The following is a 60,948-nucleotide window of genomic DNA, read 5'->3' as shown; positions in this document are numbered from 1 at the left end:
TGGTCAAGTCTAGTCCCATATTGTAAATAATATTTAGTATATAGTAAGTCTGGAGTCATGTACATCAAATTTGTTTATATGTTCTGGTGAAGGATTGGGGGTCAATTTTATGTTTTATATTTCTGTATTATTTGAATTTTTACAAACGAAGTGCATTACTTTTACAATCATAAAAACGCAATGGATATTTTAAAAAATCTTTCAATCCTTTCTTTACCCGTAATATCTGACAGCCCTTGACTTACTCATGTCTATATCCTACTCAGCCCAAAGACTGGCTCAAAGTCGACACTGAGTAAGTGTGCACGAGCGAAAGCACTCAAGAAATATGCATGCGAGAAACGACTCTTTTTATCAGGATGAGGGATGATAATTTTCAGGGTAAATCCAAAAAGTACAAATTAATGTCTGTCTGTATTTCGTCAATAAGGTTTCAAATCACGTTGACACTGAGGGGCATGGGATGGCTTTTTTCAGTGCACTTCACGCCCAGCCAGGTCAAGCGCCTCGAGCGCACCTTTCTGGACCACCTGCGCACGTCCAGCCGTGCTTCAAACTCGGGACTCTCCCGCGTCCAGGGCCAGTTAACGCAGTGACCGGTGCGCGCCCGCCGCGCCTCACGCATGCGCCCTACTCTCGCAGGGCCCTGTGCTCCAAGCTCAGCCCTCCCGCCGTCCCCGCCGTCCCCGCCTTCTCTAGCCCGGCAAATTTATCTTCCCTCTACTTCCAATCCGACTGTGCCTGGAGGCGGAAGTGGGTGGGCGGGGCCAGCCGCGCGGCCCGCCCCGGAAGTGGGCGTGCCACCCCGAGGGCCCACAGTCTTCCCCGCCGCCTCCCAGTCGGGTTGGGGCTGAGGCCGGTCCTGGCTTTGTAGCTCGCTCAAGATGGCGGCGCAGCCACCCAGCGGGATCCGCCTCAGCGCGGTGAGCAGTCGCGAGGGGTGGAGCGGGCCGTGTCCCAGGAGGGCGGGCAGGCGGGCAAGCGAGGGGGGGCCGGCAGTGGGCGGTTGCGACTCGTCGGCCCGGCGGGGCCGCGGCGGGGCCCGGGGAGGGGGCGGCCATCTCGCTCCGGTCGGCGGAGCGGCTCGGCGGCGGCCAGGGCCGGGCCGGGCCGCGTTCCGTTTCCTCCGCGTTGGATTTCTGTTTTGCCCCCGCGGCTTCGGGGCGGGCCGGGGCCGCGGCCCCTCCTCCTGGCTCTCTCCCTGCTGCCTCGCAGCTGTCGTCCGAGGGCGAGGCCTCGGCGGCCGGCCCGCCCGCTGCCCCCTCGGACGGCGGGGCCCCGGACCCTTCCCGGCCTGCGGGCCCGCGGGGCGCCCCGGAGCGGGGGGAGCGGCGGTCTGCGGCCAGAAATGCCGGGCGGTCTTCACCTCCTGGCAGCGGGATGGAGTGAAGCGAGTCGGGACGGGTCTTCCCGACTCGCTTAAATTCCTGCCGCTTCCCTCCAGTTACGTCCTCGGGCCCAAATCACTAGGTCATCTGGCGCTGCCGTTTCCCTTCTAGCTCGTTGGTCGCGTCTGTGTTGGGGCGTTTCGGGCTTTTGGCAGTCCTTGGGCATTTCTTGTATCTGCGAGTCTCAGCGGGTAGGGAGCGGTAACATAGTATGAATTAACATATCGCTTCCTACAGTGTGGGCGTGTTCTCCCTACCTGCTTATCCTAAAAAAGTTGGTGTTGTTATGCAAAAAAATACCTCCTCTCTTGAGGATGTTGACTCTTGGCAGAGGATGGCTACTCCGGTCTCGTTTAACATTCGAATGGTAATAGGGCAACCGTTGCTTAAAAAATGGTGCGTTGCCCTGTGACTTCTTTCATTCATTTAGCCAGATTCGTACCAACGCCTGGTATTGTCGGACTTGAACATTTTTCCTGTCTGATGAGAGTGAAATATTATCTCGGTTTACTGTGCTTTTCCTTGACTGTGAAGTTCAAAGTTTTTCACATTTCACTTAAAAAAAAAAAAAAACCTACTTATCTCCTTTGCCCGTTTTTCTGTTTTCTTTTTCTTTTGGGGAGGATCTTTATTGATTTCTAAGCGTTGTTGACATATTCTGAATAAAAGCCCTTTGGTTACGCAACTGGTCTATTGAATGAGATACTATTTAGTGGTTTGAATATAGAGAGCAACTTGATTCTTTCTTACCACTGGCTTTAAACATTATTTTGCTAACTGTTCTTCCCCACACCTAGGTGAATCTGGGTCGATTCTAACGCTTTCCAGGTAGCCTCTTCTAGTTTAAAATCTCTTACTCAGTTTAATGCCTCGACCCCTCTCCTCTCCCTCCCAGATTGGGCCAGATTCTGGCCCAAAAATCTGTAGTGGGGAAAAGGAGTGAACTGGTTTCTTCCTGTTCCTGCACTTGGATTCTCTTTTCCCCTCCCCAGCCCCTCCCATGTTGCTGTCTCTTGCCCTTGAATGTTGAGGGAGAAAAGATAAGGTTCGAAACAATCTTAAGACACTGGTATTGTGGTTAGCTGGCTCTCTGGGTGAAGCAGCTGTCCATGTGCTAAATCTTTCTTTTGTGGGTGGTATGAGCTGTTTGGAAACTTATTGACAAAAGTCGAGCTTCTGGACTGTTATCTCCACCGGTCTCTTTGCTTTAGGAGGGAATTGGCTAACTACAGCTCGTGGGCCAAATCCAACTTGCCACCTGTTTTTGTATGGACCACGAGCTAAGAATGATTCTTAAACGGTTGGAAAAAATCAAAGAATATTATTTCGTAACATGAAAATTATGTAAAATAGACATTTCAGTTTCCATAAATAAAGATTCATTGGAATATAGCCATGCTCATTTGTTTGTGTATAGCTCTTGAATGCTTGCATTAGGAGAGGGTCTAGGAATTAATGAGTTTATGCATTTGTCAAAAGCCGTAGAACCTAATGCACAAAGAGTAAACCATAATGGATGCAAATTTAAAAAAATCATTTAGGTGTTCAGGAGATCCCGGAATGGAATGCTGAGTAACAAAAACTTATGTAAATTTTTGCTTTTTGCCTCCATATTTCTAAGTAAAATGCTGATATCATTTTTTTGTTGTTTTCTGGAAATCTTGCTGTGGATTTAGCTGACATTCTCTTCACCTCCTTCCATTCTTCCAATGCTTATATCAGTTTGGTTGAATTACTGTATGATTTGTTATCCCTCTTAACCATTATTCACAAATGAGCCCACCAGAACTTCGATTGCATTTTCCTTGCAGTAGAGCTTTTTGTTTTACCTTAAGTTAATAAGTGATTTGTATTATGTTTGCTTGTTTGCTTAGTTTTTTTCTGTACTGATCACTGTTTCATCCAAACTTGCAGAGAACTGGAAAATTTTTTCCAGATGTGTTCAAGCACACCCAATATTTTGTCAGTTTTGTTAGCTCAGTTGTGATTTGGGGACTTCTCTTTATTATTTTTCTGGAAATTTCCTTCCCCTTTGTGTTGTGTCTGCACCCCACATATTCCTCTTTTGGAGTTTACTCTCTTGGCAAGCACAATAGCTTAGTGACTGAGAACGTGGGCTCTGGAGCCTGCCTGGCTTGGTTCAGCTCTTGACTCACCAGTGGACATGTGACCTAGGGCAAGTTGCTTAACCTGCTTGTGCCTGAGTTTCCAATCTGAAGGATGGAAATAATAATCTTACCTTCCTCAAAGGGTTGTTTGTTTTTGTTTTTAAATGTTTTATTGATGTCATCATAGTTTATAACATTGGGAGATTCCAGTTGTACATTATTATTTGTCAGTCACCATATAAATGCCTCCCTTCACCCCATGTGCCCACCCCCCAACTCCCTTCCCCCTGGTAACCACCAAACTGTTCTCTCTGTCCGTGTGTTAGTTTATATTCCACATATAAGAGAGGTCATACAGTGTTTGTCTTTCTCTGTCTGGCTTATTTCACTTAACATAGTACCCTCCAAGTCCATCCATGTCATTGCAAATGGGACGATTTTGTCCTTTTTTATGGCTGAGTAGTATTCCGTTGTACATATATACCACATCTTCTTTATCCAGTCATCTGTTGATGGACACGTGGGGTGCTTCCACGTCTTGGCTAGAGTGAATAATGTGCAGTGAACGTAGGAGTGCATAAGCCTCTTTGGGTTGTTGATTTCAAGTTCCTGACAGGGTTGTTTTAAAAATTAAATGAGCAAATACATATAATGGTCTTGTGCATGCCATAAGCACTCAGTAAGTATTTGCTATTTTTGTTACTGGTAGTGGTGGAGCCCATCCATCCTTCCAAAAACAGGTGTAGCTTCCTAAGAACAGAGTACCTGGGAAGAAAACATTTTTGTCATTTCTTGGAACTATGTTTATGCTACCATTGCTTGCTCTTTACTTATAATTTTGTTTGCTCGCACTTTACATATAATTTGGCTGGGTTTGTAATTCTAGATTAGAAATGATTTCTCTCAGAATTTTAAAGCCATGCTTTATTGTTTAATAGAGTCCTATGCATTGTATTGGGCACTTAGGCTGGAAACTCAACAACTTAATATCTGGAAATTTTTCTCGTTTATTTGACAAATATCTTCCCCCTTTTTCTGTTCCCTTTGGCTCTTGTTGCCCATCTCGTTTTTTCTTTCCTTTCGTGGAGATTTCCTCCACTTGATCTCCTCTCTTTTTCTTACCATATATTTAATTATTATAAATACTGTCTTATTCTCTGAATGTCTTTTTAAAATCTTCCTGGACAAAATATTTGTTCTTATCTCTGGGCATATTCATCATAGTATTTTTGAAGTTTTCTTTTACTTACTGCATTGCCTCTCTTTTCTTTATGTTCCTTTTACTGTTATTTTTTATTTCTAATTTCACGTATTCTCAAGTGTCTGGAGATAGCCTTCTGCTTGCATTTCCCAGTGAGACCTTAAAAGTTGATAGGAAGATGTTCATGCATGAGTAGAGCTGGTCCTTTGGTGGGCTTCGGTGTTGGATGATCAGATTGGAAGGAGCCAGCTACTTTGTTGTGGGCACCCTATGGCAGTATCGGTAGACCCTAAAGAATGGAAATGTTAGACCAGAAAATAAGGATGTTTAAAATAACTTTAAAAATTTTATTTATTTATTTTTTTGCTGAGGAAGATTCACCCCGAGCTAACATCTGTTGCCAGTCTTCCTCTTTTTTTTGCTTGAGGAAGATTCGCTCTGAGCTAACATCTGTGCCAGTCTTCCTCTATTTTGTATGTGGAATGCCGCCAAAGCATGGCTGACAAATGGTGTAGGTCTGTGCCTGGAGTCTGAATCCACAGACTCAGGCTGCTGAAGCGGAACAAGCTGAACTTAACCACTATGCCACGGGGCCAACTTACAAAAATTTTTAACAGTAATTTTATAAGGTGAGAACTGTAAAAATAAAATGCTGAATAAAATAAAAATAAAATCCAGAAAGGTCTGGCACAATTGTAAAAGAACCAAATAGAACTTTTGGAAATCATTCCATTTTCCAGAGAGGAATTGCACATCTAATCCCCTGCTGTGGTAGGTGTAATCCTGGCTGCTGGCTCTTCTGGAAGTCCGGCAGGGGAAAGGAGATAGGAGTATCACATTGTTCAGTTTGCTGACTTTGTATTTGTTTGTTTATTGTGGTAAAAGACACATAACATATCATTTACTATCTTAACCATTTTTAAGTGTACAGTTCAGTAAATACATTCATATTATTGTGCAATTAGTCTCCCAAACTCTTCTTCATCTTGCAAAACTAAAACTGTATACCCATTAAAAAAGAACTCTCCATTCCCCTTTCCTCCAGCCCCTAACAGCCCCGATTCTTTCTGTGAATTTGACCACTCTAGGTACCTCTGATAAATGAGATCATAACACTATTTTTCTTTTTGTGACTGGCTTATTCCACTTATCATAGTATCCTCAGGATTCATCCATGTTGCAGCATATGTCAGAATTTGCTTCCTTTTTAAGGCTGAATAATATTCCGTTTTATGAATATAGCACATTTTGTTTATCCATTCATTCATTGATGAACATTTGGATTGCTTCCACCTTGTGGCTATTGTGAATAATGCTGCTATGAACATGGATATACCAATATCTCTTTGAGGCCCTGCTTTCAGTTTTTTTCAGTATATACTCAGAAGTGGCATTGCTGGTTTATATGGTAATTCTATATTTAACTTTTTTGAGGAATTCCTGTACTGTTTTCCGTAGTGGCTGCACCATTTTCTGTTCCCTCAAAGAGTGCACAGAGTTCCAGTTTCTCTACATCCACCTCAACACTTGTTATTTTCTGGTTTTGTTGTTGTAATGTTGTGTTTGTAGATTTTTTTCTTCTTTTTTTTTTTTTTTCTTTGCTGGTAGCCATCCTAATGTGTGCAGGTGCTATCTCATTGTGATTTTGATTTGCACTTCCCTAAAGATTGGTGATATGAGCATCTTTTCCTGTGCTTAGTGGACATTTGTATACCATCTTTGGAGAAGCATCTATTCAAGTCCTTTACCCATTTTTTAATTGGTTTGTTAGGTTTTTGTTGTTGTTGGGTTGTAGTTCTTTATATATTGTGGATATTAACCCCCATCAGATGCTTGATTTGCAGATGTTTTCTCCCGTTCTGTAGGTTGCCTTTTCACTCTGTTGATTGTATCCTTTGATGTACACAAGTTTTAAATTTTGATACAGTCCAATTTATTTTTTTTTTTGTTTCCTTTTATTTATTTATTTATTTATTTTTTCCCCTAAAGCCCCAGTAGATAGTTGTATGTCATAGCTGCACATCCTTCTAGTTGCTGTATGTGGGACGCGGCCTCAGCATGGCTGGGAAGCCGTGCGTTGGTGCGCGCCTGGGATCCGAACCCGGGCCGCCAGCAGCGGAGCACACGCACTTAACCGCTAAGCCACGGGGCCGGCCCTGTTTCCTTTGATTTTGATGCCATATCCAAGAAATCATTGTCAAGTCCAACATCATGAAACTTTTCCCCTATGTTTTCTTCTAAGAGTTTTATAGTTTCAGCTCTTATGTTTAGGTCTTTGATCCATTTTGAATTAATTTTTGTATGTGGTGTAAGATGAGGGTACAACTTCATTCTCCTGCATATGGATATCCACTTTTCCCAGCACGATCTGTTGAAAAGACTGTCTTTTCTCCATTGAATGGTTGTTACATTCTTGTGGAAAATCATTTGACCATATATGAGAGGGTTTATTTCTGGGCTGTATGTTTTGCTTTTTTTGTATTATTATTATTTTTTTGAGGTTGTAATGATTTATAACATTGTGAAATTTCACATGTGCATTATTATCAGTATTCTGTATAGACTGCATCGTGTTCACCACCAATAGTCTAATTTTTATCCACCACCATACATATGTACCCCTTTCACCTACCCCCAACCCCCTTCCCCTCTGGTAACCACTAATCTGTTCTCTTTGTCCATGTGTTTGTTTATCTTCCACATGTGAGTGAAATCATACAGTGTTTGTCTTTCTCTGTGTGTCTTATCTCACTTAACCTAATACCCTCAAGTTCCATCCATGTTGTTGTGAATGGGACGATTTTGTTGTTGTTTATGGCTGAGTAGTATTCTGTTGTGTATATATATATACCACATCTTCTTTATCCATTCGTCAGTCGATGGGTACTTAAGTTGCTTCCATGTCTTGGCTATTGTGAATAATGCTACAGTGAACATAGGGGTGCCTAAGTCTCTTGGAATTGTTGATTTCAGGTTCTTTGGATAAATACCCAGTAGTGGGATAGCTGGGTTATACGTTATTTTGATTTTTTAGTTTTTTGAGAAACCTCCGTACTGTTTTCTGTAGTGGCTGCACGAGTTTGCATTCCCACCAACGGTGTATGAGGGTTCCTTTTTCTCCACATCCTCTCCAACATTTGTTGTTTGCTGTTCTGGTAATTATAGCCATTCTGATAGGTCTAAGGTGATATCTCATTGTAGTTTTAATTTGCTTTCCCCTAATGATTAGTGATGTTGAACATCTTTTCATGTGCCTGTTGGCTATCTGTATATCTTCTTTGGAAAAATGTCTGTTCATATCCTCTGCCGACTTGTTTTTTTTTTTTTTTTTAATTTTATTTATTTATTTTTTCCCCCAAAGCCCCAGTAGATAGTTGTATGTTATAGCTGCACATCCTTCTAGTTGCTGTACGTGGAACCTGGCCTCAGCATGGCCAGAGAAGTGGTGCATCGGTGCGCGCACGGGATCCGAACCCGGGCCGCCAGTAGTGGAGCGCGCACACTTAACCGCTAAGCCACGGGGCTGGCCCCTCTGCAGACTTTTTGATTGTGTTGTTTTTTCGTTGTTGAGTTGTATGAGTTCTTTGTATGTTTTGGAGATGAACCCCTTGTCGGATATATGATTTGCAAATATTTTCTCCCAGTTGGTGGGTTGTCTTCATTTTGTTGATAGTTTCTTTTGCCTTGCAGAAGCTCTTCAGTCTGATATAGTCCCATTTGTTTATTTTTTCTTGTGTTTCCCGTGCCTGAGTAGACATGGTATTCAAAAAGATGCTGCATTTTGTTGATAGTTTCTTTTGCCTTGCAGAAGCTCTTCAGTCTGATACAGTCCCATTTGTTTATTTTTTCTTGTGTTTCCCGTGCCTGAGTAGATATGGTATTCAAAAAGATGCTGCTAAGACCGATGTCAAACAATGTACTGCTTATCTTTTCTTCCAGGAGTTTTATGGTTTCAGGTCTTATCTTCTGTTTTGCTGAGGAAAAGTCGCCCTGAGCTAACATCTGTTGCCAGTCTTCCTTTTTTTTTTTTTTGCTGAGGAAGAGTCGCCCTGAGCTAACATCTGTTGCCAGTCTTCCTCTTTTTTTTGCTGAGAAAGAGTCACCCTGAGCTAACATCTCTTGCCAGTCTTCCTCTTTTTTTTGCTAAGAAAGAGTCGTCTTGAGTTACCCTCTGTTGCCAGTTTTCCTTTGTTTTGTATGTGGGACACTGCCACAGCATGGCCACTGATGAGTGGTGTAGGTCAGTGCCTGGGAACCAGACCTGGGCCACTGAAGTGGAGCCTGCTGAACTTAACCACTAGGCCATGGGGCTGGCCCTGTTTTGCTTTTTAACCTACCTGTTTTCACTTGTCCCTGAGCCTGACATTATCAGTTTCTCCAGAGGACAGACCTCCAGTCTTATACAGGGTTGCCTAGGGTAGTTGCAGAGTTGCTCAGGGTGAAAGAAGAATCTGGGGGAATCTTAACTGCTTCTCTTAAAGATTTTCAACCTATCTTGTTTTCTTACAACCCATAGTACCTTTGATTCCAAAGGCACGAAAGTCCGATTCCCAAGCCTTTCTGGGGTTCTGTCAAGGTTCTTGGCCTGACTTTTGTTGGGTTTCCCATCTCCTATAGGCTTCAGATTTAGCTCTTTCCAGGTTATTAAATCAGTTATCACTAGTTTGTGCTTTCTAGTTTCCAAACTACTGACTTTTGTCTGCTGTTATCCATCACTTCTCTGATTCTTTTTGTTCTCAGTTTATGCCCCTTTTTTTCTTATTTCTAGAGTGGTTTCAGGAGGGAGTAGAGGCAGACGTTTTCCATGTGCTCAGGCTTCCATGTTTAAAAAATTTTGTCTCTAAGTGATTTTTTTTTTTTAAAGATTTTATTTATTTATTTATTTTCCCCCCAAAGCCCCAGTAGATAGTTGTATGTCATAGCTGCACATCCTTCTAGTTGATGTATGTGGGACGTGGCCTCAGCATGGCTGGAGAAGCGGTGCGTCAGTGTGCGCCCAGGATCCGAACCCAGGCTGCCAGCAGCGGAGCGCGCGCACTTAACCGCTAAGCCATGGGGCCGGCCCTCTAAATGATTTTTAAAATTTGTGACTGTTTGTCGATTCTGAAAATTCTATTGATTCTTTAAAAAAATCTATGTGGTCTTTATAGCATCTCATTTTTATATGCGTGGTTTTTTGGAAATTACTTTTTAAATGTCTAGATATTTAAAGGGATATGTATTTTATAGGATGATACTTCTTTTACCTAATGTCCTGGCAGGGGGGTGGGGGAGTGTCTAATACTGCTGTGTCTTGTCTGCTAACATTGTCTCCTGGTGGACTGTTTCCCTAAATGTTATATTAGATTGTGTACTCAAATATTCCCCAGATAATGACCTAGGGGAATCCTGTGCTCTCTGGTTGAGGCTGTGTCTCCATAGTGTTCTGCAGGTTATGTGAATTGAAATGTTAAACCCCCAATTGAAGGCATGCCTCTTTTTACAGAACCTCACCGTACACTTTTTTTTTTTTTTTTGACCTAGAGTCCAAAAAACAGACAGGCTTCCCATTAGGCAGATTCCCTCTGCCCTGTGTACTCTTTTAATTGAGGGGGTGGGGGTGGGGGGCAGTTACTTCCAGGTACATGCTTCTCTACTGCCAAATCTCCTACTCCTGAGTCACCATTAAAACCGAAAACTTCGTATTCCAGTTAAGCACTCCACTCTAATCTGCAGTGCATCTGTATTTTCAAATCTTATGTTTTGTTGTTGTTGTTGAGGAAGATTGACCCTGAGCTAACGTCTGCTGCCAGTCTTCCTCTTTTTGCTGAGGAAGATTAGCTCTGAGCTAACATGTGTGCTCATCTTCCTCTATTTTCTATATGGGAGGCTGCCACAGCATGGCTTGATGAGCGGCGTGTAGGTCCGCGCCCAGGATCCAAACCAGCGAACCCCGGGCTGCCAAAGCAGAGCACATGAACCTAACCACTACGCCACCGGCCCGGCCCCTTATTTTCATTTTTAATTCCTTCTTGAGGCCCTCAAGCATTTTCCTTATTTTTATTTTTATATGAACTCAGTTGTGCCTTTAAAGGAATACTTTTTTTTTTTAAACACACTTTTAATGCTTATTATGTTCCAGGTGTTCTTCTAAGCATTTACAGATTTTTTTTTTTTAAAGATTTTATTTATTTATCTCCCCCCCACAAAGCCCCAGTAGATAGTTGTATGTCGTAGCTGCACATCCTTCTAGTTGCTGTATGTGGGACACGGCCTCAGCATGGCCGGAGAAGCGGTGCATTGGTGCGCACCCAAGATCCGAACCCGGGCCGCCAGCAGCGGAGTGCCCGCACTTAACCGCTAAGCCACGGGGCCGGCCCCAGCATTTACAGATACTAAGTCATTTAATTCTCTTAACAACCTGGTAAGCTGATACTGTTATCATTCTCATTTTACAGATGACAAAACTCAAGGCACAGAGATTAAGCTTCTTGCCCAGGATCACACGCCTAGTTAAATATACTCCATACTGCATAGTCTGGTCTGCTTCTAGTGTGTGTGTATTACATTGCTTTGGCTGTTCAAGAGTGTTTTTCTTTCCAGCTAATGGCATATTCTAGAGATTACTATTAAGAGTAGTTGAAAATAATTGCTTATATTTAAATACCCGAAAAACCACTGTTTAGCATTCGTTATTTCTTACTGATGCCTTCTTTGCTTTGCTTTCATGGGACTCTTACTCAAGAACAATGCGTACCATGTTAGTATGTAGTCAGTGTATAGGATGAAGTCATTAAATGAAAATTGACATTCCCACCATCACACTAGGCCATACATCTAAAATCAAAGTATTGCAACGTCGACCAAAATACCCCATTTTTAACTCCATACTTCACACTTGAAAGAAATGCGTAAAATAGAGCAGAGACAGAAACGCTAAGGGTTTATAGTGATCAATTAATCATTTTCTCCTTTGGTAGCCAGAGGGTTTTTACCCGCAGGCCATGCCCCATCATAAGATTTAGAATGGGTGAGGAGCACACCATTCTTTTTATAAATGGTGGAATGACAGTTGTGCAAGGGGAGAGGAGAGGCTGGGATGGGAAGATCTTCCTGATGGCTGACTGCTGGCACATCCTCAGGTAGATTAATTTTAGAAAAGGCTTCTTGTGGAAGATGAAGATGTGGAAATTGATTTCCATTAAAAACTCTTTGTGATGTATGCTTTAGAAAGTCTGAATTACTTATACACCATATTACATGAATGGATGCCATAGAAAGTCTGAATTACGTATACTCCAGTTGGAAGACCATTCTACGGAATACCATTTCTCACGTGTGCTTCAGCCTAATGGTGAAGGAATGCTTCGGGATGGTCTAAAATCAAGCATGGACAGAGCAAAAGTAGACCTCTTTCTGACACCTTGTGGCAGCAGCTGAGCACTACAAATATGGTTGGCTTGGTTTATAATCGAATCACATTTCTAGGGCTCTTCACATGAAACACTTAAAGTGCCCCCTCTCTTTTTTTCCTAAAATATGAGAGAATCTGTTCAAAATGAGTACAAAAAAATCCTCATTACTTGGAAATTCTCTGCATGTTGAAATTTTCAAACCTTGGCCTTTTAAAACCATCTTTAACATTTTTATACATTTGATATCTACATTACTCAGGAATTTAGAGAGTTCCCTGTACCATAAGGTTGATTGGCATATTCTTCCATACTGTATTACTGTGAGTAAAATCAGACATAAAATCCTTAGAAATCAAGATTTGTTGCATTTGAACTATTATTTGACATTATTTGAAGAATTTATAGATGTATACTACTCTGCTGCCACAAGTTCAACTATAATGATCTTGCAATAAATAATATAAAAAAGTCTTAAATATTGACTTTCTATGAGACCACCAGAAAAGCCTGTTGATTAATAAGCAAAGCTGAGTTTATTAAACCTAATACGCTAAGGAGAAAACTCCACCTTGACAAAGTCTTAGTGTGTCTCACAGTAGGGAGATTAGGAAAGGATATTTATAGGATTTTAGGGCCTTGGCTGGGTAATTTTGAGGTAGATCTTGCAAGGCTCGTAACTTGGGATTGGACAATTTATGATATCATGGTTTTGCATTGGTGGACATAAGGAGGCAAGGGTTTTGAAGCAAGTCTTGATGAGTAAAGTATTTAGTTGATTCACAGACTTATCTTCCAGGTATATCCTGAAGCAAGCAGCTAAGATATTGTTGCTTGGTCTCAGTGTTGTTTAACACAAGGATAGAAGATTATATTGGGTTTTGTTCTTAAAAGACTGGAATTAATTTACATGAATCCTTGATGTGTTACAGCTTTGCCCGAAGTTTTTACATACAAATTCTACCAGTCACACTTGGCCATTCAGTGCAGTTGCTGAATTAATAGGTATGTAAAATCGACATTTCATATATAATCTGTTGCTTGCAAATGAAGTTTTAAAAAACTTTACATTGAACAATAGTATGCAAATGTGCTGTTTCATACACATTTATCTTGAATAATAACATTATTGGTAAAGGTTACCTAGCATAACAGCTATTCAAATGGATGTCAAATTAATCACTGTTCAACCTTCCCTATACTACTATCAAAGTTTTTTAATTTGCTAAGTTCATAAAGCATTTATGTTGAAAATATTTTTATTCTGATTATAAAAGAAATAGGTCTATTGGCAAAAAATGAAAATTATGTTTTTTAATAGTTGGAAAGTATAACATAGAGTGGATTCATTTTTCTGGTGTTAGTAAGTAGGAAGATTAATGTTATGTTAGTTTTATGATTATATAAATTCTTGTTTCCTCCAATAGATTGAATGATCAATGTATAGGATTTTAGTAGTGTTTTTTTTTAATTTTTTTTTTGTGAGGAAGATCAGCCCTGAGCTAACATCCATGCTAATCCTCCTCTTTTTGCTGAGGAAGACCGGCTCTGAGCTAACATCTATTGCCAATCCTCCTCCTCTTTCCCTTCTCCCCAGTAGATAGTTGTATGTCATAGTTGCACATCCTTCTAGTTGCAGTATGTGGGACGTGGCCTCAGCATGGCCGGAGAAGCGGTGCACACACATATGACTATCTACTGGGGCTTTGGGGTATGTGATGCGCATCCTTCTAGTTGCTGTACGTGGGACGCGGCCTCAGCATGGCCGGAGAAGCGGTGCAGTGCATCGGTGCGCACCTGGGATCCGAACCCGGGCCGCCAGCAGCGGAGCGCGTGCACTTAACCGCTAAGCCACGGGGCCGGCCCTTAATGAAAATGAGAAAAGAGGCAAAGTTGTGATCAGATTTACATTATGGGTCATGATTTTTTTTCTTGGGAAAATTCATACACATGAATTTTTTTTATATTTAAGCTTATGTTTGAGAAACAGATAATAAAGGAAAATTATATTCTTAGGAATTCTTAGTTATACTTTAGATTCTTTTTTTCTTCTTTTTTTTTTTTTTTTTGTGAGGAAGATAGGCCCAGAGCTAACATCTGCCAGTCCTCCTCTTTTTGCTGAGGAAGACTGGCCCTGGGCTAACATCCATGCCCATCTTCCTCTACTTTATATGGGACGCCCCCACAGCACGGCTTGACAAGCGGTGCGTTGGTGCGCGCCTGGGATCCGAACCGGCAAACCCCGGGCTGCTGCAGCGGAGCGCGCGCACTTAACCGCTTGCGCCACTGGGCCGGCCCCTATGCTTTAGATTCTTTATCAAGGAAGGGTTCTATCTTAGATGTTCAAGAAAAAGAAAAGAAGGAACTTTTGAGCACCCTTCTTTTCTTTGGTATAGTTAGATTTTCCAGTCTTCCAGCTAACATGCTTTTCAGGTGTGTATTTTTTTAAACCTTGGAGTGGATATGCTATAGCATTTCAGCTGTTCACGGTTATTCTTTTTTCATGGCACTCCAGAGGAGCTACCCAACCTGAGATTGTTTGTTCATATGTAATGATTATCTAGGTTTGAGATAGAGCAGCTCAAAGTCGTGGTGCTCTTAGTGGTGTATCAGATTTTAAGTTTTTTATGAAACACTGTCTTTCCTGAAGTGCTTGATTGAAAAAGATTATTTGATTTTAGTTGTAGGCTGCCTTATGGAAGGATAGTTTGAGAACCATTTTTATATTATAAAGACTTCAAAATATACCTCAAAAAGTATTTTCAGTCAGTTAAGGATATTCAGATGGATCTTAATTCATAAATTGATTTTATTACTGCTACTGTTGAGAATTTTTTCATTTTTCTTTGATGTATTCTTTCATGCTTACACATTCTGAGAGAAACAAGGATGTTAAATGGGGAGGTGTACAGAGATCATACAAATGTACAAGTTACCAGAAACTTTGGTTAGATTGAAAAGGGTCACAATTTGAAGAACTATGTAGAAAGTAAACTTTCATCTTTGTGTGTAACTTAGCAGAAAATGATACTGCTTTCTCATTTATTCAGGAACCACATTGCGTTCCTTCCATGCCAGCTTGTAGTGGTAGTTGACGCTCAGCTCTCAATGATTTCCCTTATGCTAGCCAGGTTAGTGCTTTGCGCAGGAGAAGACCTTCCTGTCTTGATCATCTCTAGTGCAGTAATTCTTCTTGCTTTACACTTTTGCAGTGTGGTGGGTACCAGTCTTGGCTCTCTGTATAATGAATGGAGGGCTTTGGAAAGAGTTAATTCTGTAATAGTCAGTGAAGGATATATATATATAGCAGGGTACAGTTTAGTTTCATGTTTTCAGATCTTAGGAGTTCTTAAACATTGCAACTTTTTAAATTTCCTTAAAATATGTTATTCTGTTGCTTGTTAAGGGATTGTTATGAGCTAATTGCTTTTCTTTAAAATGCGAAATCAAAATTCTCAACTTTTGTTTCTCAGATAATGCTTATGATCCTGATGTGAATGCTAAACAGATATGGATTGACAAAACAGTGATAAATGACCATATATGCTTGACATTCACTGATAATGGGAATGGTATGACTTCAGATAAATTACATAAAATGCTAAGGTATGTAAAAGTGTCACACTTGAAATCATTGCTTTTACCTAGTTCATTGGTTTCTTCTGTCATACTTATTGCCCATAGTTTTTGTTTTTTCAACATGAAATGCTGTACCCACAATGTGCTCTGCTCTCTGAAGTCTTCCATCATTTTCTACTACTGTTAGATTATTAGGCAATCCCTACCATTCTCACCACCCTCTCCCCATGTCTGACTTACCTAAAATTCCACCATTCCTAAAGGAATTGTAGCACATTGATATCGTTATTTATGCTTTAGTGTAAATTAGTTTTAATCAGTATGTCCAGTAAAACTTTGTGCGTGGGGGGTCATTTTAAAGGTTAAGGAAGCAGCATAAAATAGTCATAAGGCCTTGGGCTCTAGGGTCACAGAATAGGATGTCAGTATGAAGCCAAGTGTGCCTGAAATGGAAACTAGGATACATAATACAGGTACAAGGGAGAGGGAGAATTTGCCAGCAGAGGCCTTTCTACTGTTCCTCAAATACTCCTTATGCTGCCAAAAAGTTCAGGTTGACCCCATCAGTAATCATACTACAGTAGGCTTGCTGAGAACAAGAGAATCATTCACACTTAAGGGAAGAGATTTCAGGGGATAAAATCTCAAGGTCCCAGGAGTCTGAATTGTAACTCAGCCATTTAGCAAGGATGTGCCAGGCAATGAGCTCCTGTTTTAGTATGTGTAATCCTTAAACACCACTATGATGTAGATTTGGTTTCCTTCATTTCAGAGATGGGGACATGCATCAAGACAGATTAAAAGTAATTTGCCCAAATTATATAGCTAGGAAAGATGAGGCCTGCATATAAATCCATGCTTTTTACTTGGTATTACAGTTTTTGAATTAAAAAAAAAAATGAATATTATATGTATTTATTTTTTAAATCTTTCTTTTCTTTTTAGCTTTGGCTTCAGTGACAAAGTCACCGTGAATGGTCATGTCCCAGTTGGATTGTATGGGAATGGCTTCAAATCAGGTTCTATGCGTTTGGGTAAAGATGCAATTGTTTTTACCAAAAATGGAGAAAGCATGAGCGTAGGCTTCTTGTCTCAGACCTACTTGGAAGTCATAAAAGCAGAACATGTTGTTGTCCCGATAGTGGCCTTCAACAAACACCATATCCTTTTGATTTTGAAATAGAAACTGTGTAGAAACTCTAAAGAAATATTCTGAACTGTTCTATCCTTTTGCCCTCCTCCAGATTCTTGTATTTTAATCACACCTTCCGTTCTAGCTCTTGTTCTAATCCACTGCCTCTACCCTGCATCTGAGGCTAAATGTTTGTCTCTCTCTATTTTCTGTTGGAATTGTGCCATGTGCCATGGAAATCTTTAACATAAGCTGGTTGCATTTTATGTTAAGCTTCCCAGAGCTGGCCTCTTGGTTTCAGTTTTATTGTGGTCTAATAAGACTTGTAGTCTGGCTTGAAAATTTCACTAATTACCATGAAAGGCAAGATATCTGTAGGAAAATACCTTCTGTGTAAACACATTCAAATATTGGAAACCATTAAATTAGGAATAATAATAAACTTGCTCATACTTTATTCTTTTTGGTGTTCTTTTGAAATCAAACTGCCATTTTAAAACAGAAATAATTTAGAAAATAGTTTTTCTGTTATTTAAGTTTGAGTTGATTTCCATATTACAATTGTGAAAAGTATGTTGTTGGTTTAAGTCTTTAACTTAGGATATACGACAGATGATTAATTTAGCAGAATCAAAAGCAAGCCTTTCTGCAATTCTGGAACATTCTCTGTTTTCTACGGAACAGAAATTACTGGCAGAACTTGATGCTATTATGGGTAAGAAGGGGACGAGGATCATCATTTGGAATCTTAGAAGGTAAATGTAGACCTCAGCTAGTTGTTAACATTTGGGAGGTAAAGTACATGTGCAGGAATGGTTTTATTACATTTACCCATTGTTACACAGAGTAGAAATACATGGGAAGGTACTCATTTTTTGGCATAGGTAATGATTTGTCTTTTCCAAGGGTATTTTATTGAGGCCATTTTGGCTTCCATCTGAGATAACTTCATATTACTAAAAATAAATTTGCCAGCCCTGCCATTCAGTCTCCATAGCACTGTATCTCGCTCTTTGTTATTCTACCCCTCTCTTCAAAAAAAAAAAGAGAAGGTAAAAGCCCAGCTTAGTCCTAGTCATGTATGTTAGAAAGAGAAATCTTTGTCCATTTCTTAAAGCTAAGCATGATTTAGCATCTAATGAGAAAAGTAATATTTGCTAAGATTTGTAGTCCTTCATCCTTGTGAGGATAAAATCCTTTCCAAATAAAAGTTTTAAAATTTAGGGTGAATGTGTAGTATTGAGAAATCCTAGGACCTACTGAACCATAGAAATAAAGTACAAATAATGGTAATCCTAAAATACTTGAAATCTTGTGCTTTTCTGGCCTCGTATACTCCCTTTTTATCTTATTTTCTTTTGACCTTGTCAAAATGTCACTGACATTGATACAGTCAGGATATTACAGGACAGTTTTATCACCATGAAGATCCCTCCTATTGCCTTTTTATGTCCACACCCACTCCTCCCCCCTTAATCTGTGGCGATTTGTAATGTGTTCTCCATTTATATTACTTTGTCATTTGGAGAATGTTATAAATGGGATCACACAGTGTGAAACCTGTTGGGATTGGCTTGTTTATTCAGCATCATTTTCTGGAAATGCATCCAGGTCCTTGCGTGTGTCAGTAGTGGGCGTCCTTTCCTTGCTGAGTAGTATTGCAGTGGATGGTGGAGCGCAGTGCAACCATTCACCTGTTAAAGGACGTCTGGGTTGTTTACAGTTTTTGGCTATTACAAGTCTATAAATATTTGTGTACAGGTTTTTGTGGGAATATAGTCTTCATTTTTCTAGGATAAGTGCCCAGAAGTGTAATTGCTGGATCGTATGGTAGTTGCCTGTTTAGTTTTTTAAGAAGCTGCCAGAATGTTTTGCAGAGTGGCCCTACCATTTGACATTCCTTCCAGCAATGTGTGAGTGAATAAAGTTTTTCTGCATTTTACTGGATTCCTTTTCTTTCTTTTTTTTTTTTCTTGCTTTTGTTCCCACCACCACCACCACTACTGTGATGCCCACCATATGTAGGTGTTTTGTTTTGTTTTGTTAGCTAATAATATTTGCTTCCTTATCTTGCTGTGAAGTAAACTTTAGCTCCTTCAAAAAATTATTTTTACAGCTACAAAAGTACAACAGAGTTTGATTTTGATAAGGATAAATATGACATCAGAATTCCAGAAGATTTAGATGAGACAATGGGGAAGAAAGGTTACAAGAAGCAAGAAAGGATGGACCAAATTGCCCCTGAGAGCGACTATTCCCTGAGGGTATGTGCTCAGCTCTCTCTGTGGAAATGAGAAAATCATCAAATAATGGAAATTATGTTATCCACTTGTGTTATAAATGCTGCCAGCGATCTCCAAGTGAAAGTATCTCAGACATGAACTTACTAAACTTTTCCTGGGCACACTGGTTGTTTTATTTGCTTAGAAACAAGTTGTTGTAATTGCAAAGTCACCAGGCCTGACAGTGCTTGTAGTTCTTTCACTATGTGGTTAGATTATTTGAATTGGGAATACTAGAATCAGTATATTCTTTGATGGCCATATTGATTAATTCAATCAAAAATACCAAATTCAGAGTGTCTCTCTCTCTTTTTTTAATTTAAAATATTCTAGAATACACACACCTTAATTGACATCCTTAAAACAATACATTATGTATAGATTACAGATAATATACATTAATATAATTTTGTGCTAAATATCTGTGAGACTTGGCCTTAGAAATGTGTATGTCTTTAAGATTGAAGAAATTAATATCTCGATATAACAATGTTGATATAATAGTAATATTAAGTTTCTTAGTCACTATGATAAGACATATAACAGTAACTTTTCCCTTTATTTTTTGTACTAAAATTATTCCATAACCCCAAGTTGAGGATACATTTGACGTTTACAGGTTTACTGTGTAACTTTTTCTGAGATCTTAGCAATTACAGTGGCAGGTATTGCTCTTCCTGATATATACCCCAGTGTGTTGTTGAAATATATTCTGGTTGTTGAGAAGGTCTTGCTTAAGTGTGAAACAGGTCCAGAGGCAGCCAGAGCAGATGATGTGGTTTTAGTATACCATGAAGTAAAAAAAAAAGTTTTAAAATATCATTAATGAATTTTATGAAAAAGGGAACACTGCTAATTTTGAAATCAACAGTCAGGAAAAAAAGTAAGAGAAATGTTCAAATTTTAATTTTGTGTTGAACTTTTCATCTATCCACCTTGAGTTATTCCATTCATTTCCTTCAGAGTTTCTTACAACTTGGAGGCAGGCACAGAAGAGCATATTTTAGCATGTTTAGCATGCAAAATTTGGTCAGGATTCTAAAGTATCTGAACTTTCATGCATTAAGAATTGAAAACACATTTAGATAAATGCTGATTGTTTCAGGTCAGTTTTGAAAAAAGTACTATGCGTGTCTTCTCTAAGTGTTGGTATTTGCGATTTTTTCCTTGTCAAACTTAGAACAGTCTCTTTTGTTTATATTAGAATTTGCTTGTTTTTGGCTAAATAAAATTTATTGGTGCTTTTTAAATTATAATAGCAATATAGGTACTTGACAGAAGAGTCAAGAAATATAGTCCTTTTGGTACATACATACATTTAAAAAAATTAAAGTGAGATCATACCATACCTGCTGTTCTGTAGCTTGTGTCACTTAACATATTAGCATGTGTATAGGTCAATAGATTGTTTTCTGCAAATCATTTTTACTGGCTATAGTATATTGAGTTTATTTTTAATAAAAAGTAGTCAAATATTAACTAATACAGCTTTATAGTCTATATTTATTGTTTTGAAGAGTTAATGGGTCCTTGATCAAAGCAAGGTGGTGGTACCTTTCTTTTTATTTATTTATTTTTTTAAGGTGGTGTTTTTTTTTTTTTTTTTATGCTGAGGAAGATTTGCCCTGAGCTAACATCTGTTGCCAATCTTCCTCTTTTTGCTTGAGGAAGATTGGCCCTGAGCTAACATCTGTGCCAGTCTTCCTCTACTTTATCTGTGGGTTGCCGCCACAGCATGGCTGACGAGTGGTGTAGGTCTGCACCCGGGATCTGAACCAGTGAACCTGACCTGGGCCACTGAAGGGGAGTGTGCCGTACTTAACCACTACGCCACGGGGCTGGCCCCAGTAGCTTTCTTTTTAAATACGTGCATAAGTAATGGTGAACAAATCGGTAGATAATTATTTGGAAAGGAAAAATATTGTTGTGTGTCTTTGCAGGCTTACTGCAGTATATTATATCTAAAGCCGAGAATGCAGATCATCTTACGTGGACAGAAAGTGAAGACACAGCTGGTTTCGAAGAGTCTTGCCTACATCGAACGTGATGTTTACCGACCCAAATTTTTAGTATCCTTTATTTTCCTTTTTATGATGCCATATAAAGCTAAATCAAGGGTATTGCCCTTCCCCCTTTCTCCTTTTATTCTGATATGGATTCTAATCCTCTCCAACTTTGCCCTTTTTTGATGCACTTTTGGACTCAAATAAATAATGAAATAGAAATGATGATTTGAAGGGAGTGAGTTGGTGTGTTCAGAATTTTCCTTAACACTTAAGACTAAAACGGTGAGAATTACTTTTGGATTCAACTGCAGAAATAAAGATCATTATGGGATAATGATGTATCACAGAAATAGACTCATCAAAGCTTATGAAAAAGTTGGATGTCAGTTAAGGGTAAGCTTTATATCTGCAAATGTCTATATCTTTTGTAAAAGTTAGAATAACTTGCTTTTGGGTCAGATGTGAAATAATGTGCCTTTTGCCTAGTGACTTCTTTTTTTTTTTTTTTTTTCCTGTGAGGAGGACTAGTCCTGAGCTAACATCCGATGCCAATCCTCCCCCCGCTTTTTTTTTTTCTTGAAGAAGAGTGGCCCTGAGCTAACATCCGTGCCCATCTTCCTCTACTTTATATGGGACGCTGCCACAGCATGGCTTACCAAGCGGTGCGTCGGTGCGTGCCCGGGATCCGAAACTGCAAACCCCAGGCCACCGAAGCAGAGCGCATGAAGTTAACCACTTGCGCCACCAGGCCGGCCCCTGCCTAATGACTTTTAAATGTCAGTGTTTTTAATAACATTGGCATGGCACTTGAACTTAGAATACTTTTATATTTATTTCTCATTTGGTCCTAAATAATCTTAGGAGAGGGACAGAATTTATTTTCTCTCTGTTTTACAAATGAGGAAATTGGGGCTAATAATTAGTTGAGTAACTTGCTTTGGCCTAACAGTAAGTATGGATATCAGGCACAGGTGCAGATCTTTTGACTGCATTTGGATATGGATCCCTGATTATTTTATGCTGGAATGAAATTGGTTGTTTTTAATTAGTGCTGACTCAGTAGCCCGAAAAACAGTATCTCATAGGTAATTGACTTTTTTGGAGTTAGTTCCTAAGTATATTAGAACCTTTCTCCTGCACCACTTCTATTATTGTGGAATTCAATTTAGGATGGTGAACATGGCCCACCATGTCAATCTGTTTATCGTTTACGTGTTTTCACAGGTTTTTTTGGTGTGTGTATGTTAAGAATTCAGTGGTACAAATTCTGAAAATCACCTTTGTTAAAAGTTTTAAGTCTAGGCATATTTTGGTTTTTAATTCTATGATTTTCATTTTTTATTCATCTTGTTTCATTTTAAATTTTTTGTAGAATGATGTGAGCTCTACACAGTATAATAGGGTGGGTTTATCTTGAATATTATTCAACAGGGGTTGTAACTCTATTACATATTTTACGTGGAATGAGCGCAGAATATAGCATTTTTGCAAAAGTAAATGAAGTTTGTTGAGCTTTTTGTAACCACTAATTTTAGTCAAAAATAATAAATCTGGCAACCATGATATGAGGTATTAGTAACCTTTATTTAAAATGCTAATTTTAATTTATAATTGGAATTGTAATTGTCACCAGAAATATTCTATAATTTAAAGAATATACTTCAATACCAGTGAATTTCACTGGTAATTGGAAATGCATTTTTGGTAATAGGCCTTATTTCTCAAGTGCTTTGGAATTCAAAAGAAATAATGTATCTGTTACAGAAAGTAAATTGTTTTTTTCTTTTATTATTTACTAATCTGGCTTGAGTAAGATACATAGCCCATTTTTCCAACCTAGTTAAATTTGCATTGTGTATAATTTCTGGTTAAGCTTGACCTTATGAAAAATAGGCTTTTACAGCCAACTTTTAATGTTTTTTTTAACCAGATGATGGACTGGGCCTAGTATTTGCATTCTGTGGATTCAGCAGATATTTATTAAATAGGTGTCAGATACCTGATATGATTTGCCATGCTAGATGCTCAACATAAAAAGATGATAAGATAGAGAGCATGCCCTCAGGGGAATGTGGCACATCCTTGGAGCATTAGAAAATGCTTCTTTGAGAAAGTGGTGATTGAGATGAGTCTCAGTTTATTGTACTGTGTTGGAAAGTCTGGCAAGGGCTTTCCAGGCAGACAAAAAAATATTTGCAAAGGAAGAGAAAGAGGCTTCCAAGAATATGACATCATGAAGGGAGTAATTTGCTCTGCCGGGACCAGATGGTAAGTGGGAAACAGTATTGGAAGAGAAATGGAAAGATGAGATGAGGCTGGAAAGAAGGTGAACAAGAGGGCCGGCCCAGTGGTGCAGGCGGTTAAGTGCTCGCGCTCCACTTTGGCGGCCTGGGGTTCGCAGATTTGGATCCTGGATGGGAACTGATGCACCGCTTGATAAGCCATGCTGTGGCAGCGTCCTGTATAAAGTAGAGGGAGATGGGCGTGGATGTTAGCTCAGGGCCACTCTTCCTCAAGAAAAAAGGGGAGGATTGGCATCAGATGTTAGCTCAGGGCTAGTCCTCACAAAAAGAAAAAAGGGAACGAGAACTACAAATTGAAGGATACCGTGGTTTACACATGGTATGAGGTGAGGAACCACTGAGGGGTTTCAATAGAGTAGGATTATGATTAGATTTGCGTCGTTTTATCTATAGCTGTATTTATGAAAATTTTCATTTCACAGTTACATGTTCTTTCACTTTTTCTCCTTGTATGTAGACTCAGAAGTAAGCTACAGTTATAAACAAAATACACTTGTTAATCAGACGTGTATGATCAGAATATGACTCATAAACTTTGAGTTCAGTATTTTAGCTAGCAGCATTTAAAAAATAACTTTAATTCAGCTGACTTAGGTTTTTATTTCATCGCCATTAGCATCTGGATGTGTAACTTGGGATAAATGACTTTAATTTTTATCTAGCAAACTTATGGAATATTATGTGCCAGAGCCTTTGCGCTAGGCACTGTGGATATAGAAATGAGTTAGTTGTGGTTTCTACTATCTAAGAAGTTGTATCCCAGTAGGGGTGGTCTTTTTTCCCTTGTATAAAATTGGGGATGCTAATACTTGTCGACATGATTTCTTGACAACAGTGGAAGTGGGTTTGGAGGAAGGCTCTAATATATTTAGGAATTAATTCCTAGAAAAGTAAATTATCTACTAGACACTTTTTCAGTCTAAATTTTATGGGAATCATGAAATAAAATATAGGAAAATATTTCATACAAATTGTAAATCTTTGTGGAAGGGTAATTATTTTGAACATAATGTCTTATGCTTTTAAAATGCCAATTTCATTTTATTTTTCAGGCAAACAACATGGGTGTTGGAGTAGTGGGAATTATAGAGTGTAATTTCCTGAAGCCAACTCATAATAAACAAGATTTTGACTATACTAATGAGTATAGGTATGTTACCTGTTTAAATTATTGACTTTTTACAGTTTATTTTGGAAATACTTGCATAACTTGTTCTAGGCTGAATTTTTTTCTTTCTTGTGGATGCTTTTACAGTATAGAACTTTAAGAAAATGAGTAGATGAGAGGCTTTCACAGAAAACACATTTAACCATCTTCTTCCATCCTAGGAATTATATTCTACTCCATCACAGGTAGAAATACATTCTCCCCTGTCTTTACTGATGAAGTAGTTCTGAGATTCATAGAAAATAGAAGTTCCTGCTTTCTTGGTATCAACACTTTTTGTGTAATCATATAATCCTGAAACGCTGTGCTTAGATGGGAACTTAATACTCATACCTTTTAAGAGTGGTTAGAAGCCATAGAATAAATATGACCATCAATTTTACTTGTAAATTTAGGAAGCACAAACAGTTATTCCTAATGAGCATATATGATGGAGTAGAAAGCAAACGTCATATAAATATTTGTGATAAAGACAAAGATAAATGCCGTAGGCCTTCTCCTCAAGTAAGGAACAAGTAAAACAAAGTGGAAGGAAGGAAATAATACAGAACAAAGTCAGCACATTAGGAAACACATAACACATACAATAGAGAAAATAAATATATCTTTCAGAATTCAGTCCTGAAACAGAAGCTCCCCCTGTTATTTGAACAGGGATATAAGGAATTGGTAACTAGAATCCTAGAAGGTGATTACTAAAAGGGTAAAAGAAGACAGTCAGTATCCAGAACTAGCAGGTGTAAAAGTGCAGCTATTACCTCTGGGTTGAAAAAGAGTAGACAATAAAGGAACCAGGAGTAGGTCCCCCCACCTCTGAAGTCTGAGATTCAGATCTCTTTGTAGAGGTCATGACAAATACAGGAACAAGCTACCTGCCATAGCAAGTAACTTGCCAGAGGACCTGACCAGTGCTGCTCTGTGACATGGCCTAATGTTGCCAGAGGATGTGGGTGGGCTGGAGCTGGTTTATAGAGACCTGTCTTTGCCCCAGGATCTCGGCACTCTGGAACTGGTACTGGAGGGCAGAGCATGGCCTGAAGGCACAGCTGTAGCTCCTCAGGGAGGCCACTGGGCTCCAGCCGAATAATAATAATGGAATACCAGAACCTGAAGGACAAGTGTCTTGCTGCTATCACCTGGCAGGTTCATTGCCTTGTTAACCCAGTTTAATATTCCTCAGGCTGGCAAAGGATAAATGTTTACAGGATGAAACTCCAGTATCACAAAACTGAGCAAAGAGGACTGGATTTAGAGCTGAGAGACAATAAATTGATAACTGACAATCAAAAATCCAAAGTTTGTTCTTGGATAAGATTAATAAAGTCGATAAGCATCTTGCAAGACTAAGGAGAAAACAGAAATCGTCAATATCAAATGAAAAGGAGGACGTTACTAAAGATCTACAGATGCAAAAACAGTAAAGGGATAGCATGAACAGTATTTCGCCATTTTGGATCATATGGACACATTCCTTTGAAATTGAATCGATTTTTAGAAGACTTACCACATTAGATTTGACATTTAAGGAAGAAGTGGTACCTTCTTAAACTCTTTAAAGGTTTTATGAGGCCATATAACTCTGGTAGTGAACTCATGAGTACATTACAAGAAAGGAAATTTATGTCAATCTCCCATGATCAAGATGTAAAAGTCTTAATTAAAATAATAGCAATACCATCCAGTGACGTGTGAAAAGAATAATACGTTAAAACCAAGTGGATTGTATTATAAGATGGCAGGAGTGGTTTTAATATTCAAAAAACCAATGTTAATCATCACATTGATGTTAAAAAAGAAAACTCTTGGCCATTTTCATAGGTACAGAAAAAGTGCTTGATAATCACAGCAGGCATTTATGATTTTGAAAACAAGGGAACATTTACAAAACCATTAGTAGAAGAACATGTTAACAAAAAAAGTATTTATAAAAAACAGCAAGCATCATTCCTAATGGTGAGCTATTGATAGCTTTCCCCTAGGAGTGAGAATGAGATGAGAATATCAGCTACTCACCATTATTCTTGAGGAAATAAACAGTGCAATAAGGCAAGAAAAAGAAATGAAAGTTCTAAGGGTTGGAAAGGAAAAAGTAAAACTTTTTTGTAGATGACAGTATTAAGTATATAAAGTCCAGAATAATCTGCAAGGTTTGAATTGATAAGGAACAAGTAACATGTATTCTAAGGTTGCTGGATAAGAAGTATTCAGAAATCAATTGTATTTCTGTATATCAGCAACAACAATAAAAAGCAACATGAAATTTTTAAAAAATCATGTAAAATAGCATCAAAAAAATAAATACTTTGAAGTAAATAAAATATGCAAAGACCTCAGCACACTGAAAACTACAAAACATTGTGGAGTGAAGTTTAAGACCTAAATAAGTAGGTGTGCTGGATTTAAGAATTAGAAAGCTAACTATTAGAAAATTTCAGTTTTCCTCCAAAATAATTAAATACAATTCCTATTAAAAAAACAATCCCAGCAGTTGTGTGTGTTGATATTAATAGGCTTATTCTAAACTTTATGTGGAAACCCAAAAGACCAAAGATAGTTAAGACAATCATTAAATAACAATAAAGCACGAGGACTTACTGTAACTAATGAAAGTGTGATATTAATGAAAGAATAGACAGTCTAGTGAAATAGAGATGCCAAAAAAACCCCCCACTTTTTATACATATAGTCACCTGATTTATGACAAAGGTTACATTATAATGTACTGGGAAAAGGATCATCTTTCCAAAAATGCTTTGTCAATTGGCTATCTGTATGGATAAAATGAACTTTTAACTCCTACCTCTCAAATGAAGCAAAAAATCAATTCCCAGATGGATATTAGACTTAAATGAGAAAGGCAAAAACAGAAAATGGAAACAAATATTTTCATAACCTTTAGTTAGGCATGTTTTTAAAACAAGGTGCAAAAAGTATTGATCATAATGGGAAAAAATGGAAAAAGTATCTGAAAGGAGTAAGACAGCAAATGTTAGCAAGATGTAGGGCAGTTGGAGCTCTCATACATTGCTGGTGGGTGCAAAAATTGTTCATCATTTTTGAAAACTTAGACTGTATCAAGTAAAGCTGAACATCAGTGCTCACCCCTGTGACCCTGCAGTTCCACTCCTGGGTCTGTTCTCAGCAGAAATGGGTGCAGTCTCATGGACTGATGAGTAGATGGGAAAAAGATGAGGAATTGAAAAAGCGATATGAAGGGAGAGTGTGTTTGGGAGGGAAGATGCATTCTCATTTGGATGCTTACATGTTATGTGATAGTGGGGCTTCCTGGTGGAGAAAAATAGTGGGAGATAATGAGTAGAGATAGATAAGTCTAATATTAATCTGTCAGTAGAGAATTTGAAGTCCTGATTTTTAAAAGCTTTATATTAAATTTAAGATGTTAACACTGACTATGCTTTGTGTGTGGCACACTAGGTGCTTAACTCATTAACAGGTGATTACTCAATTGTGGCCTTAGTCTTATTTATCTCAATAGGTCCTGTTGATTTGCTTTTTCTTCACATCTTATTGTGAGAGAAGTGAAAGTCTTAATTGTGGGACAGAATCTGTTTTGAAGTATACTTGCTGGTAATGATCGTATACTTTCATAAACCAAAAGTTTAAGTTCTCATTTGAACTGAAGCTTGTAAGTTTATCAGTTGGGGTTGAAATTCAAAGAGCCTGTGGTTCTCTCAGTAACTGGTCTACAACATACTTTCTCAACAGAGGACCCAAAGTATTACTGTTTTGTGTCTTATTTCCTAGATGATCCTGGCTCTGCTCTAGGAGTTTAGGAAGGTCTTTATAGAAAATTGCCATTACTTTGAGTGTTCTTCTTTAACTGTACCTTTTGGAGTCCCCCTCACCCCACTACATCCCACCCCAGTGTCGACATGATTATTACTTAGGTTGTTTATACTTGCTTCTGTGTTTGACAGAGATTTAATCTTGATCTGTTTTTTTTCTTAAATTGACTTTATAATTTTCTTTTTTTAAGACTTACAATAGCAGCACTAGGAGAAAAGCTGAATGATTACTGGAATGAAATGAAAGTGAAGAAAAATGCAGAATATCCTCTAAATTTGCCAGTTGAAGATATACAGTAAGTACATTAAAAAATGATCAACCGTCTTTAATATCAAGATGTGATATTGGAGAGTATAGTGATTGTACAGTGTTCTCAACTTTTTGACTATAACCCATGGTAAGAAATAAATTCTGCAACTCAAATCAGCATGGTGTAAAAAGAACGAATGAATATATGCATTTATACATAGACAACAAAAGATTCTTGAAACAGTATTTATCCATATGTTGTGTGTTGATATCATTTATTTTGTTTAAAAAATGCAAATCTTGACCCATTAAATTGCTTTATGATCCACTAATGGGTTGCATCTCATAGTTTGAAAAACCCTGGTCTTGTGTAATGGTTATTAGGATCATGAGTCTAAAGCCAGACTTGAGTTTAGATTCTAGTCCTGCTGCTTAAGTAGCTTTGTGACATTGAACATGTTACTTGGCCTTGTAAAAGCTTCCTTTTCTCATTTGTAAAATGCAAACATTAATAGCACTTAAACTCCTAGAGTTGTAAGAATTAAATGATGCCTGCCAAGCACTCAGTAACACATAGCACATAGTAACAGTCCTATGAATGAATGAGTAATAACTTTGTGTACTGATGGAAAGATGTCAATGATATATAATGAGAAACAAAAAAGATGTAACTCAGTGTATTAATTTCTCATTGTGTTTTTTTAAGTGTCCGTATACACATGCATAATTCTGTAAGTATAGAAAATTTCTGCCAGGATTTAAAAAATTAACAGTGGTAACCTCCTTAAACAAGGGGTTTATATTTACTTTATAAATTTCTGGATTGTTTGAAGTTTTATATCTAACTATAAATGCATTTTTTTAAAACTAGATTTAGAAAGTTAGTGGCATTAAGGTGAAGTCTTTATGTTAAATGAGTCTACATAAATTTTTTATAGGATTATAATTTTTAAATGATAAAAATATGAATGCATTTTATAAACTAAAAAATGCAAGTTTTAGTTATTCAGAGGATATAGTAAAGGATAAAAGTATAATACAATTATAAAAAGTTACTTTCTGTACTTGAATAGTTTATTGTGCTAATCAGTATACTAGATTTGACATTGCAGATGCTAACTTAATATAAATTTCAAAGCAAGGCATTCAGAATATTTTCTTAAGTTGTTTGAGTTTTTATTATTATAGAACAAATTTAGTAGTATGCTGTTAAACAAGACATTTAGTTGCTTTGTTTAAATTGGCCTATCTCGGGCCGGCCATGTGGCTTGGTGGTTGAGTGCGCGCGCTGCGATGCTGGCGGCCCGGGTTCGGATCCCGGGTGCGCATCGAGGCACCACTTCTCTGTCCATCCTGGGGCCGAGTCCCACATACAGCAACTAGAAGGGTGTGCAACTGCGACATACAGCTATCTACTGGGGCTTTGGGGGCAAAAAAATAAATAAAATCTTTAAAAAAAAAAAAAAAAAAAGAAAAAATCGGCCTATCTCCTTTAACCTTTGAAGGTAACCCAATTGTTGTTTTTAAAAATCTCACTTGCTGGACAGCAATAATAGTTATGTCACAGACTTTTCAGAGATAGAATTAAATCATAGGGGCATTTTGTGGTGTAAATGATGTAGAAAGTCTAATGAAGTGTACTTAGCATCCATATTTCCATGCTAATATTTTGTTGTTGTTTTGTCACAGGAAACGTCCTGATCAGACATGGGTTCAATGTGATTCCTGTCTAAAGTGGAGAAAATTACCAGATGGGATAGATCAACTTCCAGAAAAATGGTATTGCTCCAATAACCCTGACCCACAGTTCAGGTACCATATAGTTGGTAGTACCCTTTTTGGAAAGGCAGAAAGTGCTGTTCAAGATTTATGAATAGGCGCTGGTGACGTATTATTCCCATGTGATTTTTCTGACTAGAAATTGTGATGTTCCCGAAGAACCTGAAGATGAGGATTTGGTGCATCCCACTTATGAAAAAACTTACAAAAAGAAGTGAGTGTTGTATTAATGTATGGTGCGAAAATAATGCCCAAATCATCAACAGTGGTGTGTCTGCAGCATTCATTGATGCTTCTCCAAGATAAAGCTAGTGCAGCCAGAAAAGATGATTACCCCAAAAGATTTTGATGTGGAGTGCATAATATCAAGTGCTTTTTTTTTTTTTTTGAGTTTATGCTGTGGACACCTGCTGTTTATTGTTGTCCTATCTACATGATAGTTTGCATACAAAATAGTTTGTCTTTTGGGGCCACACACAGATGAATCATAATACTAACCTTTATGAGTTATAGTCTAATAGAGTAGGTGAGACTCGAGTATGTTACATGGGTGTATAGAAGTTGATGAGTATCATAAAAGGCATGATCCAGTCTTGTTAGGAAGCCCATAAGGAGAGGTTACTTCTGGCTGGAGATGGGGGGCCAGAAATGGATCAGGAAAATTCATGAAGGACATTTTTGTAATAGACTTTGAAGGACGGATAGGATGATGTACAGGGAATAAGGATTTGTTCAGGTTAACTAGGGTAAATATGTTAATGGGCATAATGGAAAATAGAAGTGGGATGGAGAAGCTGGATAATGAATGTTAGTCAGCCATGGTGAACTTTAGGCTAATGTACTACACAGAGAAAGAAGGCTGAGTTCACTAAGAACTTCCAAGTGGTTTTGAATTTTAGTGCACTTTTTGAAGATAAATCCAGCAGCAAGATTGGAAGTGGAGAAACCCGTTAGAAGCCTGTGTGATCTTCCCATTCAGAGGTCTTGAGAACAATGCTAGAGAGGATGGAAAGCTTGAGGCAGACATATTAGAATGTTACTGAGATAAGAGGTGAAAAGTATTCCCCTGCCTAAGGGCTTTACCATTGAGTAGAATGAAATTGAAGCAAAGGTCAGTGTACAAATCTGAGTGTACACTGAAAGGCAAGTATGTCACTGGAAAACAGAATTGAAAGTGAAAGGCAAGTATGTCATTGAAAAACAACTGAAAAATAATAATCAAGTAAATTTAAATATGTTCATTTTTTTAATCTTTTTTTTTTTTAAAGAGAGAAGGAAAAATTCAGGATCAGACAGCTGGAAGTGATCCCTCAGGTAATTAAGCCTTCCATTTCATAGCTGTCTCATATTGGACAGTGGTTAGTGTAACAAATACAGAATTTTAAAGCTTAGGAGTTGCTAACAAATTGAAGTGATCTTGTTCATTCAGTTCACGTCCTCTCCCTTTCTTCTACCCCTCTTTGCCCTCCTTCCCAACCCTCACTTCCTAACCCAACAGCTTCATTCAGACTGTTCAGTTGTATTGTTTAGTTGAGCATCTTCTGAGGAAAGGCAGATGTTCTTTTAAGAATCTTATTGTTAGATAGGCAGTCTAAGGAAAAACTACCAGGAACTCCCCGGGAGCCATGTTCTAGTACTAACCTAGACCAAAGCTTTTTCTTTCTTTGTTGCCCACTCTTCCTGACCCTCCCATTTCTTTCTTAATGCCTAATGGTGTTAAGGTTTTTTCTGAGTCTATGAGCAGGTAGTTGTACTTCTTGTGGAAGATGTTTCGGTCTGCCACAGATGTGTATGTTTGTTTAAAATTACATTGAAATGTTTTCTTGTATGAAGGCTGAGCATTTAGGTGTGATAATGGAAGTGGGGGAAGAAGAATAGTGGGCTTACTTTGGTTTTTAAAGGCAGAATCTTTATGACTTTATCTTTAATTTCTTTCTCTTAGAAAAATAAGTTTTTATTATGTCTTGATAAGTCCTATGTATAGTACAGGGTCAGCAAATCTTTCTGTAAAAGGCCAGATAGTAAATATTTTAGTCTTTGGGGGCCATATACAGTCTCTTGCATGTTCTTTGTTTTGTTATTTTGTTTACACCTTTAAAAATGTAAAACCTTTCTTAGCTCACCTACAGGCTGGATTTGGCTCATTAGCCTGTTGTTTGTTGCTCCCTGGTGTAGCACAAGGAATTTACATGGTTAGGATAGTTCTCAGTTTCTTCTGGGATAAGGGGAAAAGGGCAAATATCATCTTGGGCATGGCACATTAAAAAAAATCCTTTAAGATCAATTTTTTTTCCTCCAACAGATTAATGCTGAATTGTTGTTTCGGACAACCCCTGTGTCAAGTCAAAGCTTTTCTCCCGTGAAGGAAAGTGTTCCAAGAGGACATGTTTCAGAAGCGGCAAATACTTATGCAACAAGACTTATAAATAATCATCGAGGTTCACCCCAGTCTGAACCTGAAAGTAACAGGTCAGTGGCTAAAATGTGTTTTTCCACTTGAGGAATGAATATTAAATTTATTTGACACTGATATGGCAATAATGCACCTCTAAGAAATTATAGTTTATGTGCATGTAAAAAAGTCTGAAGGACAAGTTACCTTGCTCTTATTGTCTAAACCTAGCCCCACCCCACTTATGCCACCTATTTAAATCAATTAAAAAACATTAATTGTATTCATTGTGGAACTTGATCAAATGATCACCTCTTTGAAATTCTGTATAGTAGGAAAATTCCTGCTTTTAAGATTATCAGTATCTAGAGCTAGCCCTGATGGCCTAGCAGTTCAAGTTCAGTGTGCTCCGCTTCAGAGGCCCAGGGTTCGGTTCCTGGGCGCTGAACCACATCACTTGTCTGTTGGCCATGCTGTGGCGGTGGCTCACATAGAAGAACCAGAAAAACTTATACCTATACACAACTGTGTATTGGGTCTTGAGGGAGGGGAAAGAAGAAAGAAGGAGGAAGATTAGCAACGGATGTTAGCTTAGGGCGAATCTTCATCTGCAGGAAAAAAATGAGTTGATATCTCCAACTGTAACCAATGGACACACGTTGTCATGTTTAAAAAAATGAAAAAAAGATTATCAGTATCTAAGTAAAGAAAAACACAAAGCAGTTAACAGTACAACTCTATACAGTAATGTCAAGTGTAACCCATATGTTCTTTAGCATAGACCATGGCACACTGTGTATTTTGGATGAGTGGATGGAGAAGGAAGAGAGAAAGAAAGCTGTGAGTGATATGTGAATTGAACAGTTAGCTCCCTTGACTGGAATGGTCAGGGAAGGCTTTGGGATGAGCTAGTTCTTGGTTGTTTCCTGACTTTCTGAAAACAGTACTCTGCACAGGTGACCCATTCAAAGGGAATGGAATGAGTGTAGGTGAAGAAGATAGGGCGTCAGGCCAGTGAACTAGTAGATCAGACCAACTACACCTGGTGTTTGTTGAAAGAGGAACATATTTCTCTGAGATGGTGGGGCCCGATTTTCTGAGAGGTTGTGTAGCCTTCATCAAATTCTCAAAGGGATTTTCTATAACTGCCTTTGTGTATATATACATCAGGGAGGGCATGTTCTAAAATAGTTTGCTGTTTATAGCCTACATTTTGGGAACTTGTTTTGGAGCTGGATTGCTACTTAACTAAGAACTAGTGTGAATTTCTTTTTTAACTAATCTTAATATTCTTGGCTTTTCTTCATAAAGATGGTTCCAGACAAAGTAAGAAAAAGTAAAATCTGTAAAGTTTACAGACAAAAGATAATGGAATTTATTTTTTAAAGTGAATGCCATCCAAATGGAAGAAGAGAATAGAGAGAAAATTTTCATTAATTTTTAAAGTCTACATTTATTCTCAAATTCTTAGAGCCAACGTCTGTGGAAAGGTGGTACCTAAACTAAGTCTTGAGGAAAACAAATAGGAATTAGCCTGATAAGAGAAATGATAGGGCAATTCCCAATTAAATGATTAGCTCCATAGATCCCTAGACAGTCAGAACTTGGAAGCACTAGGTACTTCTGAAGGTAGAAAATAGGGGTGAGAACAACAGGCTTGTTTGAAAGTTTAAGAAAGAGTAGTTCCCTAGACTTCTTCCCAACCTGCAGAGTCTGGCATCGCTGCTTCTCTTCCTCTCTCAAAAGGTAGGAAGTTTACTTTCTGGAGCAGCTTTTACTGCTCAAGATGTGAGTGAGCCAGTGTTTCGAAAACAAGGAGTAAGGGAAAGTGTAAACACTGAATGGTAAGAAATCCTGCTCCCTTCCTTCCCTTCCTGGGCTCCCAAGAGAAAAGCTGAGATGATGTTGACAGTTTGAGCACCCTTGGAATCACAAGCCCAGCCTTCACTGCTTCTAGTCAGTGTCACTCTGAAATACAAATGCTAGCCAGGATCACCAGATGTATAAACTGACACAAAGGGAGTAGAAGAAACCATGTGAAACTTTTTGGGAGGTGAGTAGATGTTGAACAGATAAATCTCTTAGAAAAAAAGATAAACAGTTGGAAGATAGAAAAAAGAAGAGAGAAAGTACAGGAGGGCCCATATCTGAATAAGGGAATTTCAGATGGGAAATCAGAGGAAGCCAAAGGGAGGAAATCATATAACAAAGATTTAATTTTAATTAAACATTAAGATTAAACAAACATATTTAATTTCCACTAAATACACAGCATAATGTCTGGAAAAAGATCCATTCTAAGAAACATCATCATGAAATTTTAGAACACCAGGGAAAAGAGATTTTTTTTTTTCAGAGAGGAAAAACACAGGTTACCTGCAAAAGATCAGGAGTCAGAATGGCAGAAACACTGAATGGTAGATGACAATGATGCTTTTCAAGTTTTGAGAAAGTAATTTCCAACCTGCAGGTTGATATAAAAACCAAGCCAGCAGTAAACTTGAGAGGTGAATAAAGATATTTTCATCATGCAAAATTTTACATGTTTTATGTTCTGTGTACCCTTTCTCAAGATTTTATTGGAAGATTGTGCCCCCTTGATAAGAGAGAGTAAGCCCCAAAAGAGGGAAATCTTTCTTGAGATCAAGGAAATGTGAGGTTGTAACACATAAGCCCCAAATACCAAATAGCAAACCAGATATCAGTACAAATATCCCTCTAAGTGGGGGCAAAAAGTAATCAATTGGTGATAAATTCACAGAAAACTTAACAGATGAAGAGAATGAGGCAATTTTTAATGCAAGGAAAACTGTTTTACATCAAAGGATAGGCATGCTGGTTTACTTTGTGGCTCACGTTTGATCACTGTTGATAAAAATTAAGATGAGCAGACGGGAACGGCAGTGGTGTTTATTGAGCTCTAGAATACGCGGAGCAGACCTGGAGTGGGTGGTGGCATTCTCTTTTGGATATGTATACATTGAAGTGCCCAGAGGACATCAAATGAAGAGATGTTTGGCAGTATGTAGATCTGGTACTTTAAAGAGATCTCAGTAGTCTGTTTCCTCATCTGTAAAGGGAGAAAATCTTCACTTTGTTAAATTGTTGGGCAGTACTGTGTAATATATCATTTTTTTTTAAATTGAGCCTGCGCATTTCTTAGAATTTCAAGATAGATTACTTCAAAGTCATCTATTTTGTCCATATCTATATTTTATAACCTTATATTTTATATATAAAATTTTTACAGCCTGAAACGGAGACTTTCTACTCGTTCCTCAATTTTGAATGCAAAGAATCGAAGATTAGGTAATCAGGCATTTGAAAATTCAGCTTATAAACATGATGATGATGAAGATGTCATCATCTTAGAAGAAAACAGTACTCCCAAGCCTGCAGTAGATCACGATATTGAAATGAAATCAGAACAGAGTCACGTCGAGCAAAGCGGTGTTCAGGTCGAGCCTGTGCGTGATAATGAATCTTGTGGCCAGACTAATGCAACGGGCATCTCATCATCCAGGTGTGATCAGGGAACTACTGCTGCCACCCAGACTGAAGTGCCAGGTTTAGTTGTTAAAAAGGAAGAGACTGTTGAAGATGAGATCGATGCAAGGAATGATACAGCCGTGCTGTCATCCTGTGTGGAAGCTGAAGGCAAGACTCGTGAAACCCAGGAAACCTTTGATAAATCTGCAGGTGATGCTGGATGCCAGTTAAATGAACTGAGAAGTGAGCTGCTTCTAGTCACCCAAGAAAAAGAAAATTATAAAAGACAGTGTCTTGTGTTTACTGACCAAATCAAAGTGTTACAACAGAGGATACTGGAGATGAATGACAAATACGTGAAGAAGGAAACTTGCCATCAATCTACCGAAACTGATGCTGTATTTTTACTTGAAAGTATTAATGGCAAATCTGAAAGTCCAGACCATATGGTCTCTCAGTATAGGCAAGCTTTGGAAGAAATAGAAAGGCTGAAGAAACAGTGTAGTGCTTTGCAGCATGTCAAGGCGGAATGCAGTCAGTGTTCCAGTGGTGAGAGTAAGAGTGAAGTGGACGAAATGGTTGTGCAGCTTGACGACGTATTCAGGCAGCTGGACAAATGCAGTATCGAGAGGGACCAGTATAAAAGTGAGGTGAGTTATCGTCATTCAACATAATGGTGGCCATAGGAGTCCAGGGGCATCTAAACTTTTAAAGAAATGCCAATTGCTAGATTGGAATAAATCACTTAATAATATTTCCATTTATTGACTGTTACTCCACTGGTTCTTAACTGTGGAGTGATCTTCTTGGGGGCATATGGAAATGTGTATGGGAAATTTTGGATCTTAAAATGTCTTGAGAAAATGGGCCTTGTTGGAATTTATTGGTGGTGACCAGGTATATAAATATCCTGTAGTGCACAGGACATTGCTGTACAATGAAGGATTGTCCTGTTCAAGATACCAGTATCATTCCCATTGAGACACTCAGTTGCTAAATATCGTGGGAACTTTATATCGATTATTAGTAAGCCTTACCATAATCGTACAGGGTAGGTGATGATATCCTCATTTTATAGATGTGCCCTATATTAGTTACAATAGGTTTGTTTGCACATGACATAAAACCCCAAATAACAGTGGCAGCTCCACAGTCGTCAGAGACACAGTCTCCTTCTGCATTGTTGCTTTGTTTCTCAACGTGCAGTTGTGGTCTGAGAAGGCTCTTCAGGTCCAGCCATCATATATCTACATTGCAAGTAGCAGGAAAGAGGAAGAGTGTGGTTCCTGGAGTTGCTTATATTCCATCTGTCAGAACTTAGTCACCTGGCTAATGTGTGTCTTGGAAATGTCTGTTCAGGGGTTCTTTTACTGAGAGAGAAGGAGAAAACAATAGATATCAGGAGACAAGTAGTCTCTGCACGTTCTCCTTCTCAAAAAGTCTGTTTTATGTATTATATTTACATGATGTTTGAAAGGAGGGTTTCTCTGCTAAAAAGAGTTTGGAAATGACAGTATGGTGCTGTACTGTCCCTTCTTTCTGGAAATATTGCTGGCATAACTACTCATTCAAACATTCATCGTGACGTATTGGCTCAGCGGCTAGATGATGAAATAAATAAAAATCAATATAAGCTTCTGTGATAACTTACAGTTGGTGAGTGTGCAAGAAATGAAAGCCACTATGATGTCAATATAATTTAGGCATTGTTATCCTGTTTTTTTCAGTTTTTAGGTACCATTTGTTTTTAGTCAGGTGGTAATTAACATTTTGTATTCTTTCAATGTACAAAGACTTAGAGGTGCAACTAAACAAATGAAGCTTTGTTTATAGAAAGTTATTGGGATTTTTTTTTTTGTCAAATGTTTTTTGGTGGTAATTTTCATCAAGATTTTCTATATTTCTTAGCTTAAGTTTGCACTTTGACATTAGTATTTTTAAATTTTACAGTTACAAAATTAATTTTTTTGTCAGGTTGAATTATTGGAAATGGAAAAATCACAAATCCGTTCACAGTGTGAAGAATTGAAAAATGAAATTGAACAGTTAAAATCTACAAGTCGACAGATAGGAACAGATGTTTCAACTTCAAGTAACACTGAGGAGACTGTAAATTATACTGATGGGGAAAGGTAAGATTAAATGAGGCATTTGACTGGGGTGCATTTGTGGTTAGTGTGAGACTTATTTGTTAGCACACGTCAAACAGATATTGTTCTATCAAAAGAAGTTATTGGCTGTCTGCTGATCCCAACATTAGGATAGACAAAGAGAGGTACAAAAGAAGTACATGTGATCGTACTTCCCTTCAAGGAACTAACAATTTAAGTTCAACTTAAGTGAAATAGCAATTTCGAAGGAATAAAGCACTTGATTGGTCAGAGTGGTTTGGAATGCTTTTTTGGGGAGAAGCAAAAATTGAGCTAGATATTGAAGAATGGGGTGAATTTGGCCATGACTACAAGACAAGGAACTATTTCGTGAAACTTTTTCAGTTGATTTCTTTTACTTTTGTACTTGGCACCATTTTTTATGGTTTGCTATCCTTGTTTTACTACGTGCCCTCCCCAATCTTAACTTATAGGAAATCACAAAATTACTAAAAATTGCCGTAGTCCATGTGATTATTAGGAAGAAGTTCTTCTGTGAAAATAAGAAAACAGTAAATGAATGATTACCCTATCTCAGTATAAAATGGGCTTGGGGTTGTGTTTTGATTTATTTTGTTTTTGAGAGTAGGGAAGGCAGAGGTTCAGGTGGGAAGGGATGACAGTGTTGGTGCGTTGATGACTTACCATTCAAAAATAGTCATTAAGGGCTAAAACTGTACAGCTCTTCCTGCTAGTATGATACGACTTCAGACCGAAAGGTACTGCTGTTGAGAAATTATCTACCGTCCTCACTTGACATCAATTATATTATTACTCTGTTTTTTAGCTTATGTTTTTGAAGGATTTCATTAAATCTGTTCATGGCAATAGAAAGAATAGAGCAGTACATATAAGCATGGAGGGCAAAGGGTCAGAAAAAAATCCTAACTGGTGTTTCTGAAAATGGGAACCACAGGCATCCATGTTGCTTGTAGGACTGCAGATCCTTGGGCCTCAGTACAGTGTATTAAATTGGAAGCTTAATCTCCCATGTGATTCTCTTGCACATTGAGCTTTGAGTAACTGATGATCTTTTAGCCCTATGTTTTCCAAAATAGTATAGCCACATGTAGCTACTGACGCTTGAAATCTAACTAGTCAATTGAGATGTGCTTTAAGTATAAAATATATGCTGGATTTTGAAGCCCCAGTATTAACAAAAAAGGTTGTTAAATACCTCATTAATAATATATTTTGAGGGCCAGCCCCATGGCTTAGCGGTTAAGTGTGGGCACTCCGCTGCTGGCGGCCCGGTTCGGATCCTGGGCGCGCACCAACGCACAGCTTCTCTGGCCATGCTGAGGCTGCATCCCGCATACAGCAACTAGAAGGATGTGCAGCTATGACATACAACTATCTACTCGGGCTTTGGGGGAAAAAATAAATAAATAAAAGTTTTAAAAAAATAATAATATATTTTGATTATATGGTGAAATGATAATATTTTAACTATATCATAAGTTAAGTAAAATATGTAACAAATTTAATTTATTGTTTCATTTTTAATGTGACTATTTGAACATTTCAAAATTGTATTTGGAGCCTACAGTATTTCTCTTGGATGGTGCTGTTTTGTGTACTAGAAATAGGAATCTGTGACATGTCCAGTAGACAGGAGGAATTAGCCAAGGACAATCAAAGACTTAAAGGAAAGGATGGGTAAGAGGATCATAGGGTCATCCTAGTGTTTCATGTACTTTTTATGTGGATAAAAGATTTTGGTTATGACAAAGGGGATATTCTTGGTAGGACACAGGATGGTTAATAACCTCTGGAAAGCAAAGCAGAAAAGTATTTGGACCATGGGCCTCTGATCAAAGATGAGTGGGAAAGCTTGGACAAAAAACAGCTGGCATGGGAATGATGGAAAATTTTATCAAAAGTCCAATGGGAACTTACCATGCAAGCTCTCAAAACATGCTTAAGACCACATTTTTGTGCATTGTCAACCCAAGGATGAGCATCTTGTCCCTTCGTAGATGTCCACCCTAGAAAGATCAGTATCTAAACTCAATGTGGACTTCCTGTATTTGGGAGGGGGGCAGAACAAGAGCAACAGTGACATTCTCTTCATCCGTGGGTTTCGCTCAGTCTTTGAAGCAAAAGCGGCTGTGTAGCTGTGGGTGTTTAAAGTCTACAATGTTGATATTCAGATCCACGTATGTAGACTTGAAAGGAATGATAATGATCATCTAGTCCAGGGTTTCCCAGTGTTTTCAGCAAAACACTGTTCCCTATAAATGCATAGTAAAACAGACGGACAGTGAACTTGAGCATTTGAAAGGTTCAAAGAAGTCATGCATTTTAAAAAGTCTTGTTTAACGTTATTTAACTCAGAATTTTATAAGCTTATTTGATCACAGAACCATTTCTTCTTCCTCATCTACAACAGTGGATATCTCATAGAACGTGTTTTAGGGAACAATTCAGTTGATCTTCCTCAAAAGCAAGCTGCACTTCAAAGAGATGCATTCTTATTCTTAGAACAATGTTCTCACTAGTATATCACTACTGTTTTCCAAGTGATAACAGTATTGTAATTAACATCTTGTCATTTATGTATTTTACCAGTCCATGTTTTCTTCAATCTCAAATTGAAATTATATTAGTTGGAACTAAATAGAGCCACTAGTTTTATGAAACACTCTACCTAGCAACTGATAAACACTTAATTATTAAATTAAATGTATTAATATTTCACTTAAATATTAAGCACTACATGAATATTAAACTATTATAATGTTCATCTAATAGGTGTAATTTTTCTATTTGCAGCCTCAAACTTCGCTCTCTTCGAGTTAACGTAGGACAGCTGCTGGCCATGATTGTACCTGATCTTGATCTTCAGCAAGTGAATTATGATGTTGATGTAGTTGATGAGATTTTAGGACAAGTGGTCGAGCAAATGAGTGAAATCAGTAGTACCTAAAGTATATTTTATGTGAGATAATAAAAATATTTGCTTAATCCTTTTGGTTGTACAGCTTTGAAAATGTAAACATTTTTGTTTTATAGATAGGATGGGTAACAGACTGAAGAACCATAATCTTTATTCTATGCATTCAAGTGTGGTCACAAATACTGTGGACACATTATCACTTCTTTGAAATGCCTGTGAATCATTGCTGTTGAGCGGCTGAATAGCTAACTCATGATTCTGTTTTGAAATGTAAATATTTGTAATTAAGTCTGCACATATTTTTTTATTACCCTAGAGGACTTAAGTGTTTTTCACCAAGAGGTTTTCAGGTTGCCCCTAACCTTTGTTTAATCTTTTCTGGTTCCCCAAAGTGTATTTTTCTCTGAATTGAGGGCTGTGCCATAATACAAATGGAAATGTTACCTTTGATTTTTTTACAGAGAAGTTTGAACAGGATTTTTAAAGAATGGAATAACACTCCTGATAAGTTGTAAGTGAATTAAGCATTAATGTTTCTTTTCTATAAATTCTTATCTTCTGAAGTATTTTATTCATGAAAATAAAGTAAGCAGAAACTCTCTCCATCCATTTTGCCAGGATTTTTCTTGTGCTGAGATTGCCAATCATGGTTAAACACAAAGTGTTTTTATAGAACAAAGATATTATCTTAGTCTAAAAAAGTATCAAAAATATTAAATGTCCCACCACGCTTACTTTGAAGCCCATTTTTGGCTGCTTAATCAGCATGGAGTGGGCACAATAATTGTTTAATATTTCTTTTTGTGAAATTTCCTGTACAGCCTTTTGTAGGATTACTACAGGTTAATGTGAGTTGAGGAAGACAGTCTTTCTCGAATGATACTGCATACCTTTTATTCTATTACAAACCTAAGTGTTTTATATCCTAGAGTTAAGCAACAAACTGCCCTAGGATTATACTATTACATGCCATAAAAATTATGCTTTATTGGTCCCATGTTTTGTGCAATTTTAAAGAGATGGCTTTCTATTAAGTATAACTATGTATATATAATTAAGAATCATATTTTCCACAACAAAAATGTGCATTATTTTTTCAACGTTTTATCATGCTATTTATTTTTACTTTTGTTTCTGAACATTCATGTTCCTTTTATATGGATGCTTAATTACATGTCTGTCATATACAGTATTAAATTTTTACTGTACATTAACTTCTAGAAAAAGCAAATAAATGAAGATTGTTTTTATTTGATTGAGAAAGTAATTGAAAGTGTATTTTTGGTATGAAGCTGGTTTTCTGTCATAACTCTATCTGCCCAAATTTTAAAATATCTTGTAATAAAATAAAAATATATATGGTGGCTAACTCTTCACATACTGCTTTTAAAGAATGCTATATTCAGGTTATATTCTGAAAACTAAAACTGTGTCCACTAAGACCCTCCAGTTGAGCTCGTTTTACTATATTAATTACAAATTATATTTAGAAGACTAAGACTTTGTTTCCATTAAGATTAATCTGAGCTCATCTTAAGAAGAGTGCGTACGTGTGTGTATTTTACACTTGAGAAGAAACTGTTTCTTTGTATAAATCATTTAATCTGAAGAAACCTTGCCTAAGTGATAGCAGCTATGTAGAGCATGTCTAAGTTTGTGAATATTTATGTAGCAGTTATTTTTGGAATTTGCTATTTTTCCCTTTTGGTCAGCTTTGTTCTTGCAAAAATACACATTTTATATGGCTGTTATCTGGCTTAATGGCAAAGTTAATCATAGGATTAGTAAGAGAAACTTGCTTGCTAAATTGATTCTTTGGGAGTACTTAAATATTTTTTACCCTTTAAGAAATTATTGCCAAGATAGGGTTTGAAAATGTGGCTGGGGGCCGGCCTGGTGGCGCAAGCGGTTAAGTGTGCGCGCCTCGCGGCGGCGGCCCAGAGTTTGCCGGTTTGGATCCCAGGTGTGCACCGACGCACTGCTTGGCAAGCCATGCTGTGGCAGCGTCCCATATAAAGTGGAGGAAGATGGGCACGGTTGTTAGTCCAGGGCCAGTCTTTCTCAGCAAAAAAAAAAAAAAAAAAAAAAAAAAAAAGTTGGCAGATGTTAGCACAGGGCTGATCTCACGAAAAAAAAAAAAAAGAAAGAAAATGTGGCTAACAAGAAGTTTAACAGAAGAACATGGACTTTCATGGCATATATAATATTTAGACCTATCTTTTTTGTTGTTACATTAAACTTGTAAAAGGCTAGTGAGAGGACAGTGTTGCTTAAACGAATTATTACTTTAAAACAAAAACAGCATAAGGAAGTAAATCAGAATAGTCCACAATCCCTACAAACAGGCCCGGTTTCGTCAGCTAAGGGCAAAATCAGTAAAAGCTAAGTAAAAGCAGGAATGGTGTGATATACCAATGTGTCTTTATTTGGGCCTCAGATTCCTAATGTGGGCAGGTACTGCTGGTGACTCTGCCCGTGGTCTCAGGCCCTTGATTCTTGCTATCAGACAGCCTATTAGGTCATTATTTGTCGTTGAGGAATAATTAAAATGATATATACTGTGTGGTTCTCACCACTGGCTGCATATTAGAATCCCCTGGGGAGTTTTTAGGACTCCTAATGCAAGGATGCACCCCATACTAATTAAGTCAGAGTTTTGGGGGTTGGACCCAGATACCAGTATTTTTTTAAGATCTCTCAGTGCGCCATCATAGCAAAGAACCATTGATCTGTATCTTCCAATGATAAGTATTTACAGATGTTGAACTCAGGTGGTTCCTGAAGCAAATTCAGGGGAAGCATGGCCACTTTCTCACTGGGGCAAACAAGGAGAGGGGAAAGGGAAGCAGAGTTGGTGCCCCAGTTAGAAATGTAAACGGAACAGAATGGTGTGAAGTGAAAAGACTTCCCCGCCACGTCCCTAAAGGTAACCACTATTGTTTTCTGTCCTTCGAGAAAATACTAGCTGCATACATACACACATTCATACATATGCATTCAGTTTATGTCTTTATGTTTGATTATATATTTTGTATCTCAAATTTGCACAAATGTGTGACAGTATAGAATTGGTAAAATGAGATGTATACATTTCAGTTCCCTGCTGTGAAAAGTGATGTGGCAATTTTATAAATGTTGCTTTCTGATTTTTATCAGAGTGAGACAATAATTAAAATTATTGATTTCATATAAAAACCTCATTTCCATAATTACTCTTGAAGAGCTTTAGTAACATTCTATGATACCAGTATTCTCCTAATGCTCATTTATTTCTCTCCTTTTGGTATTAACAAAAAGTGCTGCTGTGAAAATTAATAAATATACATCACACACACTTTTTCAAATATATCCAGAGTATAAATTCCTTACAGTTAATATTGATGGAAAAAGAGTGAATGCTATGTAAATTTTAATAAATGTTGCCATCCAAAAATGGTTGCAGGAATTTATCCTATGAAAAATAAGTGTATGAGTGCATTTTTTCCTCTCTCCATCAAACTTACTTTTGCTAATCTGATATGTGAAAAGATGGCAGCTTGCATTTCTTTGTCTCAGGTTGAATATGTTTTCATTTTTTATTGGCCATTTTAATTTTTCTGTGTACTACATCATATTCTTTGCTGTTCTTTTCTATTGGGTTCTTTGTCTTATTGCTTTAAAAAAGCTAAAAGCCTATATTAATGTGGCTACAAATGATACTTAGACAACTAGCTTTCAGAAAATCCACAGTAGGTTAAATCTTACTTTTGTACAGTGTCTCATAAACAGATTCACGAGAGTGGAGTGAGAGACCCACTGTATTCATGTCTTTCATGTATTTGTCTTTTGGACATCAGCCATGGCTCACAAAAGGAGTGCCATTAATATCTGCCTGAAGTAAAGGAAAATATATATGTATTGCTTTTTAGAATTAAGTTTATCGTGATCACAAAGTTAATTTCCACATACTGGCCTGTAGGGAGAAAGTCAAGACAAGCCATTCAAATACAGATGAAGTTACTAAATGATTGTGGTCACAGAGAATGAATTAACCATTATAAAACTGGAGTGTGAATCACAAGTTAATTTCCTACACAAACATTCTAATAATGAGTTGTGAGTAAATGCAATTTCCTATTTCAAACGTGTAAAACAAGTTTAACTTAGAGGTTCAGTGTTAATTTCTTGCAAAGCAGTCAGGACTCAATATCATGGTAACTATACAGAATAAGTAAAATCTGACTCAAAAGAACTTCTACCTTAACCTGGCTAATAGTTAGGTTATGAGTGTCTTCAATATGTGACTATTATCCAGAATTTGGCTATATGTTCATAACACAATGGAGTGGTGCTTTATAGTCACAAAGTATGAGTCAACAGCCTTCCTAATCTCCCATGTGTTTCATGTTAAATGCTGTTGCAAGTTGGGGCTTGTGCTTTGAAAGTTTGTACTCTGATCTGAACCAAGGCTGACTTAAAATAACTTGGACATACAATTTTCTTTTCCTATACAGGCAATTGTCCCATGTTTTTGTGACTCGCTTTTTTACTCCCTTGGAGTATCTCTCAAACTGTGGTGTTCCTGGAGGCAGTGGAGATACTGTAAAGCACTGTTCTCAGTTTACTGTATGACTTTTGGCAGGTCAGTTCTGGGGGAGAGGTGTTCATAGACTGCAGAATGGAAACTTGCTGGGAGATGCTCAAGAGTTCCAGGAGTGTGAGTCGTCTAACCAGCTGATAGCAAGGGAAGTGACACAGTCTGATGTAACTATACCTGTTACCTCTTTTCCTGGGTAGAGAAATATAAGGGTCTAGGATAATAATTTATTATATATCATTATATATTAATGATATAATTGTTATATAAAACATAGTATTATACAATAGAGAAACTGTTATAATGAACTCCTATGTACGCATCATCCTGCTTCAACAGTTTTCAACTCATGGTCAATCTTGTTTTATCTATGCCCCTATTTACTTAGCCCCTCCCATAATATTTTTTGTGTGTTACAAATATTAACTCATTAATTTTTTTATTGTGGAAAAATATACATAACTTAAAATTTACCATTTAACCATTTTTAAGTGTATGATTCAGTGGTATTAAGTACATTCACACTGTTGTGCAACCGCGTCACCATTATCCATTTCCAGAACTTGTCATCATTCCAAACAAACTCTTTTCACTAAACAGTAACTCCACATTCCCCCTGTCTCCTAGCCCCTGGTAACCTCTACTTTCTGTCTCTGAATTTGCATATTCTAGGTACCTCATATAAGTGGAATCATAAAATATTTGTCCTTTTGTGTCTGGCTTCTTTCACTTTACATAACGTTTTTAAGGTTCATCCATGTTGTCGCATATATCAGTTTCATTACTTCATAAGGCTGAATAATATTCCATTGTACGTACGCACCATATTTTGTTTATCCTTTGATCCATCCATGGACATTTGGGTTGGTTCCACCTTTTTGCTATTAAGAATAATGCTGCTGTGAGCGTTGTTGTGTGAGTATCTCTTGGAGTCCTTGCTTTGAATTCTTTTAGGTACATACCTAGGAGTGGAATTGCTGAGTTATATGGTAATTTTATATTTAAATGTTTGAGGAAATGCCAAACTGTTTTCCACAAAGGCTAGACCATTTTACATACCCACCAGCATTGCAGAAGTATTCCAATTTTTCCACAATCTCTCCAACACTGTTATTGTCTGTTTTTTGATTTTAGCCATCCTAATGGGTGTGAAGGGGTATCTCATTGTGGTTTTGATTTGCATTTCTCTAATGGCTAGTGATGTTAAGCTTCTTTTCATGTGCTTATTGGCCATTCGTATATCTTCTTTGGAGAAATGTGTATTCAGGTCCTTTGCCCGTTTTTTAACTGGGTTATTGTTGAATTGCTGAAGTTCTTTTTTATGTATTCTGGATATTAATCCCTTTTCAGGTATATAATCTGCAAATATTTTCTCCCATTCTGTGGGTTGTCTTTTTTTTTTTTTTAAATTCGAGACATCCTGAAATACAGTATTTGTCTCTCCCCTCCTCTTTTAAACTTTTATTTTTTTTATTTCTTTTCCCCCAAAGCCCCAGGAGACAGGTGTATGTCATAGTTGCACATCCTTCTAGTTGCTGTACGTGGGACACGGCCTCAGCAGGGCTGGAGAAGCGGTGCGTCAGTGCGTGCCCAGGATCTGAACCCGGGCTGCCAGTAGCGGAGCGTGCGCACTTAACCGCTAAGCCATGGGGCCGGCCCTCTTTTCACTCTTGATAGTGTCCTTTGATGCGTAAGAGTTTTTAATTTTGGTGAAGTCCAATTTATTTTTTCTTTTATTGCCTGTGCTTTTGGTATCATATCCAAGAAATCATTGACTAATCCAATGTCATGAAATTATACCTGTTTTCTTCTAAGAGTTTTATAGTTTTAGCTCTTACATTTAGGTCTCTGATCCATTTTGAGTTAATTTTTGCATATGATGTAAGATTCCACTTTCATTCTTTTGCATGTGAATATCCAGTTTTCCCAGCACTACTTGTTGAAAAAGACTGTCTTTTTCTCATTGAAAAAGGTCATCTCGTCCTTGTCAAAAATCAATTGACCATATATGCGAGGGTTTATTTCTGGGCTTTCTATTGCATTGATCTATATATCTGTCCTAATGCCAGTACCACACTGTTTTGATTACTGTAGCTTCCTAGTAAGCTACAGATTTTTCCTACAGATTTTGAAATCAGCAACTGTGACTCCTCTGACTTGGTTCTTCTCTTCCAAGATTGTTTTGGTTATTCAGGGTCCCTTGAGATTCCATATGAATTTTCAGATTTCAGAATTTTCTGTTTCTGCAAAACATGCTGTTGGGATTCTGATAGGAATTGCATTGAATCTGTAGATCATTCTGAGCAGTATGGTCAGCTTAATAATATTAAGTCTTCCAATCCCTGAACATAGGATGTCTTTCCATTTATTTATGTCTTCCTTAATTTCAGCAATGTTTTGTAGTTTTCATTGTACAAGTCTTTCACCTCCTTTGCTAAGTTTATTCCTAAGTGTTTTATTCTTTTTTGGAATTGGAATCAGAATGTTCATTGTTAGTGTTTTTGGAATTTGGAATCAGAATGTTCATTGTTAGTGTTTAGAAATGATTTTTGTGTGATTTTGTGTCCTGCAACTTGGCTGAATTCATTTATTAGCTCTAATCTTTTTTTGGTCAAATATTTAGGGTGTTCTATATATAAGATCATGTTATCTGCAAAGAGATACTTTGACTTCTCTCTTTTTAATTTAGGTGTCTTTTTCTTACTTGATTGCTCTGGCTAGAACTGCCAATCCTGTGTTGAATAGGAGTGGTGAATGGGCACCCTCGTCTTGTTCCTGATCTTAGAGGAAAAGCTTTCCGTCTTTCACCATTGAGTATGATGTGAGAGCTGTTATGTTTTTCATCTATTACTTTTGTCATATTGAGGAAGTTTCCTTCTACTCCCAGTTTACTGTCCTTTTTTTTTTTTTTAGTAATGATGGCAGTGTGCTATTAATGCTGCTTTTTATAATGCTCCCGGTGGTGTGTTTATTACACTGTGCACTTTACAGCAGTGTTTTTCATACTGCAGGTTGCCAACCATTAGTAACTCATGAAACCAATAATGTGGGATTTGACTAGCATTTTTTAAATGAAATAGAAAAGAATAGAAGATACCAGGTTACTGTCCTTGTTTTTAATCATGAAAGTGTGTTGAATTTTGTGAAATGTTTTTTCTGCATCAAATGAGATGATCATTTCCCCCCCACTTCATTCCTTTAATATGGATTACATTGATTTTTGTACATTGAACCATTCTTGTATTCCAGAAACAACTTCCACTTGGTCATGGTGTATAATCCTTTTAATATGTTGCTGAATTTGGTTTGCTGGTATTTTGTTGAGGTTTTTTTGTACCAATATTCATAATATTGGTCTTTATTTTTCTTTTCTTGTAGTGTCTGTCTGGCTTTGACATCAGGGTAATGCTGGCCTCATAGAATGAGTTAGAAAGTGTTTCCTCCTCTTTAATTTTTTGGAAGAGTTTGAGAAACATTGGTGTTAATTCTTCTTTAAATGTTTGGTAGAATTCACTAGTGAATCCATCTGTCTAGGGCTTTTCTTTGTTGGGAGAGTTTTGATTATTGAGTCAATTTCCTTACTAGTTATAAGTCTATTCAGATTTTCTACTTCATGATTAAGTTTTTATTTATTTATTTATTTATTGTGAGGAAGATTAGCCCTGAGCTAACATCTGATGCCAGTCCTTCTCTTTTTGCTGAGGAAGATTGGCTCTGGGCTAACATCCATACCCATCTTCGTCTACTTTATATGAGACACCGCCATAGCATGGCTTGACAAGTGGTGCGTCGGTCTGCACTCAGGATCCGAACCTGCAAACCCCGGGCTGCCAAAGTGGAGTGCACGAACTTAGCTGCTACACCACCGGGCCGGCCCCATGATTAAGTTTTGATAGATTGTATGTTTCTAGGAATTTGTTCATATAGGTTATCCAATTTGCTAGCATACAATTGTTTATAGTATTCTCTTTTTATTTCCATAAAAATAATCCTTTTTATTTCCATAACATCAGTAGTAATGTTTCCGCTTTCTTTGATTTTAGTAATAGAGTATTCTTTTTTTCTTAATCAATCTAGCTAAAGGTTTATCAGTTTTATTGATCTTTTCAAAGAACCACTGGAGTTTTGGTTTTGTTGATTTTCTCGTTTTTCTATGCTTTACTGCTCCTCGCATATTTTTGAAGCAAATTCTAAACATTATATAATATCATCTGTAAATAATTTAGTATTATCTCTAAAATATGAGATTTAAATTTTTCATTTTAAGTTTTAAATATGAGACTGTTGGGGGTCAGCCTGGTGGCGTAGCGGTTAAGTTGGCGTGCTCTGCTTGGCAGCCCAGGGTTTGCTGGTTCGGATCCTGGGCGTGGACATACGCACCTCTTATCAAGCCATGCTGAGGCGGCGTCCCACATAGAGCAACTAGGGTAACTATGACATATAACTATCTACTGGGGCTTTGGAGAGGGAAAAAAGAACAAAAGGAGGAAGTTTGGCAACAGATGTTAGCTCAGAGCCACTCTTCCTTAAAAAAAAAACCCCAAAAATAAATAAATAAGAGAATGTTAAAACAAAAGTAATGCCATTATTATACCCTAAATATTAGTAATTCTTTAATATCAAATCTAGTGATTGTTCAAATTTCTTTGGTCGTTTCATAATTATTTTTCCAGCTGGTTGGTTCAAATTGGATCCAAACAGAATCCACACATTGCATTTGGTTGATATGTGCCTAAAGTCTCTTTAAATCTGTAGGTTCTTCTTTCTCTGGTTTCTTCCTTTTCAGTTATTGAAGAAACCAGAACATTTTTCTTTTAGAATTTCCCTCATTTTTGTATCATTAGTTTTTTAAAAATACCTCTCTCTTATTTCCTGTAAACTGGTATTTAGATGGACAGAGTTAATCAGATTCAAGTTCTTTGTTTTTTGGAAGAAGAAGTCTTAGGTGGTACTGTGTTCCTCCTGTTGCATCACATCAAGAGGTACATAATGTATATTTGTCTCTTTTTGTTATAATTATGATTAATCAGTGAGTTTAGGTGTTGTCATCCTAATCCATCCTTTATAAAGTTACCTATCACTCTTTTACCTAATGATTTTAACATCCATTAATAATCACACCTAGATCCATTATTTTATTAGGAGTTGTGAAATGGTGATACTCAAATTTCATCATTCTTTTTGAGTTGGGAAATCTATAAAGAAAACCTTTTTAGTTATTCTGAGGTACAGTTCATATAGAATAGGCAGTATAAATGTTTGACTCACACCTTGTTTCCCAAATATCTTCCAAAGATAACCAATGAGCTTTTTGTTATTGTTGTTAATATCATTATGAACTTGTGAATTTTAACATTTAAGTGTTTCAATCCATTGTGGCAGTTTTCCAATGTTAAATGGTCTCACTTTGGCCTAAGGTCTCCTCAGATTGGCTCCTGTGTCCTTGTTACAGAATCCTAGTTGTCTTTGATGATTTTCTTGCTTTCTGGTGTAATAAGGTGTTTCAGGCTCATCTAATACATTTCCTGATCTAGACCTGGAAAGAGCCCTTCCTCTAAAGAGTTCTGGTTCATTTCATGGGGCATGCTATTTAGAGACCATAATCTCAGCACAAATATAGTCATTGCTTCTCGTCTGAGCATTTCTTCTAGGCCTTTATAGTGAACTGAGTTAGGAAACCCTTTTTTTTATTGTGAAATTTTTGTTGTACATTATTGTTTATCAGTCACCATGTAAGTGCATCCCTCCACCCCTTGTGCCCACCCCCCACCCACCTAGCCCCTGGTAACCACCAAACGGTTCTATCTGCGTGTGTTGGTTTATCTTCCACATATGAGTGAAATCATGCCCTTTTTTTTTAGGAGAAAATATGTATTGAATACCAATATTGCCAATTTTAGAGATTTTATTTATTTTCTTAGATTTCATATTTCTAGATTTCTAGACTTTTTTGCTGGAAATCTTTGTTCCTAACCCAAAAATATAATTATTTATTTGCTTTTCCCAATATATAGATAAACATATATGTATGTATATACATATGTAACAATATCAATATCACTTTAGCCGTAGGATGACTGAGAAAGTTTAAGCTTTCTTTGGGATATTATCACATTTCTGTGTTTGCCAATCACTTGAAATAATTCCTTCTTTTGTTTATCATAAGGCTTCTTCATCCATGCTGTTCCTCGTGTCAGTATTTCTTTTTGATTGCTGAATAGAATTCCATTGTATGAACATGGCACAGTTTGGTTACCTTTTCTTCTATTGATGGATATTTGGATTCTTTCGAATTTGCGCTATTATGAATAAAGCTGCTATAAACATTCTCATGCAAGTTTGCTTTCATTTTTCTTACATATATACCAAGGAGTGGAATTGCTGGGTCACAGGGAAAGCATATCTTTGACTTTATTAGAAACTACTGAGCAGTTTCCTAAAGTATTTGTCTTGGTTCAGGCTGCTATAACAAAGATACCATAGACTGGGTGGCTTAAATAACAAACATTTATTTTTCACAGTTCTGGAGGGTAGGAAGTCCAAGATCAAGGTGCCAGCAGATCTGATGTCTGGTAAGGTCACTCTTCCTCGTTTGCAGATGGCTGTCTTCTCACTGTATCCTAACATGGCAGAGAAAGAGAGAGAGAGAGAGTCAAGTTTCTTCATCCTCCTATATAAGGACACCAATCCCATGATGGGGACTCCACCCCATGACCTCATCCAAACCTAATTACCTCCCTAAGCCCCCACCTCTAAATACCATCACATTGGAGATTATCCTTCAACAGGAATTTTGGGGGGACACATTCAGTCCATTGCAATTTGTATCATTTTATACTTCCACCAGCATTGTGCCAGAGGTCCTATGCATTCTGTGCTGGTTTCTAACTGTCCTTTTCTCCTATTTTTCTTCTGTCTTTTTATTCTGATAAAATTTGCTCAACTTCTTTTCCCAACCCTGTATTGAACTTTCAATTTCAGCTATTAAATTGTTTGTGCATTCTTATTTCCTATTCTTTAATAATGTTTTATTAGTACATATTCAGACTTCAGATTTTTATTCCAGAGTTTTCACACTTAGAAAAGGAAATCAGAGTAAAGTGGGTTCAGAGAAGTCTTTGTTTTTGAGGCCAAGTTAAGATTTATTCCTTTTATATTAACTTTCACTATAAAAATGTTCTTGGGAGACCAGATAACATTGGTCCCCTTGGAGTGATGCAGTTCTGCTAAAATCAATGCTTGGAGCCCAAACTGAAGTTTGGTGGTTGGTGAGGCATCTAGTTGGAATCACTTACAGTAGAACTTCTTTAGTCCAGCCTGGTGCAAAACTGAGGTCTCGACCAAATACCGTTCGTTCTTTTTTTTTTTTTTTTTGAGAAAACATTTGGCCCAGCCCAGGGCCCCACTTGGGCCACCATCTCCTCCTCCTATACCTTTCATAAAACTGGCTAAAAGCATCAACCAGCATTTATATAAGAATCCATGTCAATTCTTTTTCCTAAAAGTGCCAGGAAGTGTTTGCTCCCCAGATGAACCCATATGTTCCTTTTATCAAGTAAAAGCTATGCATCCTGAGGTATTTGTTTCCTGGCCTTCTAGGAAGCTCATGGATAAATTATTCCATCTGGAAAATTATCTGTGCTACATCCATTTCTGCCTTCTGATTTACAACCTCACTTTAAAACGTTAAATTCTGTTTCTTAAAAGTGTTGATAACCACATCTGCTAATTGAGGTATAATGTAAGCAATCCAGGACCTGAACAATCCCATAGCTATGAACTCTCCAAAACGTTCTAGAAGCCAATAAATAAAAAACAGAAATCTCAACTTTTTAAAATTAATTAATTAATTTATTTTTCCCCCAAAGCCCCAGTAGATAGTTGTATGTCATAGCTGCACATCCTTCTAGTTGCTGTATGTGGGACGCGGCCTCAGCATGGCTGGAGAAGCAGTGTGTCGGTGCGCGCCCAGGATCCAAACCCGGGCTGCCAGTAGCGGAGTGCGTGCACTTAACCACTAAGCCATGGGGCCAGCCCAGAAATCTCAACTTTTGTTTGCAAAAGGAGGAAGAGACTTCATTGAGTTCAGTGCCATGATATCCAGAGAGAGAGGGAAGAGGGAAAGGGGGGTGGTAGCATCACCTGGGGCGGGCTGGCAGGCTGTCTTCTGCAAGGTTGCACAGGGGAACACTGGTTTTGCAATCTCTTGGCCTTGAAGGCCCAGAAACCTGCTGTTAGTTGGCACAAGGAGAGCGTCCATCTGTCAGGGCCAATCTCATCTCAACCAAGCTCCCAGACTAATGTGTGCAACCAGGAGTCCAGTTAACTTAGAATGGGAGTTAAAACTGCCTTTGAAACACACATGTCCATATGACCTGCTCATTCACGTCCAAAGGCTCCTGGGTCATTGCCCATCCATCGTTTTCCATCACCTGTCCCACTGCCCCTGCTTTGTGCCTCTATTGTCAACTGTGAGTTTCTTGTTTAGTTTAGTTTCTTAGTTTAGCTTGAATCCCCATCTCCCAGAGCTGCTTAACCAAAACTATCACCTGAAGCCCGTTTTAAATGCCCCCTTCTCTTCAAACTTTGAGCCTTCAGATTCAAAGTAACCTCATCCTCAGAACTGTAAGAACACACTGTTCCTTTCACGCTCCTTTTCACATTTTTTTTTAATTATAATTATTTATGTGCATGACTACAGGAGGCTCGAAGACAGTCTCTGTGTTTTATTGATGTTTGAAACTCCAGAGACCAAGACAGGGCCTGATACAGGTTACAGCTCTCATATATTCGCTGCACCAGTGAAACACTTGGTAATCTTGGTCAGGTCTCAAGAGTTACAGCCTCCCTATCTGTCCTATAGGACGCTCTTTTCCTTTTCCTGGACTGTAAATTCCCTGAGGGTAGTCTGAGTAGGCTTTGCTCTCCACTGTGTATCCAGCGCTGGCATAGGGTCCACCATATAGCAGATGCTCAGTAAATGTTTCCTACAAGAATGAATCAACAAGGGAAGACATGATTGAACAAATGGATCGATGAACTCATCCCTTCTTCCACCGCGTGCGTCGGTCCGGGAGGGAATTAGTGAACCGGCAGTGGGCAGCCCTGATTCCGACGACTCAGCGGCGCTGGACCCCCCTCTGCGTCCAGGCCAGGCGCCCTGTAGCTCCGCCCACTAGGAGGCGGAGCACCCGCGGAGCCCCGCCCACACGGAGGCGGGGCCTGCGGCGCGCGGGAAGCGGCGCGCGCGGCGGCGGGAGGTGGCGGCGCCGCTGACTGATCGTGTACCTGCAGGTACGGCTTCCCCGGCACTGGCTTCGGCGTCCCCGCGGGGCTCCCGGCCCCTCCGGGTGGGGACGAGAGGCTTTCGCTGAGGGCGGGCCGCGGAGGCCCGGGAGAGCTCCGGAGTAGCGCGCGTTCGGGCTGCCGGTGCCCGCCCAGGCCCCAGCCCCGCGCGGCCTCCATCCCGCCAGGCCCGGTCTCGGCTTCCCGGGCCGAGCGCCCCGTGCCGTGCGGCCTGGGAAGGGAGGGGTTCCCTCCCCCGGGCGGTCTCTTCCTTCTGGCGGCCCCCTGCCCCGGGCGGCCCCGCCCCTGGGAAGGAGGGGGTCTCCCGCGGCCCCGGCCTCCAATCCCTGCGGCCTCCTCCCTGCGGCGGCCCCCTCCCCCCGAGGCACCCCCCCCGCTCCGGGCAGCCCCTCCTCCTGCAGCCCCCTCCTCCGGGCGGCCCCCTCCTCCTGAAGCCCCCTCCTCCGGGCAGCCCCTTCTCCCGGCAGCCCCCTCCTCCGGGCAGCCCCTCCTCCCGGCAGCCCCCTCCTCCGGGCAGCCCCTCCTCCGGGCGGCCCCCTCCTCCTGAAGCCCCGTCCCCCGGGCAGCCTCATGCCCCGGGCGGCCGGGCCCTTGCCTCTCCAGGCGCTCCGGGGGCGGTTGAGCGGCCGGGCCCTGTCCCTTGCTCTGGGTGTTCCATTTTGCTTTTCCGGGTGTAGCAGAAGAATAAACTTAACAGCCACGGCTCAGCGAAGCATTTTAGGTGGACCTTGCAAGGTGTAACTTTAGAGATCAGCATTAACATCCTTTCCCAGTACGGCGTGTATTTTTTAATGGTGTGCAGGTTGCCTGGTTCATAATAAACGTTCAGTAAACCTATCCTGCTATAATATTCAATTCATTACCAACAATTTTCAGCTTACCTCTGTCTTTGGAAGGAAACGGTGCGCGAGGAATTTTCTTGGCGCTTCAAGACTCAGGAGGATGAAAGTCATCACTTGCGAAATCGCCTGGCACAACAAGGAGCCGGTGTACAGCCTGGACTTCCAGCATGGCACGGCCGGGAGGATCCACAGACTGGCCTCCGCAGGGGTGGACACCGCTGTTCGGGTAAATGGGGCGGAGATAGAAAGGCACAGGGAAGCATGATTGAAGCAGCATTCTCCATCGAATGGCAACAAACTCCAACTACTTCCTTATTTAGCCCAGAGGGGTAAATTCTCAGGGCCTTGAGTGAACAATGAAAGCAAAAGAGAGCAGCTTTCTTTGCTGGATAATGTTCCCTAGATTGATGTAACTGGATGCCTATTATTTTAGAATCCTGAGCCAGATTCCTATTGGGGAACAAAATGCAGTAGACAGTGGTAGGAGGGAGGATGCAGGCAATGGGACTATTGGTTTATGTTTCAGATAAAAGTTCCTTCATTTTATGTTTCAAAAGAAAAGCTAAATTTTCTTCCTGAAAATAAGCATAGTGTTGTTTTAATATGCACAATATGATAGGTGCTCATAATATGTTTCTCTGAATGAATGTTTTGGTATCAACAGATCTGGAAGGTAGAAAAAGGGCCAGATGGAAAGGCCATTGTAGAATTTTTGTCCAATCTTGCTCGCCATACCAAAGCCGTCAATGTCGTGCGTTTTTCCCCAAATGGGGAAATTTTAGCATCAGGAGGAGATGGTGAGTATTGTTGTACTTTAGAATTCTTGAGAAACCAGATACCTCTGTGTCTCGTGTTAAATAGTGAGATTTGAGCTGGATCTGCTTTCTTATTTTAGAGGTCGCTTGACCTTCTCAATCTATAATTTAGTAAAATAATAGTGTGAGGGGTGGAGGACAGCAAGCTTAAACTGAGAAGATTTGTGCACTAGTGGCCCCTTTCCCACTTGCTCCCACCGGGCTGTTTGGAGACAAGTAGGAGGGTGCTTGCCATTCTTTCAGAGTCCCAAGGCAACTGTTCTGGCCTTGTGTGATTGTTAGTTTAGTATCTGTAGTGATCACAGTCCGTTCTGTGTCTCTGTATAATTAATTAATTAATTGGCTTAGGGAGTATCGTCTAAATGGCCCTATAAAATGTATTTGTTTGGTGGGAGTGCATTGATTCATATATGCTTCTTGTGCTTAAATGGCATAAAACTATATAGAAAAAGTAAATCTTTTTACCATGTTTTAACCTTAAAACTGTCTAGAAGTTAGTACAAAATAAAACAAATCTCAGATTTTGTTTGCAGAAGGAGGAAAAGAGACATGGTTGAATTCAGTGCTGTGATGTCCTGTGTGTGTGTGTGTGTGTGTGTGTGTGCGCGCGCGCGCGCGCGCGTGCGTTTGTGTGTGTAGTGGGAACATCACCTGGTGGGGGCTGGCAGGCTGTCTTCTGCAAGGTTGCATAGGGCAGCCCTCATTTTGCAAAGTCCTTTGGCCTTGGAGGCCCAGAAACCTGTGCATGGAGTCCAAGTCTGCACACAGAGAGTGTCCATCTGTTGGGGCTAATCTCGTCTCGGCCAAGCTCCCTGACTAGGGTACACACCCAGGATCCCAGTTAAGTTAGAATGAGAATGCGTGTGTCCCTATAACGGGCTCATTCACTCTGCTCCGGTGGGCATTCCTCAAAGGGAAGCTGAGTCATGGTCAGGAGGCTATGTGGTGAGCGTGGAGTCAATGTAGGGAGTTAGAGGGCTCAGACAATCGATGACATCAGGCTAAGGTATCTATTGCGTACATGGTATTAATAGCTAACACATCTATGGGCTTACCGTGTGTCAGGCATCATGTTGTTAAGTGCTTTATGCATATTAACTCATTTAATCCTCACAACCGCCCTATGAGGTAGGTATACCATTATTATCCCCATTTCACAGGTGAGGAGACTGAGGCATCAAGACAGTGACTTGCTGAAAGTTACACAGCTAGGAACGATTTGACAACCCTTGTGTTGGTGGCTCCTTGTTTTTTTCCTATTCAGCCATTTATAGGTTATGCCTTTAGATTTGTTAAGGTAGTCAGTTGCTTTGCAGTGGCTGGCCTGGGACCCTTCTGTTTAAGGTGGCTGTGCATAGCTCTGATCCGGTATGAGTTTGATTTTGTTTTGGTTCAAAGGCAAACCTATTTTTCTTGTCCAAATTCTTGGAAATAAATCATCGTGGCCATAGTGTCTATTGAACAACGTAAATATTGTTCAGTACTCTAAAACTCCAGAAATGAAGGAACATGCAATAAAGGATGCCTTGTCTTTAACTGAATCGCTCCACAGATGCTGTCATTCTGTTGTGGAAGGTGAATGATAACAAGGAGCCAGAACAGATAGCTTTTCAGGACGAGGACGAGGCTCAGCTGAATAAGGAGAACTGGACTGTCGTGAAAACCCTGAGGTAAGGTGGGGAGGGACCACGGGAGTGATTCATCTTTACCATCTGAGTGCATTTAACTGATAGGCATTTTGACTTTTATGTCTAACTTGAAACTTTTACTTATGCAAGACAGAAATAAGAGAATAGTTTTAAAAGATAAAAACATGATTAAAATCGATTTTCTTAGTTTCTGCTATAAAATTTTTCTTAGTAAAATTGAATCGCTTTTATAGACACAAATATCCTTGAAGGTGGTAGATTATAACAGTTCCAGTGGAAATTTATAGAATCCCATTCTCATGTATGGTCCCTGAGTTTACCTTTAAATTTTTGATAGTTTTTCTCTCCTTGAGACAAGAATTGCTTTTTCTCCTCTTTTTCCTCTTTGGATTCTAGGGGCCATTTAGAAGATGTGTATGATATTTGCTGGGCAACTGACGGAAATTTAATGGCTTCTGCCTCTGTGGATAACACAGCCATCATATGGGACGTCGGTAAAGGTAGCTGATGTGTTTTTATTATTATCTGGGGAAGGAATATTCCAAGTGTCTAAAAAGCCGAACCTGCTTTACCTTTAAAGGCAACAAGAAGAGTTTCTTTAGTGAACTAAAGTAGGTGGTAGCCTCAGTGGGTTAGGGATTAGCCTCATATGCCGTGAATCCAACTTGGTTTTAAGGGTCCCAATCAGAATGTATGAGTTTAACAGTGGTGTCGTGAAGCAAGGTAAATCCTACATCCTGGAGATGCAGACATGAGGGGACAGGGCTGATCCCTGCCTTGGTGGAGCTCAGGATCTCGGGAAGATTAGCAAGTCGTTATAATTAACGGAGCATTGCGTGCTCATTGGTGGGGTAAGAGGGATCAGGTTTCCATTTTAGGAGATGAAGGAAGGGCACGGACATTTTGCTGGTTTTAAAGAACCTGCTCTCTAGTTGGGGAGACAGTAGACATGTGAGAAGTTGTGTAAAAATAGCAGTGAAGTGCCAAAAGCCACTAGTGGCTAATGCCTGACCAACCCTGCAGTCCTTCCCTCAAGCTTGATGTTTTCTCCTGGATCCCTGCCTCTCTGGTCTAATGTGCAGGCTGCTGGTTCTCCCCCACCCCGAGCGCCCGGGCAGGGAGTCTGGAGGTGGAGTGGCATTCCTCTTGCCACAGCACCGCACCAGTCCACTATTCATCAGCTCTGTAGAAGTCTCTGTTGTGTTTAGTTCCGTGCCATCCAGCTAAACCATCCTCTCTCTTGCCTCATCTCTGTCAGGCTGTTTCTTTTTTTTTTTTTTTAAAGATTTTATTTATTTTATTTTTCCCCCCCAAACCCCCAGTGGATAGTTGTATGTCGTAGCTGCACACCCTTCTAGTTGCTGTATGTGGGACTCGGCCTCAGGATGAACGGAGAAGTGGTGCCTCGATGCGCACCCGGGATCCGAACCCGGGCCACCAGCATCGCAGCGCGCGCACTTAACCACCAAGCCACAGGGCCGGCCCCATGTCAGGCTGTTTCTAATCAGTCCTGACATTCAGCAAAACGGAGGACCAGTGTCACTGTCTTCCTCTCTACCCCAAATCTGATCATTGTCCTGGATAATTTCAGCGTCGTGTGGACAGTCCATCCAGCACCCCCTGAAGCCAGTTGTAGTGACCTTGAACACTGCCAGCATGCTGGGCATTATTTTAGGTGCTGGAAAAATACACAAACAAAATGGCTACATTCTAGTGGGATGTCAGATGAATGTACAAACTGGTATAATGTCGGGTAGTGGTAGGTGCTGTGAAGGGGTTGGAGAGTTACAGGGCAATCGGAATTATTTCAGGGAAGAGTGTTCCAGCCTGTGGGAACAGCAAGTGCAGAGGCCCTGTGGTGGGAGTTGCTTGTACCCAAGGAATGGGAGATCAATGGAGTATATGCGAGGGAGGGAGGGAGGAACTGAAGTTGGAGGGGGACAGGCCACAGGGCATGGTAAGCCGTGGGAAGGTTCTTGGATTGCATCTGAAGTGTGACAGCATATGCTGCTGAAGGGTTTTGAGCAGTAGAGTAATCTGATTTTATTTATGTTTTAAAAAGATGTCTCTGGGTAGCACGTGGCAAATCTGTCTTTGGAGAACACAAGAGATAGTGAGGGAACCTGCTAGTGGGATATAAGTAATTCAGGAGAGAGAGGTGATAATGGCTTGGGCTAGGGTGCTAGTGATGAAAGGGGTGAGAAAGGGTTTGGTTAGGATATAATGTGAAGAAAAAGCTGATAGGATGATGATGCGTTGGTTGTAACGTCAAGCTTTTTGATAACTGGGTGAACGTTGGTGCCATTTCCTGAGATTAGGGACACGGGGAGAAGGAGCGGTTTTGGCAGTGAATGTGGAAATCAAGGTCACATCCTAGATCTCTGTCTTTTTTTTTTTTGTAAAGGGTTTTTTTTTCTATATGTAACATAGGCAAAAT

General features: G+C 38.9%; 2 protein-coding genes and 1 long non-coding RNA gene across 3 annotated transcripts in view; 2 read left to right on the top strand and 1 right to left on the bottom strand.

The window, feature by feature from the left end:
- Positions 1-803: 803 nt before the first annotated feature.
- Positions 804-42,573, top strand: MORC3 (MORC family CW-type zinc finger 3). The gene is made up of 17 exons (XM_014786839.2): positions 804-923; positions 13,021-13,093; positions 15,562-15,694; positions 16,613-16,827; positions 17,407-17,554; positions 18,916-19,063; positions 21,022-21,150; positions 21,361-21,480; positions 24,443-24,540; positions 28,556-28,660; positions 30,304-30,426; positions 30,533-30,607; positions 31,662-31,707; positions 32,696-32,862; positions 36,036-36,924; positions 38,249-38,406; positions 41,200-42,573. Exons 1-17 carry the CDS (start codon positions 885-887, stop codon positions 41,351-41,353), a joined length of 2,820 nt encoding a protein of 939 aa, XP_014642325.1. The 5' UTR covers positions 804-884; the 3' UTR covers positions 41,354-42,573.
- Positions 42,574-52,388: 9,815 nt separating this feature from the next.
- On the bottom strand, positions 52,389-56,227 carry LOC147913402 (uncharacterized). Its single transcript, XR_015548710.1, has 2 exons — positions 56,087-56,227; positions 52,389-52,519 (listed from the first exon to the last, which is right to left on the bottom strand). It is a non-coding gene; the product is annotated as an uncharacterized LOC147913402 (long non-coding RNA).
- The window catches only part of CHAF1B (chromatin assembly factor 1 subunit B), a 20,821-nt gene continuing 16,011 nt past the window's right edge, over positions 56,139-60,948 (top strand). The window contains exons 1-4 of the mRNA XM_087418109.1: positions 56,139-56,273; positions 56,712-56,844; positions 58,415-58,532; positions 58,908-59,011. Coding sequence (XP_087274235.1) covers positions 56,148-56,273; positions 56,712-56,844; positions 58,415-58,532; positions 58,908-59,011 — 481 coding nt within the window. The 5' untranslated portion in view covers positions 56,139-56,147. The remainder of the gene's footprint in view (positions 56,274-56,711; positions 56,845-58,414; positions 58,533-58,907; positions 59,012-60,948) is intronic.

The sequence above is a fragment of the Ceratotherium simum genome, chromosome 27, assembly GCF_057802395.1.
Source record: "Ceratotherium simum simum isolate JZ-2026a chromosome 27, ASM5780239v1, whole genome shotgun sequence".
Lineage (NCBI taxonomy): Eukaryota > Metazoa > Chordata > Mammalia > Perissodactyla > Rhinocerotidae > Ceratotherium > Ceratotherium simum.
The sequence above is the reverse complement of the archived record's forward strand: the minus strand, read 5'-3'. Positions and strand labels throughout refer to the sequence as shown.

Bases quoted from the DNA above. Each gene is read 5' to 3' on its own strand.
- MORC3 (XM_014786839.2), top strand. From the start codon at position 885: ATGGCGGCGCAGCCACCCAGCGGGATCCGCCTCAGCGCG. The intron at 13,094-15,561 runs GTATGTAAAATC...TTTGTTTCTCAG, and splicing joins TGCAGTTGCTGAATTAATAG to ATAATGCTTATGATCCTGAT. The intron at 28,661-30,303 runs GTAAGTACATTA...GTTTTGTCACAG, and splicing joins TTGCCAGTTGAAGATATACA to GAAACGTCCTGATCAGACAT.